We start from the raw sequence: 72,089 nt of genomic DNA, 5'->3' as shown, positions 1-72,089 counted from the left end.
ACATAGATTTTGAACCCAGAATCATTTGCACCCAAAGCACATGCTGTTTTTACAAGACATTCCACCACCAGTACCAACATTGCATAGCTCAGATGGAACCTGTGAAAAACAGGCAGGACTTCCTGGTGACTCAGAGGGGAGGGGGAAGGACACTGTGTAATTAGTGTGGAGCCTTTCTGTAAACTTCCTCCTTTCTATTTGAGATCCTAGACAGACGACTTTGACCCTCCCAAAGGCACAGCTGGCCACACTCCCCACCCAGTCCTCTATCTTGAGACCCACCCATAAAAGTGATTTCTTTTATGGTGGTGAGAGTGGCTATTTAAGGAAGAGATAACCATTATGTGGACTGGAAGGTTAAAGGAAGAACCATATGATCATGTGGAAAATAAAGCCAGAGAGGTATTCAGTACTTACACAGTATAGTGTAGAACAGTCAGGTTCACATTCTGCTCCTCTCCTAGATTTGTGAATTGGAACAACAGATAAGTTCATGGTCTCACCTGTAGAACATGATTATGATGCCTACTTCACTATGATATTATGTTAAGGGAGGCACCTTTGGTTACTGTCATGGATAATATGTAGGAGGTACTATATAAAGTGTAGTGTATTCCTCTGGGTTCTCCAGAGGAACAGGACCAAAAGAAAATCAATATGATTGTAAGGGGATTTTTTAGGTTGGTTTACATGATTAAGGACTGGCTAGTCACACCATGGCTGTCTATAGGCTGGAGAACTGGAGAAACCAGTAGTTCTCTCTCCAAGAAGCTGAAAGCCTCTAACAAGGGGGACTAATGTTGAGGTCACTTCTTGAGGCTGAAAGCCTGAAATCCTGGAGAGGTGCTGGGGCAAGGCATGAACAGAGGCTAAAAAGTCTGAAATTTTATATTTGGGGGTGATGGCAGCAGCAAAATTCACAGCTGGTCAAGAAAGTTGATCACACAAGATCTTCCCCTAGTTCCTCTTTTTGTTCCCTGAGGTCTTTCCACTCAGTTTGCTGACACATGCCAATCATTCCCAGAAACACTCACAGATATATCTGGGGGCATGCTTTCCAACTTCCTAGTTGTCTTTCAGTCCAGTTAAGCTGCTAGCCAAGATTAACAATCACATGTAGTTACTTTTATTGAAGTGGATTATTTTCTGTCCTACAAAATATTTCTATAGATTGTTATCATTCAACTTAGACTTAAAGTGCAGCCTGGCACCCGTAGGTGCCTGTTTCAGTGATATATTCATGTAAGGACGAAGACTGTAGCCTTAGCACAGGCCACATCACGATGGGGAACAGCTGTGGACTGGTGTGCCATGAACATTCCCTAGCGCTGGAAAAGCACACACACACAGAGAACCAAGAGTACTTTAAAACACTATGTTTTGCTTAGAGTGATGGCAAACTGGTGGAAAATGGGGATAAGCATGGGGCATGGGGCATGGGAAAAGCTAAAACTAGGACAGATGATCCAATGTACTGGTGGATTCAAAGGCGCCCATTCACAGGGTCTTTAGGGGCTCCCCAGAAATTATCAGCGTATCCGTGGCAGAGAAGGAGAAAGAGGTGCAGGGTTCTCATCTCTGCCATGTGTGTTTTCCTGCTCCCTGCCATGATGGGGACATGGATGCTACATCTTTCATGGTTCTTTAGACTTAAGTGTCAGCACAGCCTAAGAGGTCTAGCCCCTGATGGGAGAAAGTGAATTAATTAAACCCTCTCCATGATGTTATTCATCACTTCTCTATAATTTTTGTAGGTAGGTGAAGTCAACAAGGAGAAACCAAGACTGTGCTCAGTGGAGAGCCTGAGTGGGTGGAGGAGAGAGACTCAACCCTTAAAGAAACAGCTCAGGAGGGAAGAGCCTTTGAGCGCAGGCCAGCTGAGTGCGAGCTTTGCAAAGCCTGCCTCTGGAGAAGGCAACAGGAAGATCTGTAGGGAATGTGTTTGGATGGGGGGGAGGGTGCATGTTCAATCAGCCCAAAGGAATCCAAAATAGCTTGATTTGCACTGTATATGTGAAATGAAACAGCCTTTTCGTTCAAGACTAATAAATTACATAGATGATGATGATGATAATAAATAGGTGACAGATCCATATATGCATATACACATGATGGTAAAAAAAAAAAACAAACCCTACAAACTTCCTGGATAAAAAGAATTGGAGAGTAGTCTCCAAGCTACTTTTTAGTTATGTCTATGTAGATATTTGGGCTTAAACTAGAGGCCATTAAACACATATAGCTTATGCTATAATGTATGTTTCATTTTTATCAGTCAGAATTTGTATTCTACATTGCAGAAGGTTGGTTTGGATATAAACTATTAGGTTTATGAACACCTGATATAAGAATATTCCCAAATATGATAATATGGGGTACCTGCATGCACCTTTGCACCACCAACTTAGTGTCTGTGTATGGAGACCAGGCAAAGATAAATTTCTGTAAAATGCACTCAATTTAGAGCTATTTCTTATACTTCCCACTTTGTCAACATGTTAGAGGAAATCATAGCAAAGAGAAAGCTCAGAGCTAACATAATAGGGAAATACACATTAAATTTTCTAGGCCACATCATTTGTATGCTATGTTTTCTGGGACTATCATCTGTGTTTAAGCAAAAATATAGGAATTGAAGATTAGAGCATTAACCCCTTTGTTCACTGTAAACAAACCATCAGATAATTCAAAACACACAAATCTCCGTCTCTCTGGCAGTTTCATTTATCTGAGCACATGTATCATGCTCTCACCTCTTCACCTCACCTTGCCAGAGTTATACAAATTTAATGGTGTCCAGATGTCTTGGATGCTTGCTTCATTGTATCTCACGTTCAAAGCAAAGATAAAGCCTTGATAGTTCCTTTTTATTCCTTAAACCTAAAGTTGGTTATCCACTAAGTGCAAAACAGTCCCTAAACATATAGTAAGAAAATGAATGGATGTTACTTTTTGATCGAAACGGCAACGCCAGAAGAATTTTAGAAGCATTTTAGAGGCTGGGGAGTTAAAAAAAAAAAAGAAATATATATTTATTTATAGAATTTATGTAGCTTACATAAAATAAATTTTAAATATTTCCCCTCAAGACAAAAACATATGCCTAACACATCCCACCATGATTTATAAATGTTTGGGAGGTAAAGATTTGCATGGAGTAGCTCTTCCTCTAGTTCCTGAGGGCAGGAGGTGTAATCAAGCTGGGCATGGTGGTACAAATTTGTAATCCCAGGATTTGGGAGGATGAGAGAGGAGGATCACGGCTTGTGAACAGCCTCAGCTACTACTTAGTGAGGCCCTTTGCAACTCAGTGAGACCCTGTTTCAAAAAACAAAAAAAAGAGCAAAAAAATAGAGCTGGGGGTGTAGCTCAGAGGTAGAAGGCCTCTGAGTTCCATCCCCAGTATCACACACACAAAAAATAAATAAATAAAATAAAATAAAAGAAAGAAAGAAAGAAAGAAAGAAAGAAAAGAAAAAGAAAAGAACAGTTAGAGCAGATGGAATCCCTCACAGCACTGAACTTTAGTAAATTCCAGTTCTAGTGTCAAAGGTTGGAGTCTTTCCGGCAACCTCTGACTCCTTCCGAGGATATGTACTTGGAATATTTGTATCATTTCCAACCCTTGCTTTATACTATCCCCAAAGGTCAAACCTATTATTAATTCTGTGAAGCTTCTCCTTAGAGCCATCCTCCTGGGCTGAAGAAGAGGAGTTGGAATGGGTCCCAAGGAACGAGCCCCAGCTGGCGTGACTCTCCTAGCCCAGGTGTGTCTATCAGGAAGACTCTGCTTTTCCAGCCTCCCTGCAGTGAAGTATGATCTCATGACGAGATGCTGGTCCATGAGATCTTGTAGAAATGTTTGGCAGCTTCGGAGCACCTTCCATAAAAGGTGTCCTATAGTCCTCTCCTTCTTTGTCCCTTCCTCCCTGTAGACTGGAACATGGCTACTCTAGAAATAGCAGAGAGGAGAACTTGAGCTCGGCACTTGGGGACTTGAGAAATCACCATATTGGCTTTGGGTTTCTTATAACCCCTGATTTTCTTTAGGTGAGAGAGATTTCTCTCCTGTTTAAACAACTCTTAGTTTGAATTTCCTGTGACTTGCAGTTAAATGAGGTAAAGAAAGGGCAGGATTTAGTGTTTTTTGTTTTGTTTTGACCAAGATTTGTGAAGACAACAGTGATTATACAGGGATACAACCTCCTGAGATGCACATGAGAGTATGGGGTTTGGTTGTGATCTAATTCCTGAGATTCTAAAGCAGTTTCTTGATGTATGTCAGTGGGTGACCAGGGGACACTCACAAATCTCCTCCAGGGCCAAGCTATTCCTGGTAGCTGTTAATTCATAATGAAGAGCAGCATATCCGCAATTCTTTTCATTTCTTTTTATTTATAAAACCGGTTGAGAAAGCTTCACAGAATTAATAATAGGTTTGACCTTTGGGAATAGTATAAAGCAAGGGTTGGAAATGATACAAATATTCCAAGTACATATCCTTGGAAGGAGTCAGAGGTTGCCGGAAAGACTTCAAGATTCCATTATGATCAAAGAATTATTCCCCCAATATATAAAGATTAGGGATGGGAAAGGCATAGACCCTATCCAGATAAAAGAAGCTTCACAAAGATTGTTGCAATTATGGCAAAACCCCAGCTCATTTTCAAGTTTTGCTTCTTCTTGTGCCTGAAACCTCCTTTGTGCCAAGGAGGGTGGCAATAGTTCTGTGTCGTTTTTCTGAGATGTTTACTTGTCACTGGAGCACTCAGCCACAGCTGACATGTCATCCTTGACTAGGAGCCTCCCTGTGCTTCATTTAGCACAGGGGGCGGCGAGCATGGCTCATAGGCCCGTTCAGAGTCTGGCGTGGTGGTGGTGGTGGTAAGAATGCTATTTATACTTTTAAGTGGCTCAAAAATTAAGAGAAGAATAACACTTTATGACAAGAAAATTATATAAAACAAACATATCAATGTCTATAAGGAAGTTAGATTTGAGCAGAGCCAGGCTGTGCATTTGCATGTTGTGTAGGGGCTGTTTTCACACTACAACAACATAGTAGCTGCACCGTAACCTGCAGCGTCCACGGAGCCTCCTGGAGTCATTGAGAGGCTCTTTAAAGTTTGCCAACTCAGATCCAGCACAATGAGGAATCTTGGTTCTGGAATTCACAAGCAGAATCCTGAAATTTGGGAGCTGAAAAAAGTATTTAGAAAGCCTTTTGCAGACATCCCTGATGTATACCTGGCCAAAGTTAGAAGTTTGATATTTTTGCACAGCTCTCCCATTCTTAGATAATTGCTCAAAATTTAAGTACTATATGGGTATTTATTAAATTATTTAATGCAAACACTTGCTTAAAAGGGAATCCTCTGGTGTTCATTTTTCCTAGTTTTACTCTCTGAGCATGGCCAGTAGTTGGCACTTAATAGGTGCTTTAAGATGGTTTATTATTTAACACAGACTTAGCAATGATTATATAATAAGATTGCTCTAAGTACTTTACATGTAACTCATAAAACACTGTGAGGCTGGAATACTTAAGAGAAGAGGATGATGAGGTAATTAAATGTTCCAAGCACACATAGCTTGTAAGAGGCAGAGTTGGGATTAGAACTGAGTCTGGCTCTGGAATTGGGCCTTCTCCTATTCTCTTTACTGAAGGGTGAATGAATAAACATTTGACAGCCGGGTGTGATGGCTCACGCTTGTAATCTCAGGATTGGGAGGCTGAGACAGGAGGATCACGGTTCGCAGGTGGCCTCAGTTACTATTTAGTGAGGTGCTTTGCAATTCATCGAGACACTGCCTGAAAATAAAGAATAAAGAGTTAGGGCTGAGGATGTAACTTGGAGGTAGAATGCCCCTGGGTTCCACCTCTAGTACCACCAAAAAAAAAAAAAAAAAAAACCCTTTTGACAGTTGCATTTCATGTGCCAATCTTGAATACACAAAGGTTACTAACAAATTCCTAAATTAAAAATTTATGAATCTTCAGAAAGCTCAAGCCAACGCCGGGCGTGGTGGCACACGCTTGTAATCCCCACGCTTAGGAGGCGGAGACAGGAGGATTGCGCAGGTTCAAAGCCAGCTGTGTTGGCTTAAGAGACCCTGTTTCCAAAAAAAAAAAAAAAAATAGGTCTGGAAGTGTAGCCCAGATATAGAAGGGCTTCCAGGAACCCCAGTACCACAAAAAAAAAAAAAAAAAAAAAAAAAAAAAAAAAAAAAAAAAAAAGCTCAAGCCATATAATGCTGTGATAGGAGGAGCAAGAGGGATTACACTCTTACTGCACTGGCCTTTTTCTCTACCTAATCATTCTAGGTACAATGGAATGGGGGCTAGGGGTTTGAAAACCATTTAGTATAGAGAGATTGAAGAATCTTGGGACATTTAGCCTGGAAATGAAAATGCCTATAAGGAAAGCATGGAAGGAGTCCTAGGCATTCTGTGACATTCATGCCATCCAGAGGATTCAAGAACATTTTTCATTGTACCTAACTTCAAAACAAAGAGATGTACTTTCTAGAAGCTTCTAAAAAACCTGTGTTATGTCTTCTAGAAGCAGAAGCCAGGATAACAATACGTGTGCTGGGCTTTCTTAAGGAAATACAAGTTTGGATGGAAATAAGGAGTTGTGAAGTCTAGAAGAGTACTCAGACTCTGATGGAGCTTTGACCTCAAGTGAAGGAAAGAGGTAGAGAGGTTGGATGGAAGTGTCTAATACTCTGCAGTCTAAGTGAAATCTTAGGGGACTGCTGTAGCCAAAATCAGCTGACAGACAAGCTGTGTCTCCCAGGAACCCATCTGTATGAGCATCCTTTGAGATCCACAAAAGGAGATGACTGCCAAAGCTGCACCTGAGCCCTTGGTCAGTCGTGCTGCTGCAATAGGAGGCATTCCAGTTGTGCTCTTATGACTGCAGTTTCTCTCCTCATATCTCACTGGTCTTTGTGTTAGGGGATTACGTGCTCTGATTGGCTATGGCCTGAATTCTTGAACCAATCACTCTGGCAAGTGCGGTGGCTTTTCCCATAGGCCCATAAAGTTCACTGTCTAGGTCAGTTTCCCTACAACATGTGCATGGTAGGGAGGAGGAACTGATGCCTAAATAAAAATCTGGGTATTCGTAGAAAAGGAAAGGGGAATCTATGATACTGATATTCTAACCTGATCTATTTGGCAGCAAAGCCTGTGCTTGATTATCTTCAACAAATTTCTTAAAATATATGGTGACCATGGGTTTAAAAAGTCATAGTTTTGGGGATGGGAAGATAGAGGTTAAATTCTATGACACTCTAAAGCATCTTTTTATCTATAACATCCTGTTATCTATGAACCATGTGTTGTGAAGCCTAGTTTTAAAGGCTGTTTAATATACTGTTGATGAGCTAGCATGTAGTAGTTGTGGAGCAAAATTTGTATACCAGACACAACCTCATATCCATTTCTACACTTAATGTCCCAAAATCCCTATTAGTAAGCAATCTTAACTAGCTCCAGATTATCCAGGAGGACAGTAAAGTCTTAAGGCTTTAGAAACTCTATTGAGAAAACAAGTAGGTAAGAGGCTGATTGTTTCAAAGTTGTAACAAGTCCTTTGATTCTTACAATGACCGTCTCTCTTCTAGTTTACTTCAACAAAGATTTTTAGGATTTATTCTCTTTTGAGTGGGTCTGGAAGGGCTTTGTGTTCTCTTAGGCTCTGTATTAGTGGCACTCCACCAATATTGGCTTGAGATGGCCATTGAAGGCTCTTGAGGCTGGCCCAATGCCAACTGGAAGGGCAGGCTGCCCTAAATGTCCAGTAATTGTAGGTAGCCAAATACAGTGCAGTGCTTTAGAATTACAGCACTTGGCTGACCTTGTAAAGAGAACTGTTTAATGTCTCCATTTTGGTTGCTTAGTTATTTGCTGATATACACCAAGATCATGTGGAGCTGCCACTGTAGGGAACCAATAGTAAGACAGACAAGGACCAAAATAGCATTGGCTGTGGCAAGACTTTCCATGGTCATTTCAGTGGCAACTCAGGTGATCACAGTAATCTTTTCTTAAAATATACTTTTATTAGTGCACTGTATTTACACATCATCTTTATTGTGGGTGTGCCATGCTTTAAGGAATAGAGATTAACAATGCAGATAAGTAAGGGAGTGATTGTGTACTGAAAAAGCATAATGAATTTATGAATAGAGTCAGTGTAAAAGCCTCTTAAATATCATTGAAATGCACTTAAAATATAATTTATCATGCACAATATTATTTACTGTGTTTTCAAGAGTATAATCATTGGGTTAAGGGCTGTTCACAAACATATGCTTTGATGAAATGTTATTCAGATAAACTTGATGCAAACTAGTTGTAATACATTTTCATATATCTATACATTCAAAAAATATTCATGAAGGCCCTACTGTGAGCAATGCATTCTACTATATTTTAATACGTTGACTTGGTAGATCTTGGGTGAAGCCAGATTCTGTAATCCCAGCAAGTTCCAAGACAACCCTGAGTAGCAAGTGTTTCTAGAGATTCAGGCAGGAATGAAAATGATGAGGCAGAGCCGGGTGTGGTGGCGCACACTTGTAATCCCAGCATTTGGGAGGCTGAGACAGGAGAATTGTGGTTCACAGACAGTCTAAGCTACTTAGTGAGGCCCTTTGCAATTCAGTGAGACTCTGTTTCAAATTAAAGAATAAAAAATAGGGCTGGAGTGTCGCTAGGAGGTAGAATGCCCATGGGTACCATCCCCGGTACTGCAGAAAGAAAGAAAGAAAGAAAGAAAGAAAGAAAGAAAGAAAGAAAGAAAGAAAGAAAGAAAGAAAGGAAGGAAGGAAGGAAGGAAGGAAGGAAGGAAGAAAGGAAGGAAAGGAAGAAAATGATGAGGCATTAGTCTCATAGCCCAGCACAACTGCAGGCTGTCTGGGGATGAGGCTGCTGCCAGCTAATGGGTGGGTCTCTGGTAACAGCAGGGCCCAGCACTATTCCTGCACGCCCTGGTTCCCCCTGGCACTGCTCCTCAGTGAGTGTGTAGTCCCTGTAGCTGGGGAGAGTTTTGTTTCAGTCTCCAAGACCTGAGAGCCTGGTGGGTCAACCCAGGTAGTACACCTGCACTCTCTATTTCTTGGAGAGTAGAAAAAGCTATTTGTTTCGTTCTGTGTCTGTGGTAGAAGACAGGCTCTGCTTTCCACCATGACTTACCACAGGAGCAAGTCTCCAGATGTAGGAAGGAAGATCAGCAGTTGGGCAGCCAAAACTATGATAAGTATCCACTATATCAATTATGTGAATATACATGTGTGCATGTGTATATATATGTGTGTGTGTGTGTGTGTGTGTGTGTGTGTACATGTGTAAAATATATATAAATATATATGTATATATTTCATTTTATGATATTTTTACCTTTACATGATCCACTGGTGAAGAGAGAAAATTCCCAGGAGCCTGTGAATCCACATGGCTTTAACCATGGGCACCCCCACATCTCAAAGGTAGAAAACAGCTTTTCTATGTGACATGTCCTGCTCATATGACCCCTTTCTTTTTTTAATATAAATTTTTATTGGTGCATTGTAGTCATACAGCTCAATGGGATAAAAAACTTGTGGAGATATACATGCACATATCACCCTGTCAGCCCTTACCCAATCTCTAACCCCCTCTGTCCCCCTCCCTCCTACCCATGCTTGGCTTCCTGATTGACCCTGATATGTTTAAGTACATCATGTACTTTAAAGAGTTTCCCTCATCCTCCCTCTTATCCCCTCAGATATGTCACCTTAATTGCTCCTCTATAGGGTGCCTTCTTCATCTAGAGTTCCTCCTGTTACCCATTTCTCCCTAATATTTTGCACATTAAGAAAAGCATCTGATTTTTTCTGTGTGTGTGACATTTTACTATAAATCCCATAATTTTGTTCTCCCTTATGGCTGAGCAAAATTCCATTGTGTATATATCCCATAGTTTTGAAATCCACTCATCCATTGAAGGACATCACATTTTGGCAATGATGAACTGTGCAGCTATGAACATGGTTGTTCATGCATTAGTTTGGTATTTTGGTTTTCATTCTTTTTGGTAGATACCCAGAGGTGGTATTGCTAGATCATATGGTAAGTTCATTTTTCTTCTTCAGAGGATCTTCTATACTGTTCTCCAAAGTGGTTGCACCAACTTGCAATCCCACCAACAATGTATTAGAGCTTCTACTACTCCACACCTATTCCCACTTAATGAAAACCTGAAAGCCAGAAGGTGAGTAACTTTGACAGGGTGATCCACTCACAACCAATTTTTTTTTTAATAGAGGTCACTTGGATCTGGAAATCTGCTGAAAGATTAGGTGAGGCAGCAGCAGCTTCTAGTGCTTCCTGACCACACAGCTGAAGAAACCCGTTGGCCGTTTGCTGTGGAGCAGGCCCCAGTTCCAGGTGTGCCTTGCAGCAGGCTCCAGCCTGGCCTTGCTGGCTCCAGACCTGGCCTCGCCCCCACTTTCTTATTTGTAATACAAAACACTTCACATTCCAATTTTCAATTGCTTTCATGTTTTTAGCTGCAAGGTTTTTTTGGGGGGAGGGAAATCAGGAAACTTTCTCTGGCTTTAGTTTATGAGGGTCAATGAACTCCCAAAGAAATTTTATGAATTCTCATGATGAAATTTCTCCAATTTCTCCAATATTAAAAAATAAAGGTAAATCTTATGCTGCAGTTAAGAAGGAGAAATGTCAAAGTGTATACCTGTTTGTTCCCCTTTTAGGATCATTATCCCCATCCAAAATATAAGCTGGCTTTCATTAAAATATGACATTTATCTTTTCAAAATTTATCATTTATCTATGATAAGAATAGAAAATGTCACAATTTGCTGCAAAAATAAATAAATACCAGAAATGATAAATGATAATTTTAATGAAAACCATAACTTAAAAAGAATACCTGTCTTAGATATACAATACTCAGAGGCAAAAGTTAGCATGAAAATTCAAATAAATTTTGGGCTCATGGTGTAGCTCAGTGGTAGAGCACAGGCTTAGCATATGCGAGGCTCTAGGTTTGAGTCCCTGCATCACAAAAATAAATAAGTGAATAAATACATCCTAACATCCCATAGAAAGATGCTTTTTAAAAACTAGTATAAGCCAAGCCCGGTGGCACACACCTATAATCCAAGTACTTCAGAGGCTGGGACAAGAGGATGGTAGTTTTGAGGTTAGCCTCAGCAACTTAGTGAGACCCTGTTTCAAAATAAAAAATAAAATAGGGCTGAGGGTATAGCTTGGAGGTAGAATGTCCCTGGGTTCAACCTCTAATACCAAAACAAAACAAAATAAAACCCAACCACTATATTATAAACTTTTATTTCCACCTCTGGCCTCCTATTGCTGACCATTTAGGAGAAAGAGATGGTTTCAAAATAAAGAGTTAAAAGTAGAGCTGGGGGTGTAGCTTGGAGGTAGAATGCCCCTGGGTTTCATCCCTAGTACCACCAAAAAAAAAAAAAAAAAAAAAAAAGAAAGAAAGAAAGAAAGAAAAAAAAGAGGTAGAGTGCAGATGAATCCTGGGGGCTGGATGAACTGTCCCAGCCCAGGCACAGAAAGGCAAAGCCCTGCCTTTCTGAAGGAAAGAAGCTGCCCTTTCTTTTTGTCTTTAGACAAGCAGGAAATGTTTGGCTTATCCAATTCAGAAATGATCTATGGGTAACTTCAGCATTTATTTCACGCATAGAGCAAATTGGAACCACATTTGACTGGAGGTCAGTCCCAGGACCTGATCTTCATTCTGTTTCTTTCCTCCCATGAAGAATGAGAGGACCATAAAGATGTTTTCTTCCTTTAAAGTCATGAAAGTTTAAAGACTAAAATAATTTCTGGCTATAAAACACTTTGTTAGAAGGAAAGTGGTAGGATTAGAAAGGACTCGAAGGATGGGGAAATGAAAAACTTTAAGAAAGTTTTTAAGAAATATGTAAGCTGGGTGTGGTGGTGTACGGCTGTAATCCCAGTATTTGGGAGGCTGAGACAGAATGATCACAGGCTCAAAGCCAGCCTCAGAAATTTAGTGAGACTCTCAACCTAGCAAGACTCTGTTTCAAAACAAAACTATGGGGCCATAGTTCGTAGGTAGAATGCCCCTGGGTTAAATCCCCAATAAAAGAGAGATAGCTGGGCATGGTGGTGGGTGTGACGGTGCCTGACCATGGGAGGCTAAATCAAAAGGCTCCCAGACTCAAGAACAGCCTCAGCAACATAGCAAGACCCTCAGTAAATTAGTAAGACCATGTTTTAAACTAAGAAATAAAAAGGGATGAGGGTGTAGCTTAGAGGTAGAATACCTCTGGGTTCACTTCCAGTACCAAAGGGGGAAAAAAGGGAAAGAGGTATAGCTCAGAGGTAGAACCTCTTGGGTTTAATTCCATGTAACACACACACACACACACACACACACACACACACACACACACACACACACACCACTGCCTAGAGGAAGATGGGAAATATGAAGAGATCTTCAGAAGTAATTAATAAGAGAAACTCTACTCAAAATAACCTGTTGTTACTTCCCCATTCCCTCAGGCTGTGGACTGAGGGAGATACTTTGACACAACCATTAAGCTGCTCGATTGTTCTCAGCAGCTAATGACTGTTTCTTGAGTAGCTTTATTCTGGATGAGACAGTTAGAGGAACCCTCCAGGAGGTGAAATGAGAACATCATCACTTCAGGGGCAACCAGGAGTTTCTCTAACCCCGATCCTTAAGGTCCTTGTGTTGAGTAATGGATCGACAATCACTATATTCAGACCCAAGAATCATGATTCAGAACCAGCAACCAAAGTTCAGACGCTGCCATGAAAGCATTCAAATGAAGGTGCCTGGCTTTTTATTTTCTACACACTATATTTTAATGTGTTAAAAAAAAGAAAAGGGGATTTTAAGAATTATTTTTTTAAGGTTCTTTTGTAGTTCAAAGTTACATGGATCTGGACAGATTTTCTTACTGGTTTAGGTTTTATTTTTTAGTTTAACGATGAATGGGAGCAAACAGAAAGGAATTTTATTCTGCTTTGACACTGAATGCGGAAGCACCTCAAGACACTTTTTTTTTTTTTTTTGTGGTACTAGGGATGGAACTCGGGGCATTATACCTCTGAACTACACCCCCAGCCTTATGTTTTGTTCTTTGTTCTTTATTTTGAAACAGGGCCTCACTGAGTTGGAAAGGGCTTTACTAAGTAGCGGAGGCTGTCCTCAAACCGTGAATTCTTCTGTCTCAGCCTCCTAAATGCTGGGATTACAAGCGTGCGCCACCATGCCCGGCTTTAAGACACTTTTTAAAGCCCCTGGGTTCCACCCCCAGTACCACAATAAAATAAAATAAATAAATAAAATAAAAATAAAGTCCTGCTGAAGGCCAATATTTCATACACAGAATTCAGCGTTTATTAAACATCTCTGAGAATGATACAATAGTCCTCATTTTGGATTGTGTATAGCAACTCTGAAGAGTAAGGGCAATCCTCAGAGTTACATGGGGGTCAGACTCAGGTCTCCTAGCTTCCAGTCAGATGTGGTTAGAATGGCTACTTACCTTCTGAATCACATAGAAGGCAGCTTGGCTGTGAAAGAGAATAGATTTACCTCAATTGCAGATAAAAACACCAACCCCGCAGAGGCCTAAAAACATAGAGGCTTGACCAGCCCAAGCCAGAATTGTATACTGGGGTCACAAGGTTTGCACCTTACAGATCTCTCCTCTGCAGCAATGTTATAAAGCCTCCTGGTCAACTTGTTGAATACATGAGTGAATGAATGAATGTGCACCCTTCATTCCTCTGGAACAGGTAAGATTATGACTGACTACACAAAGTATTTTTCAGAAGAATGTATCTTCCTAAATCCAAGAAGCTGAAACACTCTTATCTTGAATTGGTTTTTGTCTTAAATTCTGGAAATGGATTTTGATCTAATCAGAGTGATCCTAAAACTCAGGTAAATGTCCTGATTTATTTAAGTTTAGTTCTGAGGACTATAATACAATGACAGATTACCAAAGACTCTAGGTCTGGAGCTCAATGACCTGTGGAAAGAAGGCTTAAGGAAAATGCAGCATGTAAACCAATGATTTTCTGTTAGCAGGTAAACTCTGAATTGTTTGCTAATTAGGAAAGTCGGTGAAAAGCAACTCCATATTTTAGTATTTTACTTCCTATAAATAACTTTATACATTATCAAGAAAGTTTCTTTTTCATAAATCAAAGACATGAAATAGAGTATTCAGAATTGAATAGGACCAGCACATCAGAATTCACTTTCCCAACCATAGATAACAGTCAGGCTTAAGTTAAAAGTGGTATCTAAAAATAGGTTCAAAAATTTTAAAGTTGAGGGAAAAAAAACCCTAACAAATGTATGACTATGGAATATTGGAAATAAGCATTAATCATGAAAGGATAAGGCAAAAAAAAAAAAAAAAGACGGCATGTCAGCACAGCAGGGATTGTGTCATTTTAAGTTATGGTGATGGAGAGAGTGGCTCCCAGCCTTTTCATCCGTTCCCACATTGTTCCACAGATGCACGGTACTCTCATGTAGAAGATGAAGGACATACGAGAATCACAGAATCAGAGCTGTACTTATTAGCATAAGACAATGCCCAAACATATTGCTCATCCAAAAATCCAGGTTCTTAGGACATTAGGTATGATTTCCACTGCCTTATTTGTGCTTTTCTGTACGAATAGTTTGATTTTTTTTCTCAGTATTGGGGGTAGAACTCAGGGCCTCTTGCATGCTAGGGAGCACTTTACTACTGAGCTACATCTCCAGCACCTCCACCTTGTTCTTTTCTTAAATTTTATTTTTCCCACGAGGTCCCACTAAAGTGCCAAGAATGGTCTCAAACTCCTGATTAACCTCAGCCTCCCTAGTAGCTGGGATTATAGGAATATGCCATCATACCTGGCTAATAATTTAAATTTGATAATAAAAATATGTTATCTCTATACTCAGAAGAAAGAAAACTAGAACACATTAGAAAAATAATATTGTAATCACTAGTGGTCATAATTAGCAATTTGTTTAAAAATGTGAAAACATGCCGGGCATGGTGGCGCACGCTTGTCATTCCTGCACTTGGGAGGCTGAGACAGGAGGATCACACAGGTTCGATGCCAACCGTGCTGGCTTAAGAGACCCTGTTTCCAAATAAAAAGTATAAAATAGGTCTGGGAGTGTAGCCCAGAGGTAAAAGGGTTTCCAGGAACCCCAGTACCACCAAAAAAAAAAAAAAGTGAAAACATTTTTATTCTCAAGAGATTGTAGCAGTTCTTTAAAAGCCTCCTCAATTAGGTGGTCTTACATTTAATTACTTTTTCTACCATTTGAATGGTATGTATAAATACAAGCCCTAAATGGAATCCACCAAGATATTCACACAGAAAGCAAAATCTAAATATACAATTTGAGCCAAACATCTGAAATTTTGTCTAAATAATATCAAATGTCTAGCCGTTTTCTATCAGGTACGGAAAGTATGTAAATGATGAAGTTTTCATTTGTCATGCAGACATTGTTAGAATTATCAAGATGTAGGCTAGAGAGAAGGGGAGGAAGCAAGGGCATTTGGTTTTATACCTGTCTTTTCAGAAACATTTGTATGCAAGACAAATAACAATGTCAGTAACAATGTCTCAAACACAGAGGACATCACCATGTACAGGACACATAAAAAGTAATAGCAGAATTCAAACAGTACTCTATTGTTAGAAGATGATGCCACACCCACCTGCTAGTTCAGTATTTGGGAGATATCATACTATTTTATTTTATTTTCCATTCTCTATTCTTACAGTCATTCGATATTTCTGACACCCGGTGTGTGGATGTTTTTCCCCCCACGCCAGCTAAAGCAGTTATCCAGCAGATTCCCCAGTAGACCCTGGTAGGTGTCCCCCAATTCAATTCAATCCTGATGCTATTTCCCTGGAGATAGCATGTGATACCATGGCCCACTGGCAAGCACAGGCCATGATCTAGGCTTCTGAATGACTGGCTAGAAAGCAGGATTCCTGTGGACCCCTCCTTGGGGGTCAATTAATTTGCTAGAGTGGTTCACAAAATTCAGGGAAAAACTTTACTTTTATTTGCAAGTTTATTAATAAAGTATATACCAAGGCAACCAGAAGTAAAAAATGCATAAAGCAAGGTATGGGTGATGAGCACAGAGCCTCCAGGCTGTCCCCAGTGCCATCCCCATGAACCTCCACATGTTCAGATACCTGAAGGATCCCCAAACCCAACACTTTGGGGTATTTAAGGAGGTTTCATGGCATGGCAGGATTTATTAAACCATTGGCTACTGGTGATCAATCCAACCTTAGTCCTTCCTTCCTTCCTCAGGCATTATGGGTAGAAAAGTCCCTATCTTTATTTTTGGTGCTTCAGATTAAACCCAGGGACATTCTACTTTCAAGTTACACCTCCAGCTCTTTTTATCTTTATTTTGAGACGGGGTTTCACTGAGTTGCTGAGGCTGGCATCCAACCTAGATCCTTCTGTCTCAACCTTTCAAGTATTGGAATGACAGGCACGAGCCACCGTGCCAGCGAGACAGATCATTTAGACGCCAATGTAGCATCAAGGAGAGAGATGGGGACTGTGTGGCCCCTAGTGCACAGGTGATTCCATAAACATGTTTTATTTTTATTTGTAATAAAATAAATCACAACATCAGAGGCTTAAGCTAAAACAATTCTACTTACCATATGTCTTTAAAACTTTGGTATGTGAGAGTTAATATTAAAAGACCAGCAGACAACGGGGGAGAACTAGATTTTGCATTAACCAGGAATACTTATCCCCTCTGTAGCTTGATTTTCTGCAAAGAATGGATGTTGGCATTACAAAGCCAAACTGCATAACGCGTAGAGAATTTTAATATTCCATAAACAATCATGATTGCAGCCACCAAGTGCAGAATATGTATGGCACGAGTGCTCGCAGCCTCCTTTAAAACAGTGCAGCTGTTGTATTAATGGGCCAGAATCCAGGGTAATATTAAGGAATAAAAACTGTTGAGTTTGATTAGCTCTCGTAGATGTCATCTTCAAAATGCAACTAATTTGATAATAGCAGAGCATTTCCGAAGGAAGAAAGAAAAGAAGGATAATGTTATGTAAATAACCACATTATTATTTTTGTCTCTTTTGACATCAGCCATTCCAGAAGCAAAATGACAGTGAGAAAGTTTTAAATAAGTGAAACAGCCTTTTCTGTCGGTAGATAATTGCATGGTGGGCCACAGGATGGAGAGTGGGCCCAGCTCAGGTCAGCTGCACCCGTGCGACTGTGATAGTAAATCACGCTCTCGGAATGTTCAATATATCCCGAGCCTTCTGCTAGAGGTTTCACATAGATTATAGCATTGAATCACCACCACCACCCTGCAGAGTAAGTACTGTTGTCACTGTCATTTTACAGATAGGAAAATTGAAACCCTGAAAAGTTAGGGAAGTTCCCGAGGTCACATAGCAAGAGGTTGAGCTGGCACCTATGCTCAGACGGGCCTTGACTTCCTCACCCACTGCCTTCTGCTGCTTCTCCAAGTCGGCTAGGTAAGGAGGGCTGTCCTGCAGATAAAACCCACCACGTGCCCGAGCCTCAAGTTCCAAGTCAGCGACTGGGGGAGGAAAATTTGAGAATCTTTTCTTTGAAATCTTATGTCTTGGAGATACATTCATCAAGCTCAATCAGGGACATTTGTATGCAAGTTGTCTGTGAAATGTACTCCTTCTCCCTGCTTCTCATCCCGGGTCCCCACTTCTTAAGGCTGATCTAAAGAAGAGTGAAATATACCTAGTTAGGATGAAAGAGGAAAAGCTTGGGCCTGGAAATTCTTAGAATTACAATTTGGGCTTCAATCCCACTGACATTGCTAGGACTTGGGTATTTGCCTCTCAAATGTCCGTATATTAGAATTGGGCCCAGTGGGAGGAAGTGAGGTCATCAAGGACATCCCTCTGAAGGGGACATTGGGATCTTGCCCCCTTCCTGTCTCTCATTTCTTTCTGGTTGCCATGGGGTGAGCAGGTTGCATTTCTGCCATGAATCACTGCATCGCCTATGGCCCAGCCAACATAACCAGCTGATGCCAGACTGGAGTCTCTGAAACTCTGGGTCAAAATAAGCCTTCCGTCTTTTTAAGTTTATTATCTCAGCTACCTTTGTTACCGTAATGGAAAGCTGATCAACACGGGCAACAAGAATAGCCTTTCTCTGCCTCGTGACTTGAACATGGCCAGTGAAAATTCAGTGCTCTTGGAGATTCAAGTCCCTATAAAGCCCAACTTCTCCTTGGTTCAGATGCTAAGTAAAAATAGCACAAAGCTAGCCGGGCGTGGTGGTGCACGCTTGTAATCCCCGCACTTGGGAGGTAGAGACAGGAGGATCCCGCAGCCATGCTGGCTTAAGAGACCCTGTTTCCAAGTAAAAAAAAACTTTAAAAATGGGTACTGGGAGTGTAGCCTGGAGGTAGAAGGGCTTCCAGGAACTCCAGTACCACAAAAAAAAAAAAAAAAAGGAAAAAGCTTACTCAAGGAGGGAGATGAGTGGTCAAGCATTGTCAGCACTCAAACCAGGCTTTATCATCTAACTAGAAGAACATCATCAGGGCAGTGTGTGTCTGGTTTCTTTGTTGTTGTTGTTGTTGTTGTTGTTGTTGTTGTTCCCATTGAGGGAAAATAAGGCTATTTCATCTGGACACTTTTTTCCTCAACTTTTTGTGAAGGATTTAATATTAAATTATTTATTTATTTATTTATTTATTTATTTATTTATTGGTGGTACTGGGGTTTCTGGAAGCCCTTCTACCTCCAGGTGACACTCCCAGACCTATTTTATACTTTTAAAATTTTATTTGGAGCCGAGCATGGTGGCGCATGCTCGTAATCCCAGCATTTGGGAGGCTGAGACCGGAGGATTGTGGTTCGCAGACAGCCTCAGCTACTTAGTGAGGCCCTCTGCAACTCAGTGAGATTTGTTTTCAAAATAAAGAATAAAAAATTGGGCAGGGGGTGTAGCTCGGAGGTAAAATGCCCCTGGGTTCCATCCCCAGACCCGCAAAAAAAAAAAAAAAAAAAAAAAATCTATTTGGAAACAGGGTCTCTTAAGCCAGTGAGTTTGGCTTCGAACCTGTGCGCTCTCCTGTCTCCGCCTCCCAAGCGCGGGGATTACAAGCGTGCGCCACCACGCCCGGCTTTTATTCTTATTCTTTGAAAAATGAATTCTCCTTGAAAACACAATATTGAGCCAGGTATAGTAATGCATCGCTGTAATCCCAGTACTTGGGAAGCTGAGACAGGAGGATTGCAGGTTTGAGGTCAGCCTCAGCAATTTACTGGGACCCTCAGCAACTTAGACCCTGTTTAAATTATGAAAAATAAAAATGGCTGGAGGTGTAGCTCAGAGATAGAATGCCCCTTGGTTCAATCTCCAGAACACACACACACACACACACACATACACACACACACACACATACACACACACACACACCCCACAGTATTGACCACCTTTATTGTTTTGAGTTGTATGTTTAGACAGAGACATTATATTATTCACTAATGTTCACTACAATAATCATCAGATTATTGAAATTCATTTGTATAAGAAAATTTTAGATCTCTTCAATACATCTTCAGAGTGGCCACAATTTTCTTAATTAATCATCAAAATTCACGACACATCACTGAGATTTTAGATAAATCATTTTATAAAATCCCGCTACTGAACATGGTAAAATAATTTTCAAAAAGAATAAAAATTTAATGGTGTGTGTTGAGAAATGCAACTCTTAAAATATTCATTTTAAGCCAGAATGGACCTAGAATATAAAAAAAAAAACCTAGACTTTGAATGGAAAGACACAATTGTGATTTTTATTATTACACTAGAAAATTTGACTAAAACATCTTTTTTTAACAATTAAAGAGGTTTCTCTCCTTTGCCTTCTTCACCTTTCATGATGAACCTTTTATTACCCCTTCAGTTCTTGTATTGTATCCAGATTCTTCCTCAAACTATTAGCCAAGTCATGTACTGTTAGTGCTTCTCACTATTTAATTAGGTTCAGAATCTAATTATTTGATTAAATACAGATGAATCACCAATATGTCTGAGTGAAACTATCCTGGGAAATAATAAAGAGGAGGGACTTTCTAGTGGAAAGTCAGAAGCACTGAATTAGTGAGCTGGGTCTACAGCTTTACTGTGAAGTTTAAAACCATCCCAGCTCTTTTCACTTGTTGGAAGTCAATTAAGGAATAGATTTTTTTTTAAATTTTTTTTGCGGTACTGGGGATCGAACCCAGAGGCATTCTCCCTTCAGGCTATACTGCTGCCCCAATTTTTATTTCTTATTTGGGAACAGGGCCTCACTAGGTTCATGAAAGTCTCACTACTTGCTGAGGCTGTCCTTGAACCTGTGATTGTCCTGTCTCAGCCTCCAAAGTAGAAGGATTACAGGTGTGTGCCACCATGCCTGGCTAGGGAACTTATTTTTATTGAGCATAACATATTCTGGGCAAGGTAATACACTAGGCATGTTGAAATATATAGAGAAGGAATTTGAAACAGGTACATAAAATATTATGATAAATATAAAGTAAATGGACTGTCCTGTGAGTAATGAATACTGAAGAAATTCAAGAGGTGGAGATGCTTCTATTCAGAGTCATCTGAGGAGGCTGAATGGAGAAGGCAGGATGGAGTGTGCCCTCAGGAGGGTGGTGTGGTGCCAGCGTGCATTGCCTAAGCACCACCATATTTTCATATTTTTGGAAACCCTCCCTTGTCCAGTATACACATCACAGGAAAACCATACTCCATAGTAAGCTCCGGGGAGGAATCCTGATTATTCTAATTCTACACCAATCATAGCAACCCTGCCCTGGCTTCCCTCCACTCCCCCATGATTCATTCAGGGTCTGGATGGGCCTGAATCAGTGGATAGCAGTTTCCTAGTGATTGGTATAAAAGCAATCACATGCCTTAGATGGGTCCAAGCAGTCTAAAAGAAAAGATCTTTACTTCATAGTTAGGCACAGGATTTTTACTCTGTCCCACTATACACGAGACGGATGTTGGCTGCTCCAGTTGATTCTGGCAGCTGTGAGGGATGCTAATCTGGGCACAAGCTGACATCTGGAGGAGGCTGAGGCGGGGGAAGGGGAGAGTTGCCGAGTTAAAGATCTGTTAGTGCTGGGCCTGGAGCTTGACCTGCCTTTGAATCGCCTGTCGGTGAGACACATTCCCTCCATATATAAGTCAGTTAAAGTTAGGTTTTCTGTAACTTCCAGACAAAGCCACCCTACCTCCTTTCCAGGGTAGAGAGGACATACATCTGTTGCCTTCCTAGCATTGATTTCTCTTTTTTTCCCTAAGCTCCTTTTTTTTGGAGGGGGGCACCTCCTACCCCATTTTGCCATGTGATTAGAATGGAGAAGCTCCAGGTGGGGCTATTCTGTGGATGCACTGCTAGATTTAGGCATACCCATCGGAGGTAAAAGGAAAAGTTGCTGAGGCTTCTGAAATCAAGCGTTCTTTTCTTTTCCACAGGAGAACCAAACATGTGGTTCTCTTTCTTCCTGGCTAACAACAGATGAGCATGGAGCCCATGTGGTGTGAGTTTCTCAGAGCACTGCAGTCAGTCACCACACACCAAGTGGCTTCAACCAAAAGAAGTGTCTTCTCTTACATTTCTGAGAGCCCAAAGTCCAAAAGCAAGACGCTGAGGGAGACACTCCCTCTGAAGGCTTTGGGGTGGCAGTCCTTGGTGTTGCTGGCCAGGGCTGCGCCGCTCAGTTATCTACCACCACTGTCATGTGGCCTCTTCCTTTGCATTCCGTGTCCAGATTTCTCCCCTTTGATAAGGTCTGAGTCATTGGATTAGAGCCCATCCTTATCCAGCGTGACTTCATCTTCGCCTGATTACATGGCAAACACCGTTTCCAGACCACATTCACATACCCTGAGGTGGACGGGAATTTGGGGGTGACATTATCAATCTAGGACAGGCCTAGGGTGGTCTCAGTGGTTTTGGTTTTTGCTCATTCTCTGAAGGAAGCCAGCGTGAGAAAGAAGCGAACGCATGGAGCAAGGCAGCCTCCAAATCCTCTCGAAGTGCATGACGTCATGAACTTCTGGTCACACTGTGCTTGAAGTTTGCTTCATAGCTTTTAATACAATTGAGCCAAGACATTTCTCTGCTTCTCTTTTTTTTTTAGTAAAGCCACTTTGTGCTGCGTTTGTTATTGTTGTTGTTGCTGTTGCTGCTGGTTACAGAAGCACTTCTTTTTCTTTCTTCTTTTTTTTTTTTAAATAGTACTAAGGATTGAACCCAGGGGTGGTCTACCTCTAAGCTATACCTTTAATCCTATCTTTTTTTTCTTTTTACTTTGAAACGGGGTCTCACTAGGTTGCTGAGGGCTTTGCTAAATTGCTGAGGTTGGCTTCAAACCTGTGATTCTCCTGTCTTAGCCTCCTAAGTATTGAAATTACAGGTATGTACCACCACCCAACTCAGAAACACTTCTTATTTACTTGTTTGTTTGTTTGTTTGTTTATTTATTTTGGTTGTACTGGGGTTCCTGGAAACCCTTCTACCTCTGGGCTACACTCCCAAATCTATTTTATACTTTTTTTTTTTAACTTGGAAACAGGGTCTCTTAAGCCAGCGCAACTGGCTTTGAACCTGCACGATCCTCCTATCTCTGCCTTCCAAGTGTGGGGATTACAAGTGTGCGCCACCACTTCCGGCTTCAGAAATACTTCTAACTCATAAATATTGAATGAATAAGGTGAAAGGATGAAAAAGTTCATGCTAGACAAACTAGAGGATGTTATGAGAAAAGATGTCAGGAAAAAAGTAAAAGGGGTAACTTGAGTGACGGTTTGGCAGTGGAGAGGCATACAGTTGATATAGGTGGGTAGTACACATTTTTGTCAAGCTAAATAATTAAAATCTTTCCATAAGACTTTTTGGAACAAGAACGTTGAAACAACTAATGTGATATTTTAGATTAATTAACAGTGAAATGTAGGTTATATTGAAAGAGGGACAGATTAGAAGAGAAACTAACTGGAAGGGGCCAGATGTCGGGTCAAAATGCATTCCCTTGATGATCAATCATCAGTGCAAGAATAGTTCCTCATTTCTGGACTAGGTTTGATTCACTCCCATTTCCCAGGCCTGGCTTCTTCCCGTTCCAAGAATATACTATACTCTCTCTGTGTTATAGGCAAAATCCCCAAGTGTTTTTGTTTCCTGATCTTTGCATATCTGGATCCTTCTTGTTCATGTCTGAGCTCACCTTGGCCTCTTCAGAGAGGACTGCCCATCAGTCACCTCGCATGGCCACCTGCTACTGTTGTACTACACTAGTTCATTCTCTGCCTGAATAACACCATTTGCTCTTTCCCTTGTTTGCTTGCAATTTGTGTGTGTGTGGTACTGGGGATTGAACTCAGAAGCATTCCAAGCTACACTCCAACCCTCTTTCATTTTTTATTCTGAAATAGGGTATCACTAAATTGCTGAGGGTCTTGCTAAGTTGCTGAGGCTGGCCTTGAACATGTGATCCACCTGACTCAGTCTCCCATGTACTGAGATTACAGGCATATGCTACTATGCCTGCTTTTTAATTATTTTTTGTAGTCTGTCTTCTCCATAACTACAAAGTAAATTCCATAAGATTAAGTAGTTTGTTGGCCTTTTAATTGCTGCTTCCCCAGTACTTAGTAGGAGCTCAATAATTAATTACATGTCTGCCATTGTGGGATGTGGTGCACACACCTGTAATCTCAGTACTTGGGAGGCTAAGACAGGAGGGTCATGGGTTTGAGGACAGCCTCACAACTTATCAGGACTCTCAGCAACTTAGTGAGACCCTATTTCAAAAATAATAATAATAATAAAGGGCTGGAGGAATATTTCCAAGGTAGAATGCCCCTGAGTTTAGCCCCCAGCACCCCCCATACATTATGTGTCATATAAATAAGTCATAAATAACTTTGTCTGTGAAGTTTTAAGACTGATGAGATATAAATCAACAATTTAAATAAATAGTAAGAGGTTAGCAAAATGTGATAATTTAGAGAATTGGGCCATAAAAAGAAGTTTTATTTTACTCAAAAAGTATGGAGGGATAGAGGAACCAAAGAATCAAGTATTTTTTTCAATATTCCTAAAAAATATGGGTAATGTTCAGAACATTACTCTTGTCTATTAAGACTGTTTCCACCAGAAATGCCTTGGGCATAAAGAAAAGCCCTGGGGAACTTTAAAGGAATATACTGAAGCTTTTCTTTTTCCATTTTCCCAATGGTGCTTTCAAGACCAGGAATCTATAACTAGCTCTGGGTTTCTAGAGCAACTTAAGTCTCTGAAATGGAAAATCTTGTTTCTCTGGTTCTGGTGAGTGTTACCTATTTCTTCTTTGTAGTTAATCTCTTTGAGTATTTTCTCTAGCGCTGGTTTTGAAGACATAAATTCCTTCAGTTTCTGTTTGTCATGGAAGCTTCTTATTTATCCATCTAATTTGATAGAAAGTTTTGCTGGATAGGAAATTTTTGGATGGAAGTTGTTTTCTTTCAGAGTTTGGAATATGTTACTCCAAGCCCTTCTGGCTCTCATGACTTGGTTTGGGAAGTCTGGAGTGATTCTAATTGGTTTGCCTCTGAATGTCACTTGGCCCTTTGTTTTTGTTGCCTTTAAGATTCTCTGCTTGGCTTCCACATTGGTCATTTTGACAATTATGTGGCGTGGGGATCCTCTTCTCCGATCCTGTCTAAAGGGAGTTCTATAAGTTTCCTGGACCTGTGTATCAACCTCTTGCTCTATGTTTGGAAAATTTTCTGCTATTACTTCCTTGAAGAGATTGTTGATCCCTTTGGTTTCACTTTCTTTTCCCTCCTCTATTCCAATTATTCTTAGGTTAGCTCTCTTAAGATGGGCCCATATTTCTTCAATGTCAGATTCCTGCTGTCGGATATTTTTTTCTAGATTAGAAACTATGCGTTCATTTTTGGATTGCTCATCTTCTAAGAGCGAGATTCTGTTCTCCATGTGGTCTAATCGGTTGTTTGTGCTTTGAATTGAGGCCTTTACTTCATTAATTGCATCCTTTATCTCTTTTTGGCTCTCTCTGAGTTCTTTTCGAAGCACCTCTATTATTTCTACAGTTATTTTCCTGATTTGATCTTCTAGAAATCTCTGATTTTCTGTTTTATCAGGTTCTGATGTTGTGGGGTTGTGGGCGGCATTCATTGCTCCAGTATTATTCCTCTTTCCCATGATTTCGGATGTTTGTGCCTTCTCTGGGTTCTTCCCTTGGGTCACTATGACTTCACTTAATCTGCGTACTCAAGAACAGTGAGTCAAATTGCGGGCCACAGAGGAGAAATCCCAGTACTGTACCTCACTGAGGTACCCAGTGAGGGAGTGGTGGTGGCAGAGATATCACACCATAGGAGAACGTGCAACCTGGCACCCCCCATAGTTTAAAGCAGCCTCTATTGACTCTCTGGGTCGGAGACTCTGTGATAAAACCCAGTAAAGGAGTAGTGGGGTCTGAGATACTACTGACTCGAAGTCTCTGAAATGATGTGGAATAAGACGCATTCTTTATTTCATTGTAATTAGAATATAGCCTCCTGCTCCCTAGATTTTTTCTCTGGTAAGTAGAAACCTCTGTGCTATTTGTCTCCACAAAAGTGCTTTTGACTTCGGCAGGAAGCTATCCCACTATTAATAATTGTCTGCTTTTTCTTGAAATATGCTACAGTTCATTTATCGGTCCATTAGGAAAAACCTCTGTCGCGTAGAAGGAAGATCAGCTAAACCTCGGCAAAGTAATGGAAGGGCACGTTCCGTGAGGCAGAGAACTTTCTATGCCTGCCTTATCCATTAGTCTGGGCTGCAGGCATTTGTAATGTACCACTGTGGCTGTTGCTGAGATTACAAGACATGAGCTTGTGTTTAATACTGATTTGCCTCTTTTGACTGAATTGGCTGGTAAATTGCTTAAAGTTGCCTATTGAGGCCATGATGAAAAAAAAAACATACCTGTCCTAGCTTGAAGAAATTAGCCACTCTGAGTAAATTGGTTACTGAGCTCAAATGACAAACATAGTAACAGCTCAGAAGACATATATGTCTCATGTACTGTTAATCAAGTTTGGGAATGAAACTCTAAGGAACTGATAAATATTTCTGACGTACTAAAAATATCTTTTTGTGTTATATTTGATTTATTACTTATTTTTTATTGGTGCATTGAAGTCATATATCTTAATGGAGTATAAGATGGTAGAGGCACACACGTACACATCGCTCATTTAGCCCTTCCCTACTTCTCACCCCATTCTCCCGCCTCTTATTCATTTACCTCTTCCCCCTCCCATCCCAGCGAGGCCTCTTTATTTGCTCCTCTATGGTTTTTCCTCCTTTGTCTAGAGTTCCTCCCATGACTCTCTTTCTCCCTAGACTCCACATATTAGGAAGAGCATCTAATTTTTTTACTTTTTGTGAGTGGCTAATCTCACTTAGTATAATGTTTTCCAGTTCCATCCATTTCCCTGTAAATGATATACTTTTGTGCTTTTTTATGGCTGAGTAAAATTTCATTGTGTACATATCCCATAGTTTTGTAATCCATTCATCTGTTGATGGACATCTTGGCTGGATCCATAGTTTGGCAATGGTGAATTGTGTGGCTATGAACATAGATACATATGCATTAAATCCACTAAAAAAAGAAATCCAGAAAACACTTCCACTCAGGATATCCCACAAAAAGTAAAATACTTAGGGATAAACCTACCAAGGAGGTAAAAGACTTCTACAAAGAAAATTATATAAAAAAAGAAATCAAAGGAGACCTTAGAAGATGAAAAGATTTTCTATGTTTTTGGATAGACAGAATAAATACATCAAAATGGCCATTCTTCCGAAAGTGTCCTACAGATTCAATGCAATACCCATTAAATTGCCCAGGTCATTCTTCACAGACATAGAAAAATCAATTCTTAATTTCATTTGGAACAACACACAACCCAGATTAGCCAAAATATTTCTCGGCAAAAAAACCAACCAAACAAAAAAACATGCAGGAGACATAACAATACCTGACTTCAAACTACACTTCAAAGCCATAGTAATAAAAGCAGCATGGTACTGGCACAGAAACAGACACATAGACCACTGGAGCAGAATAGAAGACTCAAAAAAATCCACACACTTAAAGCCAATTGATTTTTTACAAAATAGAAGACCCAGAAACAAGTTCACACACTTAAGGTCAATTGATGTTTGGCAGATGGGCCCAAAACATACACTGGAAAAAAGATAGCATCTTCAACAAATGGTATTGGCAAAACTGGTTAACCATATGCAGAAAAATGGAAATAAATCCCACTTTCTCACTTGGCACAAGAGTCAATTCAAGATGGTTCAAACACTTGGAAGTCAGACCAGAGACCTTGCAGCTCCCTGAAGAGGGCATAGGCCCAACACTGAAACACCTAGGCACGAGTAAAAGCTTTCTCAACAAGATCCCCAAAGCACAAGACATTAAAAGGTGGATCAATACACAAAATTGCATTAAACTGAAAAACATGTAAAGCAGAGAAAACAAAAACCTCAACCAAGAGCCAACAGAATGGGAGAAAAACTTTGCCAACTATTCCTCTAATAGAAGACTAATATGAAAACATACAAAGAATTCAAGAAAATCCCAGCAAAGAACACAAATAACCCAATAAAAAATGGGCAAATGAATTAAATAGACATTTCACAAAAGAAGAAGTTCAAATTCAAACACAGAAGAAATAAATGTATGAAAAATGTTCATCATCATTAGCAATCAGAGAGATACAAATCAAAACTACCCTGAGATTTCACCTAACTCAAACTAGAACACCAATCATTCAAAACACAAACAACAGGTCAGACATGGCGGCGCACGCTTGTAATCCCCGCGCTTGGGAGGTGGAGACAGGAGGATCACACAGTTCGAAGCCAGCCGTGCTGGCTTACGAGACCCTGTTTCCAAATAAAAATAGGTCTGGGAGTGTAGCCCAGAAGTAGAAGGGTTCCATCCCCAGTACCACCAAAAAAAAAAAAAAAAAAAGAAAACACACACACAAACAACAACAAATGCTGGCGAGGATGTGGAGAAGTGTTAGCTCTAATACATTGTTGGTGGGATTGCAAATTAGTGCAACCACTTTGGAAAACAGTATGTGTTGAAGGCACTACAGGGAGAGAGAACACATAAACAGTAAGAGGGGTGTGTGGAGAAAGGGGGACAAAACTCCTTTTTATAACTAAGCCACTTCTATCTTAAGAGTCTTCATCCATTCACAACAATAACGTCCTCCTAAATTAATCACCTCTTAAAGATTCCACCTCTCAACATGGTTGTATTAGGGACTAACTTTTCAGCACGTGAACCTTGGAAGGCACATTCAAACCACAGAATCCCATGTGAAATTACGGAATACTGGCTAAAATCTAGAAATCTGTAAAGCCTTGAAATTAAAAAAATTTTTTTTCTTTCTTTTTTCCTTCTTGCCACTCTCTCTCTTTTTCCTTTCTCTTCTTCCCATCCTTACTTTCCCTCCCCTTTCTTCTTTTTAATAGTTTTATTATTTCTAATGGCATAATTCATTACATGAATCAGGATGTCTTTTGAGTAAGTACCCTTTTGAGAAAGCCTCTTTTTAAGTTAGAACCTCAAGAGAATTAATGGAGTTATAGAATAGTAAATTAATTTTTATAACTACTTGAATAATTTAACACATTTGACCCAGTACCATACATTCTCACATTAGGAATCTCTTTTTATTTTTTCCAGAGAATATATAGTTCTCTCATAAATAATTTGTAAAAGTTGTAAGGAACCACTTTTAATTAACTGAGATGTATATTGAAAAAGTTAATGTGCCGCAAAACTAAATACGTATAAATTTACTTTGAGATATGCCTGAATTTTGGATATTTTAGCAAAATTTGTTCATTTAATTCAGTTGTCCCATTAGAACCTATTCATTTAGTTCAGTGATGATGTGTCTTTTAAATTTTTTTTTTTTTTTTTTGCGGGTCTGGTGATGGAACCCAGAGGCATTTGACCTCCGAGCTACACCCCCTGCCGTGTTTTTTCTTTATTTTGAAACCGGGTCTCACTGAGTTGCAGAAGGCCTCAGTAAGTAGCTGAGGCTGTCTGCGAACCGCGATCCTCCAGGTCTCAGCCTCCCAAATGCTGGGATTACAAGCATGCGCCACCACGCCCGGCTAAAATATTTTTGGATTGAGCCGGGCGTGGTGGTGCACGCTTGTAATCCCAGCATTTGGGAGGCTGAGACCAGAGGATCGCGGTTCGCGGACAGCCTCAGCTACTTAGTGAGGCCCTCTGCAACTCAGTGAGACACTGTTTCAAAATAAAGAATAAAAAAATGGGCAGGGGGTGTAGCTCAGAGGTTGAATGCCTTTGGGTTCCATCCCCAGACCCGCAAAAAAAAATAAAAAAAAAAAATAAAATATTTTTGGATTGTCTCTTTGTAATTACAAACTCACAGCACATTCTTTTGAATATATTAATTGAAGATTTTCTTTTATTACAGACTGATTTGAATTTGGTAAACAGTCAAAAGTTACTTGCTACGCGCAGTGGTACACGCCTATAATCCCAGTACCTGGGAAGCTGAGACAGGAGGATCGCAGGTTCCAGACCAGCCTCAGCATCTTAGTGAGACCTTCAATAACTTGGTAAGACCCTATTTCAAAATTAAAATTAAAAAGGGCTGGGCGTGGCGGTGCATGCTTGTAATCCCAGCATTTGGGAGACTGAGACCAGAGGATTGTAGTTTGAGGACAGCCTCAGCTACTTAGTGAGGCCCCTTTGCAACTCAGTGAGACCTGGTTTCAAGATAAAGAATAAAAAATAGGGCAGAGGGTGTAACTTGGAGGACAAATGTCCATGTCCCTAGGTTCCATCCCCAGACCCACACACAAAAAAAGAAATAAAAATAAATAAATAAAAAGGTGGGTATAGGTTGGAGTTAGAATGCCCCTGAGTTCAAACTCCAGTACCAAAAAAAGGCATTTGTTTTTAAATCAATTTCATGAAATAAATTATCAATTTGCATTACAATCTTTGGGAGTATAAAATAGCAGTAGGAGAAGATGTAATTCTAAAGCAATTTATAATTTTATGTCCGTAGTATTCCTGAAGTCATGTTTTGTAGTTCAATAACTATTTCTGTTTTCTAATTGGTTACTGTTTAATGATGTCTGCTTTTCATAGGACAGTGTTCTAGATTTCTAGTAATCCTTTTACTCCTTTAGAGCCGAGGCCTTTCTACCACATCAACACAGAGAGTAGGGTATGTACAGGTATTTGGGGATACATTTTTAAAGATACTTCATCTCCTTCCCTCATATAACTCAGATGTGCACAACAGTAAGATAAAAAGCACAAAATAACATAGAAGCATAGCCATCAAACTCTATGTTTGATGAAAATCTGCCCCATTCCCTGCACGTTTCAGTGCTCTACAGTGAGTAGAGATCAGTTTATAAGAGCCCAAGACTCAGCACTGGCAGGACAAAGAAACATTGGGAATTTATGCATTGCAGATACAAACCAGAAGCGTGTACTTGGATGAAGATAAGAACAACCATCGCCCCATTTCCTGCTTTTATCAAGACTCTCAGCTCATTTACTCACCAAACAGGTATCAGGCATCTCCTGGATGCCAAGACTGTTTTGGGCTGAAGTTCTGTCATCAAACCAACCTTTCATGGTCCTCATGGAGTGGCCATTATGGTGGCGTGGCAAGGACAGGTATAATTAGTTAATTATATAGTATAATTAGTTATGTAAACTATAAACACACACACACTATATATATATATATATATATATATATATATATATATATATATATATATATGTTAGAGAAAGAAAAAGAATAATTTTAAGTTTTTCTAACTTATCAAAGTCAGGAAACGTCTAGTAGAGTAGAAGACAGAGAGTGATAGGGGCATTGCCTTAGAGAAGGGTCTTGGACAGGCCTTTGTGAGCCAGATTTGATAATTATTTGAGCTGAAGCCAGAATGGCATCAGAAAACCATCCTTGCCAATTACCCGAGACACAAGGATTCCAGGCAGAAGCAACAAACACACAGAGGCATGAGGTGGAGGGTGTGTTTGGGGGGTTGAGGGCAAGGAAGGGGATCTCTGTGGATGGAGTGGGCGGAGCTCGCTGGGTCTGGTAGATGAAACTGGAGATCAGAGGGCTCAGGTCCTGCAGGGTTTGGGGCCCTGTAATGACTTTGTAAATGGAGGCCGCTGGAGGGATTTCAGGCGGGACAGAGACACGATCCAAATTCATTTTATAAAAGACCCTTCTGTTCATATTCTGCGTTTTTTAGAAATTCTATGCCTAATAATGATGCTTGCTAACATTTATGGTTCGCCATGTGCCAGGCATTGTGCCAGACATTTCACCTGGACCCTTGGAATAAAATCCAAACACTTTTCTATTCCTACTGTTATGACTTAAATTCCATCTACCTGGAAAGATCTTTTAAAGTCCTAGTCTCCTGTACCCTCAGGTGTGGACTTATTTGGAGATAGAGTCTTTAAATAGACAGAAACCATTATTTATGAGTGAGTCCTAATTCAGTTAGACTGACGTCCTTGTAACAAGGGGCAATTTGGACACAGACATGTGCAGAAGGCAGATGCTGCAAAGGGACACAGGGAGAACACACGAGGGTAAAGGGTTGGAGTGATAAATCCACAAGGAACACGAGGACTGCAGTCAAACCCCTCGAAGCCAGAGTTGAGAGTGCAAATCTTGGTTTCAGACTTTTATCATCCATGATAGTGAGAAAAAAAATGTCTGTCAGTGGAAGCCACACAGTTTATACTACTTTGTCATGGCAAAGCCTCAGGAAAAAAATAACTTGTTTCCCCAGAGTCCACCTCTGTCAGCCCAATTGGTCTTTCTATTCCTGTCCCAGCCTCATGCCTCCTGCTCCTCCCTGGGAGTGAATGGCTTGAGACTGACATGTGACTTGCTTCTCTGTGTCTTTCAGGCTCTGGGCTGAACAGCACCTCCATAGGGCCAGCCTCTCTCATTTCCTGATCTAAATTAGAAGCACCAACCCCTGCCTGCTCAACTCCTCTACTAAAGGGCTCATAACGCATATCCTGTTTTATAATTTTTGCAATACTTTCCACTACCTGAAACACTCTTTTTCACTTACTTACCTGTTTATTGTCTGTCCCTCCTCTGCCCTTGTTCCGACCCCCACCTAGAAATGGAGGTACAAGTTGCAGGAAGATTGCCTTGACACATTAGCCCCGGTGCCTAGAAGATATCCTGGGGTGTAGTAGACAGCAAATGTTAATTGGACTCAGAAACTAGTAATCCAGATACTAGTTGCCCTTTAAGTTTTAATTGAGACGAGTGGGGTCTTCCTTAGAGTGCTAGGAATTGGAAGGGAAAAATTCTATGTTGAACCTCTGTTTTCAAGTTCCTGTCTGCCTTTGTCTATTCACTTTATCTGAGTGACTGGGGCCCTTTGCCTGCTCTGCACCCACCCAGATTGGAGGATGGCCCTTTCCCTTGTCTCCCCTCTCAAGCCCCTTACCCACCTGTGCATGTGTGCACTGCACCTTTCTGTAGGTTTGTAGTAACAGATGGGTTCTACGTCACAGAAGGACCAAAAGCCTAATAGTAGATGGTGGATAATTTGGTCCCTATTAAAATTCTTAGTCCCAGCTCACTTGTAATCCCAGCATTTTGGAGGGAGGCTGAGACAGGAGGATCACAGTTCGCGAACAGCCTCAGCTACTACTTAGTGAGGCCTTTTGCAACTCAGACCCTGTTTCAAACTAAAGAATAAAAAAAAAAAATAGGGCTGGGGGTGGAGCTCGGAGGTAGAATGGCCCTCTATGTTCCATCTTCAGTACCGCAAAAATAAAATAAATAAATAAATAAATAAATAAATAAATAAATAAATTCTTAGTCCCCTTTACCCCTAGACATTTCTTCTCTTGGTACCTTTCTCCTGTAACTCCCAGCTCTCCTCACCCTTCCTTCCCCTCCCTTCCCTCTTCACCCTTCTCTTCTTCCCTCAAACCCTACTTGTTCCTTATCCATCCCTCCTTCTCAGCCCCACCCCAAGCAGCTTGGTAAGTTATTTTCCTACACAGACAGTTTCATCTCAATATAACTCTGGTGCCAGCTGGTGAAATTATTTATAATTTTATCATACTTCAGAGAATTATCTCATTTAATTGCCACAATAGAAATGCAATGAAATAAATCCCATTATTATCTCCATTGGATATGAAGAAAATGAGAATGGCTGGGAATTTTAAGTAATTTTCCCAAAGACAAAAATCAAATGACAGTGTTAAGGCTTGACCCTAAATCCTGGACTTGTAACATGAAAAAGTGTATGTAATATACACACACAAGTATGCGTATAATATATATGGTATACATGTAAATGTACATGTTTTTTAATAAATAGTCAAAATTGTATACTAATTCATTTCAAAATACAAATTCAGTTTATCTCGATTGGTATTTCTTTTGTCCTTATAGAGTCTTAACAACCCCTTCAGGTATTTTTAAGGAATCTAGGAGAATCTAATAGAATATACAGTTACTATCATGGTGCCAAGATTAGGGAACCAGATAGCTTTTTAAATTTATTTTTATTTTTTTATCTTTTGTAGTACTGGGGATAGAACCCAGGGGCATTCTACCTCCAAGCTACACCCCAGCCCTATTTTTTATTCTTTATTTTGAAACAGGGTTTCACTGAGTTGCAAGGGGCATTACTAAGTAGCTGAGGCTGTACACAAACCCCGATCCTCCTGTCTCAGCCTCCCAAATGCTGGGATTACAAGTGTGTGCCACCATGCCCGGCCTATCAGATGGCTTTGAATAATATAGGTTCTGGAATTATACATACTTGAGCTCAAATATATATGTGGCCCTGACACTACTTAAGTATGTGAACTTGAGCAAGTGTCTTAAACCTTAATCTCAATTTCCACATCTAGTTACAACAGAACCAACCCATCTGGTGGTATTGTTGAGAAGATTTAATAAGAAAGTGCATGCTGGGTGCTGTAAGGAATTTGAGAGATTACACCCTGCACATATAACTTGAGCAACTTTAGCTAGCAGCTCTGTGAAATAAAAACTGAAAATCCTTTCTTGGTGTGGATTATAATACATCTTTAAGATAAATAAATCAAAATAAAATTTAGAAAATTTTATTTTTCAGATTTTGGGGGAAAAATCCAAAATTAATTTTCCTCCCCTTAAGTCATTGGCTCCTCATATGAGCTCGGCCTTAGCACATTGCTTAGCAATAGCATCTTGGCTCATGGCCCTTAATCACAGGCAAGGCCACCGCAGTGACACCCTGTGACACCCAGTGTTCCTCACTAAGAGGGAAGATGAACTCTCATTTAAAAGGGAAGATGTCTTTGTAGTTAGGGATGGAAGGCATTAGGACACTGGAACAGCTGTTGGTGGCTTTAGTGCAGCAAATCCTTACGATTTGTATTGTTATAGACAAACCTCCATAATACATCATGGAATGCATAGTACTTAGGAAGGTATTGTTGGAAACTTCTCATAATCCTTCTTGCCTTAAAGACCTGTAATAAACTGGGCATGGTGGCACACACTTGTAATCCCAGCATTCGGGAGGCTGAGACCAGAGGATCGTGGTTCGCGAACAGACTCAGCTATTTAGTGAGGCCCTCCACACCTTAGTGAGACCCTGTTTCAAAAAGTAAAGAATAAGCCGGGCGTGGTGGCGCACGCTTATAATCCCCGCGCTTGGGAGGTGGAGACAGGAGGATCGCGCAGGTTCGAAGCCAGCCTCGCTGGCTTAAGAGACCCTGTTTCCAAATAAAAATATAAAAATAGGTCTGGGAGTGTAGCCTGGAGGAAGAAGGGCTTCCAGGAACCCCAGTACCACCATAAATAAATAAATAAATAAATAAATAAATAAATAAGGCAGGAGGTGTATTCCCTGGGTTCCATCCTCAGACCTGCAAAAATAAAAACTTTAATAAATATGTCCATCATAGAATTATCACATATTTTATTTTTTAATGATCTCCTTTACTAGAAACAGCTATTTTAAAATATTTATTTCTTGTGAAATTTGAAAAACAACTGGGGAAATAATTTAATAAAGATAAGTAAGATCTAAGAGTTGGAAAATTATTTAACAAATTCAAATGTCCCAGGATGTAATACAAAAAACATGAAGTATTTTATGTTAATGGATAAGAGAATAGATAATCCTTAGATTATCAGCAAACCTAAAGTTCATCATTACTTACAACCAAGATCTAGCAAGAATGACTAATGAATGTCTCTTCTTGCTTTTTCTGACCTCACCAGGGAAAATGCGCCTAGGAAGATAAAGCGAAGAAAAATGAGAAGCATTGGCATCACAACCCTCAGCACCAGGTGATCACATTGTTGATTTAATAAATGAGAAAGCATGTGATAGAGTGCTTTATAAATCAGAAGGATGTAATCAATATTACTACTGTTATTTTATTATATTATTTTGAGTGGCATATTTTAAAAAATGGGTTTAGCCTGGCACAGTGTCTCATGCTTGTAATACCAGTACTTGAGAGGCTGGGAGAGGAGGATCATAAGTTCAAGGCCAGCCTCAGCAATTTAGCTAGACTCTGTTTCAAAATAAAAATAAAAAAATAAAAATAGGAATGGGGGTGCAACTTAGAGGTAGAATGCCCCTGGGTCCAATCCTGAATACCATACAACAAAAGAAAGAAAGGGAAGGAGGGAGTAGATTAAACTCCAGTAAGAGCAAGAGAAAAAAAAGCAAAGATTTAAAAAAACAAACAAACATGAGAGTCATTTAAACAATATATGAGAAGTGGAAACCTCAGAAACGGTCTTTGACAGTCTTCAAAATCTGAGTCTTTCTGGAATGACTTAACTCCAGGCTTTGCCGAAGAAGGGAGATCAACTTTACAGGGCGTGATGACCTTATTTGGCTTAAAATCAACCAACTCGCTTAGAATCAAGATATTTGCCTAGAATGCTGAAATGCTAGAAGAAAACAGAGTATCGTTTTTCACATTTTATAGAGAAACGAGTAGTTTATTTTGAAAGCCTTTTGCAAACCCTGAATCATCAGATTACCAATGCTCAGGAGACCTCTGCAGCAGCCAGTTGTAGTATCTGCGGCAAGTGTGAAGATGGAATTCTGCAACTATTGGGGAGCTTGGCCGTTCATGGACATCAAGTGGAAATACTGTCTACAATGGCCATGTCCTATGGAAAGTAACACTCCACACCATCCCTCAGGAGTGTGTATTTTCATCCAAAACTCTCATTGTTTCAGTATTTCATTAAGTATGTATTCAGGAATGACCATTGGTAAGACTAAACTAGGAATTCTAGGAAACGAATTAGTTATTGAATTTTTTTTTCTTTTTTCTTTTATTTTGTCTTTTGGAGCTGGGAATTGAACCAAGGGGAATTTTATTTTCAACCTCTAGCCTCACCCTTTTAAATTTTATTTTGAAACAGGGTCCTGCTAAGTTGCTGACCCTGCTGAAATTCTTTCTTTAAGAAGCTAGAGTTTAAACGAGAGTTTCTCAGCCTTGCACTGCTGCACTTTGTTGTTGAGGGCAACTGTTCTGTGCATTGCAGGATGCTTAGCAGAATCCTAATCCTCAGCCTACTCGATGCCATAGATGCCCGTAGTACCCTGTTCCAAGTTGTAATAACTGAAAACAACTCCAGACATGGAGACATGGTGTGTGTGTGTGTGGGGGGGAACTGTCTCTGTTTGAGATTCACTGGTATTGTACAAGTGTAAAACATGTACCCACATAACCCAAAGAGAGCAGGTGATGACTAAAAAATCATCAGGCAGATAAGCACTATGGAAATTCACAGGAAGCGAAGATTCCTTTCCACTGGAGGCCTCCTGAGGAAGGAAGCGTTTACACTAGGCCTTGAAAAATTCCTAGGAATGCCAAGAAGAGAAGGACATTCTAGGTGGAGGCAACAGCAGATATCAAGGAATTGAGGCATAGATGGAATAACTGGGGATTTTGTAGAAAATCAGGGCAGATAGACTGAGAGGGCAGATCCTGGAGGTCCAGCTCCTCTGATCAAAGAGGGTTTACACTGTGCCTCCCCCCTCACAGTACTGGGTGCTTTAAGTGCCACAGTCCTTTGTGAACAAACTGCAGGTAAGATGTAGTAGAGGGAGGAATGGGATATTGAGAGCTGGATGGAAGGGTTGTCAGGAACAGTGAGTTATGGAGAGCGTTCAGGAGACAGGAATAGAATATGGACCTTCGAAAAAATTCAGAGCAAACTCAGCAATACAGGAGGAAAAAAGAGGGATGAATCAAAGATGACCTAGATGTCTGGAGCTTGGAGGTATTATTAATAGACACAAAAAGTGTTAGAGAACAGCAGTTAAGATTAGAGCGAGATAAATTCACCCGGGTCATGCTTACTTTGTAATGCCGGCGGGATACGGTGGTGAATATATTCAAGAGAGTTGGAAAAGCCATTTCTGGGTCTGGAAGATCAGAACCAAGGGAGGATTTGGGGATTCTACACTCATGACTTTTCCCCTTTCTCCCACTACTTCTTACTTTCCTTTTCTAGCCCTTTTTCCCTTTTTCCTCTCTTAATCTGTTGTTGATATATTATTTCTCTCCTCTCTCTTTCTCTTATTTCTCTCTCATATACATATACGAGATTGTTCTCTCTATAAATTGTTCTTTGAATGATAATGATGATTAATAGTAATAATAACAACACCCAGCTATCAGTTACTAAATGGCTATTATATTTCAGGCAAAAACAATTGCTTCTTGTTTGTCTTTTTTCTTCCTCCTACCAGCATAGTCTTTCAATGTACCTGCCATCCACCAGCTTCTTTAATTCCTCAGAAAATGGTTGTTTGGGTATGTATTGCTTTTCTCATTTAATTCTTATATACCAACAGCCATGTAAGGTCAAGAATTTTCCCCAACTTTCAGATGAGAAAGTAGAAGCCCAATGATATTAAATTAGTTACGGTGGCCTTTGGCTCATGGCGCAGACAATATTCCCACTCTCATCACATACCGAGATTATTCTCTTTCCACTAGAACAAGGGTAGACAAATTTCTTCAGACCAAATCAGACCCTTTACGCAATTTTCTATAGCCATGATTTAAGAGTGGTTTTTACACTTTTATTTTTATTCATTTTTAAAAAAAATTTTTGTGATACTTGGGATGGAATCCAGGGGCATTCTACCTCTGAGCTACACCCCCAGCCCTATTTTATTATTTTATCTTGAAACAGTGTCTCACTAAGTTGCAGAGGGCTTCACTAAGTTCCTGAGGCTGGCTATGAACCTGCGATCCTCCTGTCTCAACCTCCCAAGTACTGGGATTACAAGCGTGCACCATATGTCTGACTTGTACTTTTAAATGGCTGGAAAACTTGAAGTATGATATTTTGTGGCATGGGAAGAGTAGATGAAATTTGACTTTCAGTGTTCATTAACAAAGTTTTGTTAGGACACAGTCATGCTCATTTGTTTATGTACCATGAGTGGCTGCTTTTGTCTGATAGTGGCAGAATAGAGTAAATATGACAAAAGACTCTGTGCCCCACAAAACCAAAAATATTTGCTCTCCGGTTGCTATGTTGTATATCTGGGTTGAGTGTGTTTTTTCCGGATCCATGAGTTGGAATTTAACCCCCATTGAGAGGTATAAAGAAGGTAGAAACTAAGCCAGGGATGGTGGCACACACCTATAATCCCAGTGCTTGGGAGGTCAACACAATAGAATCATAGGTTCAAGGCCAGCCTCAGCAACTTAGTGAGACCCTATTTCAAACTAAGAACTAACAAGTCCTGGGAATATATCTCAGAGGTAGATCGCGTGCCTCTGGGTAAATTTAATCTATAGTATGTAGAGGGATGGGGCTTTGACAAGACAAGTAACATTAGATAGGATCATCAGGGTGGAGCCTCCAGGATTAATATTGTAGCTTTTTAAGAAGACAGACAGCACGCGCGCGCACACACACACACACACACACACACACACACACACACTCCATCTCCTATCATGTAAGGTCCTGTATTACCATGTGTCTTATCAGAAAAAAGGCCATCACCAGAAGCAGCCCTTCAGCTTTGGATCTCTATAACTGTGAATCAAAATAAACCTTTCTAAAATAAATTAGCCTACCTCAGTTTATTCATTATAGTAACAGAAAATACACTAATACACTTATCCTTTATGGAAACAGGTTGTTTCTTTTGGGCTCTTCATCGAATCTATGAATTCAGCTATCAACTATGTGCAAAAACTCTTAGGTTGGGGTGAAAAAGAAAAAAGAGAGAATGGCACTATCCAGCACTCCATGTTCTAATAGTCCCACTGATAAAGTCCCACCAACACAAATTGGATCACATTATACTTGTTAAAAAAAAGTGACAGAATGTAAAACATGGTGGCAGACAAAATTTGCTATATTAACTATAACACAATCCATCAGCATGTCTACATTTTTCCCTGAAGTATTAGAACCATAGATTCCATAGATTTTTTTTAAGATTCAAAATAAAGATGTATAAAATTAATGATTACCGAAAAGAGAAAATAAATCTCATTTCAATAAAGTTGTAGGGATTAACAGATTCTTTGAGTGTCCCCACACTGAAAGCATAGTTGCATGGTAGGAACTCAGTACTTGCTGAAGAATGAATGAATGAATAAATGAAAACTGAAAGGCAGTGCTAGCTCAATACCAAAAGCCATAAGGATGGGGAAGAACATGTAGGTGCTGGAGCTTTATGCCCGGGACCTTTCACTTCTGAGGGCTGGAGAGGCTGGTGAGCTGGGAAGAAGCTGAAGAGACATCTTGGTAGAAGAAAGAAGATCAGGAAGGAGGCAATAACAAGCTCTAATATTCCAAGAACATTAATATTTCAGAGTTTCTGAAGCTTGCCTCCCAGGTGCTGAGCCTGCTTCTGCTTGCTGCTTCTAATTTTCTACTTTTTCTCTTCTTTCGTTGAAGACAATGTGTTTACCATTTTCTGCAAACAAGATGACAGAATGCAATACATATTCCAAGAGCAAATTTGAAAAACTGCTCCTCCCTAGTTTGAGGATTGTTCTTAAATGATCTTAGGGGCTGGCACATTATATTTGCTTCAAAAATGCCTCATGAATATTAACTGGTGTTGTTGCTATCTCATTATTGTCCTTAGCAAATTTGCTGCCTACTTTAATAACTGAAATTGTCTAGTGCATTTATTTATTGTTCATTTATTTCCCTAAAATAGAATTTTAGTAGTTTGACAGAATCTACCTTTTAAAAACAAATATAATCCATTCATTTGGTAAGGCCCTACCGTACACATAAAGGTAAGCTTCCCAGGCAGCCCATGTGAGCAGAACAGAGAAGAATATTTCCCCCCTTGGCAAAGTTTTCCTCAAATATATCTCTTCCTTTTTAATCCATTGTCTTTTTAAAATCCCCACCCTTTCCTCTTTCTTTTTCATAGCCCGGTGTGGTGACACACACTTGTAATCCCAGTACTTGAGAGGCTGAGACAGGAGGATCACAGTTCTCGGACAGCCTCAGCTACTTAGTGAGGCCCTTTGCAACTCAGTGAGACCCTGTTTCAAAATAAATAATAAAAATAGGGCTAGGGGTGTCACTTGCAGGTAAAATGCCCCTGGGTTCCATCCCCAGTACCGCAAGCAAAAAAAAAAAAAAAAAAAAAAAAAAAGAATTATTTGTTTTCTTAATGAATCTTCTTAATGAAGGGACAGTGTTCTTCATCATTGCATCTCACACACAGCAGCCGCTCTGTAAATGCCTGACATCAGACATGCTTTTGCTCCTCCTTTTTGTCCTCTTTTGCCTTTCTCTTTCCTCATACCTCTCTCATTTTGCTAAGAGAGAATACATACATCTCCTAAGTCACAACCCTAGACTCTTATTATGATTCTACATTGCAGGAACGCCTTGTCCCAGTATCCCACCTAGATAGTGTCACATTTTTTTTTAACACCAAATTTCTCCCTGCTGATAGGCAACTTTCTTAGCCTCTAGGCATAACCCAACATTTCCCAGCATATGTTCTGTGGAACACAGCAACAATTCGCTAATTTATCCAATGTAAAAAAAGAAATCTGTGGTCAAACTAGTTTGAGGAATACCAGATAAAATATTTAAACAAATTGTTTAGAATGAGATTTTTCAAAACTTTTAATATCCCAAATGAGCAGCGAGAATCCTCAGGAGCAGGTAGAGACTGTGATACTTTTCAAGTGCTAGGCCAAAGAATTTCTCTCCCATTACCTCCAACATAGAATTTCTCAAGGGAAATGCATTTTGCAAATGTAGCCCCTGTCCAGTTAGGACAATATTTATAAGAGGGTGCTCTGCAGTTAGGATGTAGGCAGGACCAGGTTCATCTCATGTAAGGAGAGGGACTGAGACTGAGGCTCAAAAAGGAAATTGATCTGTTTTGAGGATATTAATTGCAGGCATGATGCAACCTAGGGACTTTGGTAACATCAATGAAAAGTATTAAAACAACAAAAGGTACATTGAAAGGCTATATCTCATTTAATACATATCTTCCTATTCAAACTGTGAGGTTAATACAATTCTCTTCATTTAATAGGTGATGAAAGAGTGACTTACTTGGTTAGCTTGGTCTTGACCAACTAGCTACTAAGCGGCCTCTGAATTCCAGCTCATGTTTGAAACCAAATCCCAGGAAATTTTTCTTTCCACTGGCCTCTTGGACAACCATCAGCTAACCTATCTCATGTCTAATAGTGAAAATAGGGACAAACACAGCTAAGAAAAAGGCTTAGACAAACAGTGCAAAGGGAGTTAATAGAACCAGACAAGACCACTGTGTATGGCTGTGCAGTAAGTATATTGCACCATCTGAGGGAAGACCATGTGAACATCAACCTCTAAAGTAGGGCTGTGTTGTGTCAGCAGCTGGAATACATAGAAATTGGGAAATATAGTCAGATACTATAGTATTTTGAGTTTTCAGATGCAAGTAAAATTTTTGAACAAGAACTCAAGAGAGAAAGGTAATCAGTTTTAGGAAAATTATATTTTATACATGATAATTCACTAAATGAAGATACCAAAATCTAGTATAGCATTGGTAAGAGAGAGCCAATCCTTTCAATAAACCAACATTTTGACATTTTATTACTTTCATAATAATCATGTTCCTAATATCAATGGATCCTCTTATTCTTCCTCTCTTTTTATCCTTTCCTGTCTTTCCTAGAGTTGAGCTGCTGTGCTCCCCATTGGTGACCGAGCCAGTCCTGACCAGGGCAGGAAGGGCTACCAGTCACCTCACACGCACACCAGCTGGCAGAGTCTGTAAAAGGTGCTTTGGCCTCCACTCAGGGAAAGTGCTGGAATTCACCTCTGAATCAGAGTCTCTCCCTTCTCCTGCCACACTTGACTCCGCAAAGGGGCTCCCATGCCCAGCACATAAGTTTCTCTCTGCAACTGGCATTCTACTCCGAAACCAGATTACTTAGTGGACTTTCCCCTTAGGGAATCCTTGCATGGACTGGAATATGATCTGCATACCTTTCATTATTGGCCCAGAGTTTCCATTGTCCACTGGAAAGCACATATGCTTGGGTGTCAGACACTCCCTGGTACAAATTCCAGCCTTATCAATGCCTAGCTGTGTAACCTAAGGCCATCTATGGAAAGGGAACATGAAAAACTTCTTTACATGAGAGATCACCTATAAGGGGTCTGGTTAGCTTTTTCTTTCCTGAGAACTGCTGGGGTAGATACTGGTTAGGAGGCTTTCAGTGGCAGGGAATGATTACTAAACTCAAAGTTATTTAAACAGTAAAGATATTTATGGGCTCATATAAAATGAGCCTAAGAAACAGTGCAACTTCAAGCTGTGCTGATCCTTCTGTCTACATAAGTCTTCAACAACCCAGGTTCCTTCTCTCTCCCTGTAGAGCCCTCTACAAAGAAGAGTTCACCCTGAAGGCAAGTCTCTACTTAATAGCATTGGAGATTTAAGAAAGGATTGTGGACATTTGTTTATTTACTTTTGGAGGGATATTAAAAGCATTTCTCTCTGTACTTTGGAACCAAAGTTCTTCCTGTTCATTTGCTTGGAGCAATTAGGCCATACACTCTTCTGATGAAGAAATGCTGGCTGCTGATTGGTCTAAGAACTGAAACCTCCATGAATGAATGGATTACCAGTATTGACTAAGAACATGAAGGCTATTTCTAATTAGATTTCACGTGTGCAGTGAGAAGGGATGGGACAAGTGTTTAAGAATAAGCCTCTACAGAGTGAAACAGGGTGAACATTGGCTCATATTGAAACGGGGGTTTCTTGAGAGAAAACCCGGCATTTCCTCAAGATGAAACAGAGTTCCCTAAGAAGGAACTTGATGTTTCCTACCAAGTTCTTGTCTACGGTGAGTGAAGAATGACACCCGCAGACCTCAGGAAGGGAGTAAAAGGTTTATTGGAAGCAGCAGGGAATGGGGAGAGGGTGGCTGAACACCCCCAAAGGGGCTGGAACTCTGGGTCCAGCAGCTGCCTTCAGGACAATACTTGAGAGTAGCCCAAGCCGAATTGCCTTCAGTTGCAGGCTGCTTTCTTCCAGAGTCCATGCAATCTGCCAGAAGGGAATAGAGAAAAGTGGTCAAACATCCCAAAGGGGCAGTCGGAACTCCGGGGTCCAGTAGCTGCCTTCAGGGTCACTACCCGAGTGTCACCCGAGCCAAGTGCCCATCAGTTGTAAACTACTTTTTCCCAGAGTCCACGCGATCTGCCAGGAAAGAGGTGCAGGTCACCCCTAGGGGCCTGGCCAGCCTTGATGTCCAGCAGAGGCCTTCAGGTCACTACTCGAGAGTTGCCCAAGCCACGTGCCCTCAGATGCACTCTGCCTTCTCTCAGGGCCAACACAACCTGCGAGAGAGAGAACAGCTCCCCAAAAGGGGAGGGGGTCCCCTTTGCTGACCCCTAAGGGTCATTGTCTACCGCTTGCAAGTCCGCTTTTGGTTAGGGTGACTTTTGGGAATTCTGGGAAGCAGCTCTCAGGATTTGCATAGGGTATTTGCAAGTCCTTTGAAGGGTCTCCTTTCAGGAATGCCAGACCTGCTCAGTGGGTTTGTTGATTAGTAAACAGATGGCTTTGGGAAGCTCTGGCTTTCTTATCTCTGAGCCTTTGGAATTTCAGGTATTTGTCACCCCTCAGGAAACTCAGGAAATTAACTTTTTTTTACCGAGGCCTTTTCCCTATCTGCCTATTTCCTTTCTACCTCCTCAATATTACTACTTCACAGGTACCAATGGGGTTATCATTTCTGAACTTCAATTTACCCATCTGAAAATGAATGGAAACACTAACACTACCTTTCTCTTATTGACTGGCTTTAGCTTAGAAAATGGTCTACAAATTCTACATTTTACTGTTTTTTTATAGACTTAGAAGTGTGGTGCCATTTCCTATAAGATTTAGCTGTTACCTAATTCCTGGATGTCCACCACAAACCCCACTGCACCAGGGTGGCTGAATCACATAGGATTATTTCATATCATCTCTACATTGTACCTCTGACCTTCAGCTGCTCATAAAGGGTGAGCTGGATTAGTTCCTTCTCTCTTCCAACACTCTCCCATCAATTCTAGACAACTGAGAACCCCACTTGCTTCATGCCAAAGTATGATGGTTGACTTGGGGTGTCAACTTGACAGACTAAGGGAAACCCAAATCGCTGGGAAAGCACTAATTATTTCCAATGCTTTAGTAGGTACCGAGTCTCTGAGTATTGAGCTTCTCAGGTATGCTTGTGAGGTGTTTCAGAGAGACTGAGACATGAATCAGTGGGCTAATCTGCCCTCATTGTAGGCAGGCTCCATCTAATCAGTTGGTGGCCCGGCTGAAACAAAAATGACTTCCTCCTGTCTCTTCCAGACTTCCGCTGCACTGCTTTTCCTGCCTTTGAATACCAGGACTCCAGCTTCTCTGGCCTTTGGACTCTGAGATTTGGACCAGTGAACAAAATAGGGTCTTATAGCCTCAAACTAAAAACTAAGCCACCAGCTTCCTTGGTTGCAAGGTCTTCAAATTTTTGTTTTGTTTTGTTTGGTGGTACTGGGGTTCCTGGAAGCCCTTCTACCTCTGGGCTACACTCCCAGACCTATTTTATATATTTTTTAAATTTGGAAACAGGGTCTCTTAAGCCAGCACGGCTGGCTTCAAACTTGCACAATCTTCCTGTCTCTGCCTCCCAAGCGCGGGGATTACAAGTGTGTGCAACCACGCCCAGCCAGATTTTTTTTTTTTGTGTGTGTGGCACTAGGGATTGGAACCAGAGACATTCTACCTCCAAGCTACACCCCCCCCATTCCTATTTTATTTTATTTCTTTTAACTTTGAAACAGGGCCTCACTACATTTCTGAGGCTGACTTTGAACCTGCGATCCTCCTACCACAGCCTCCCAAGTACTGGACTGATAAGCGTGAGCCACCACACCCTGCAAGGCCTTCAGGTTTGAATGAGCCACATGACCAGTTCCTTGGTTGTTGAACCTGAAGAAACCTGTTGTAGGACTCCACAGCCTTCAAAACCAAGTGAACAAAGTCTGCTCGTATATCTCTATATTTCTTGTCAGTTCTATCCCTCTGGAGAACCCTGACTAAAACCAAGAACAAACTTGTATCCTGATAATTTTTTTGGTAACCAAAAATGAATAACCAGTATCAGCAGCTTTCTGGGCAGCCAGAGCCTCTATCCATGCCGAGTCAATTTAAAAATGTCTTTTATAGTTCTAACTGCTAAGATGCCTACTATCAGAATAGGATATTTGTGTATGACACCCACTTTGGACCTGAGTCTGCTGTATTATTATCCCAGCCAGTGCTATTACTGCATTTCTTAGAAACCCACTACTTCTTGGAGATGGTGTTTTATATATTGCAACAGTTCTCAGATGTTCTTAGATTCCATGGGGTACACTACCTAAATTGCTGATGCTAGCCTTGAACCTGCAATCCTACTGTCTCAGACTCTCAATATTGGTTCACTTTGATAGTGTAAATACAAGGCTTTTTTCCCCATGTACTCAGTTATATTCTGAAAGGTATAATGAATTCTATGGGCTTATTAAGTTCTCATATGTTAATGATTTCTTGCTCTTCACTGTGGAAGGGACACACAACTGTAGCCCTTAAAAAACAACAACAACAACAACAAACCCCACCAAGGACCGTGCCTGCAGTGAGGAGTAGCTAAAGACAAATGGCTTTTGGTTGTTCGCCATCCCATACGGAAGCTGGTGGCCAGTCTTTCAGACAAGCCCAGGGAGACCCAAAAGCTACAGTGGCAGTTTCAAGCTGGCATATGGATAGTAGAGAAGGTTACTAACAGATGGTGACTGGAGCTGGAAGCAAATATTTTTATTTTCAACACAGCAGACACAGCGCCTGGCCTCTAATGGCAGCGTATCACATTTCATGGCAGAAACCTGAGCTCCATGGCAGGCTTTGGCTGCACTGGGGAGGGGAGCAGTGGGCTCACTGAGGCTTTGGGGCTGGGTGGAGGGCCCTTCCTTCCTGGACCAGGACCATATATGTGGATCTCTGGTTGTGACCCTGTAGCTTGCAGAGGAAAATAACATCCCAAAGCGAAGCCTTGCCTCTGGCTATACAGATTACAGCTTCAAATGGTACCAGACGATGCTAAAGAGAAAGTGTTCCGTTCCCAGAATTGTGTTTTAAAGGATGGCATATCTTACTTGTGCCAATAAAGGACCAAACTTTAGGTGACAGGTGGTTTTTTATTATTATTATTATTTTTGCAGGTCTAGGGGTGGAACCCAGGGGCATTAGACCTCCAAGCTACACCCCGTGCCCTATTTTTTATTTTTTATTTTGAAACAGGATCTCAGTAAGTTGCAAAGGGCCTCACTAAGTAGCTGAAGCTGTCCGCAAACTGTGATCCTCCTGTCTCAGCCTCCTGTATGCTGGGATTACAAGCATGTGCCACCAGGCCCAGCTTGTGTGACAGGTTTTTGAATGAGAGGGTCACTTTAAGATCCCCCTTAATGTACTGGTGTTACTCACCTTGATTTAGGAATTGTGTGCATCTACTCCTGGGAAGGGAGCAGGGGGCTAGAAGCCCAGCCGTGTCTAGGACAATCACAGCTGTGTACATGGATACAAACAGAAAGAGACTTGAGTCCAGTCAGGGTCATGGGTCCTGTGCACACGTGGGTGCACTTGTGTGGGACACACTTCTCGAAAAGGAGTGTAGAGAACACGGCTCTGCTGGGAGTTCAGTGCGGGCCTTTTACTTGGCTCTTCTCGGGGCTGTGCTGTCTGGGTGCTTCTTCTTCCAGTCTGATGGGAATGTATAAACATTCTGGTGCTTTGGCCCTTGGCGTTCCTGCCCCCAGGGTCTTTGCTTAAAGGATTTGGGGGCTTATTTTTCTTGGTCCTGATTATGCACAGCCCCTCTTTGGCTCCTGTTTGCACCAGGGTTGGGCTTCTGTGACTCCTGCCCTCCAGCCACTGCAGAAGTTACAAAGCCCTGGGAGAGCAAGAGGATTAAAGAGAAGAGCCTCTGAAGTTGTGTGATTTGAGCACTAGGGGACCTGAGCTTGATTTACACTGGGGCTTTGCAGGAATCCATTCTCACTGGCATATTGAGGCTGCTGTTGGAGGCTTCCCCTACCCTCTTCATTCTCAAGGTGGCTATTTCAGAAAGTTAATTAACCTGACTATGATATTTCTCTCCTCTGGAGCTCAAGATAGAGTTGGAATTTGCCTTTTAAAAATGACCCAGACCCTGGGAAATGGGGCAGATAAATTCTCACTTTTTTAAATTCTTATTTCAGTAAGCTCATTTTTTTTCTTCAAGTCACTTGGTAATTTGTAATTTAAGCCTCTCCTTTAGATTTATTAATGTACATATTTATCAAGTGCCTGTTTGGTGCAAATTGAAGAACACAATGAAGTAGAAAACCTAATCATTCACTTAACAGGATTTTCAGTCTACATGGGTTTATAAAATTTTATATAATAACTGACACGCATTAGACTATATTGTTTCAAATTACTGAAATGGGTGGATATGCTATAAGAATTTCAGCACATGTTTCTCTTTCTGTCCTCTTGGTTTGGGGAGTTACACAGCCCAGGTCTGAATCTTGGATCTGCTGATGCCAGCTGTGTGACCTTGAACAAGTCACTTGCTCTCCTTTCTAAGTTTCTGTTCCCTTACCTGCAAAAAGAGATATAATACAAACTTATCAGGAAGCAAGTAGACCAAAAAGCATTGTAGAAGTATTTAACCCTGTGCCTGGCACCTAATGAGTGCTCAATAAAAATCGTTGCCAGGTCAGCTTTATTGACCTCCTCTATTGCTACCAGCAGGGAGGTGGGTGGAGGATCACAGACACAGGCTGCGTGGCTAATGCAATGTTTACCTATCAGGCTATGTGATGATATCTTCTGAAATGCATCTGAGATGCTATTTAAACCTGAGTATCCCTTACTTTCCACTTCCTCCATTCATTAATCACTAAAATAAATATGAGGTTAGGGATAAGATGCACAGTTGACTCAAGGCTTTGCCCAGCAAGTGACTCAGACCCTGGACAGCTATTGATAAGAACCGAGTGGCAGGATGGATACCTTTCATAATGGAGAAAAGATATTCCATGAAACCAGAGCCAATCCCCATTACATGGAGGGGTGACGGAAGAAAAGAAACATCCAGGAATTCTTAAACTTTATTTTTAACCAGTTGCCATGTTTTATTTCCTTTCTTTACTTCAGTAGGCGAGCTCTTTACCATAACTCCAATAAATGCTGATGCCCCAGGAATAGGCCCTGTGAGGACACGGATTGCAAGTGCTGATATATGTGTAAATAAAACTTTCCATGCCTGTGTTTTAAAGCCTCCCTAAAACTCACCACCAGTGTCTTGTCCAGAGCTGGCCTTGGTGATTGATGACTGCATGAGGTTTCATTTTGCCTATGACAAGTGTTCTTCCGGTAGGTTTGGGAAATATTTCAATTCCTCTCTCACGGCTTGTGGTTCCGCTCCCTGTTTACCAGGGGAAGCCCATGTGAGCCACAGGCCAGGAGGTGGGGTGCCCATGAAAGCCCGTTTTGTTCTAGCTCAGCTCCACATGTAGCTCCCTTTAAAGTTACTATGGAAAAGTCACAGGTGCTGGCAATCCTGTAGTTAGTTAAAAAAAAATGTTCCAGCTTGTGAAATGGTTTCCAGGCAGTGGGGTTTCCCCCCACTCTTCCCAGACTGCAAACCCCAAAGCAAAGCTGGGCAAAGACAGAGCTCAGGCCACACTCTCAGCCTGCCTCTGTGAATGAGCTTTTTCCTCTTAGATGGTTGGCTTAGGACCTGTGTTAATTTTCAGGATGGGTTTATTAGCATTCATCTGAACACCTCTCACCTGGAGGCCAGCGGGTATTTGGTATCAATATCATGACATGGCCTCTATGCAGATATTTAATGTGATCTCCAAACAAACTTCCAGCCAGAAATATGGAGATCCAAGGACAAGACCAGAAGATGTGTATACACCATTACACTGATGATCCAACAGCTAACCATACCCTCCGTGGGAGTGGTGGTATATGTGTTTGTGCACCCTCAGATTTATATTGATTTCATATGAATAGCACAATTATGTTACATGGTAGTTGGAAGTTACATGGTAGTTGTGCACCCTCAGATTTATATTGATTTCATATGAATAGCACAATTATGTTACATGGTAGTTGGAAGGGGGTAATGATATTAATTATTAAATGCTAATATGTGAATCATATCACACATGACTTTTGTAACCTGATTTGGTCTTCTTCTTTCATATAGTATGCTTGCAGCCTCAAAAATGGAGAGTGACCTGGGACCTCTTTTTTGTCTATGAGGCCTGCTTAAGCACCACAAATTCCAATGAGTTTTAATTATGTTGAGTAGAACCGGAATAAAGGGATTCAGTATGACAAGTATGAGAGTGTTTATGATAACTAGAAGGCAAATTAGAAGAAATTGGGGCTGTTTTAGAAAATGTAAAGGAACTTTGTTGTAAGTATTCATGTTTGGAAATTTCCTCTGGAAAGTGCAGTTCATTCGATGACAGCCAGAGATGATAGTTCTCATCTTCCTTTTCCTCAGCATTGGAAAAACATTCGACTACCTTAAAAATCACACAATTTTATATTCATTCTTCAATTTGCAGTACCTACTATGCACCTATCACAACAGATATATATATATATATATATATATATATATATATATATATATATTGCCCACTCATATATTGTTTGGTTTTATTAAACATTAACAACACTGGGCGTGATGTCGCACAACTGTAATCTCAGTACTTGGGAGACTAAGATAGGAGGAATGCAGGTTCACGGCTAGCCTCAGCAATTTAGCGAGACCCTCTGTAACTTAGCGAGACCCTGTTTCAAAATGAAACAGAAACTAGGGCTGGGGGTATAGCTCAGAAATAGAATGTCTCTAGGTTCAACGCCCAGTACCAAAAACAAAATAAAAACCAAAAACATTACTGACCATTATTTAGAGTGTATGTAGTACCAAATTATATCAATGACATAGCTGTGGTATAGAATCCTTTGTGCATAGCAGAAAAATCTCAGAGACTAGGCCCAGCAGAAATGAGAGATCCGTGAAACATAGATTTTACATGAGCCGAACGAGAACACTCACAGGAAGAGCTATTCGAAAACAGCCTGCAGTTGAGGTCAGTAGTGTCTGGTCTGCACTTCAGATGCACGGGCCTGAGAATTTGGCTCTGAGAAGTGTTTCGGAAATATTTGAATTGGCCTGAATTCCCACGTGTGAGGCTGGCCTGCTCACCCTAGATGCGAACTGTTTGTTATGGTTGCAGTTGCCAATGCTGCTTTTCTAACTTTGAAAGTCATGTTAATAGATACCCTTTCTCCCCTTTTCTGTGTGCTATAAAGAAAAAGTCAGCCTTGGTACTGAAGAGGTTGAAAGCCATCATGTGTATATGGAATAAGCCAAGAATGAAGCAGGGGTCTGAGGCCTTTCTGATAGAGACTCCTCCTTCCTTTCCAGACATGATAACATTTCTCCTAAGAAAACACTGGATCAACCATTAGTTCGGTGAGGATGCCTTCTACCAAGGAGAAATGAATTTGAGAAAAAGATCCCAACTCCGGTTGTTGTTCAACTCAGTTTATAGTTATAAACTGCAGTGGTTCAGATGAATGATCAGGGAGACTCCCGAACCCAACTTCCAGGGAGATTAGAGATCGGAGGTTCAACCCTATTAAGTAAACTGTAAGAGTACATGTTCTGGGAAAAGGCGTATTAAGGCTACAGACAAGAAATAATAATTACATAACTGAAAACCCAAAAGGAGAAAAGAGAATTGGCTGATTTTTACTGTTATGAATTTAGTATCTTCTAGCTAATCTAATTTGATTTATTTTCCCATTTGGTGAACCCTGCCCTCCATAAGACTATTCACCAAAGACCAAACTGTGGCACGTACTAAGGTCTGCTAAAAATTAGAGTTAAAAATTCTAACCACTAAGTCTTCTCTTGGAAGAAAATAACCATTTTGGAAGTCTTCTCAGGAAATAAAATGAGCTATAGTCTTAAGACTATCAATGCCCTTGTCTTCTTCCCTGGCGCCTGTCTCTAATTTCCAAGTTTCTAGGGCAATATTTTCTTAACTGACTAATAATAATAATAATACTGATATTAGGAGAAAAAATAATGATGACTTGGGGCTAAAGAAGCTTGAGCTCTAAAACATTTTGAACCTGTAGAACTTCCACTTTGCTTCCTATAAAATGCTATCTCTAGCAGGACCTTTACAAAATAATTTTTCTGGATGTATAATTACTAATTATGTAACTTAAGAATTAGACACTGTCTTGTATTCAGTCTCTATTACCATCCTACAAGAAACAGAACACTGAATTCCAGCACAGAATGTATCATTTAGACAGCTACATCGGCTCTTCAAAGAAAAGCATAATTTCTAGGGGAAGAAGCGGCGAACCTGGAACCATTTGATCACTATGTTCAAATGGGTCATTGTGCAAAGTTTTGTTGCTGCTGTTTCTCTTTGCCATGTTCATGGCTTATGGCCTCTGTGTGTGGCGGAGGGGTGGTGGTGGTGGTGGTGGTATTGGTGGTATTAACTCAGTCCTCTGCACATTTATGTCTGTGTTTTGTGTCTTTGTCCACTCCACACCCTCCTCCACATTCTCAGGACCAGGGCTGTCACTGTCACCTGCAGCCAGCCAGCCAGTGCAGTGTAGAACCCAATCGAGAGAGCAGTGTTCCTTAAGTGGAAGCCAGTACCACTGCCAAGTTCAATACACACCCTAAAATAAGAGAAAGATAGAGCTATCTTCCTTTCTCTTGTGAGCAGGAGATCAGGTTAGAATAAACAGTTAAAAGTTATTAGAAAAGATGGGAGAGTGTTTTTTTTTTTTTTTTTTTTGAGGGAGAGGGGATCTTTTTAAGTTTGATGATGGGTATGATCTTGACAAAGAATCAAAAGAAGATGCTTCCAGGACTTAGGTAGGATGTCTATTGCTATGGGTGCAGGTCTGAAAGTTTCCAAAGAGCCCGGGGCACTGAGGCCTGAGCCAAAGAGGTGTCTTGGTCATCCAGTTTTTTGGCTGTGAATTCTTGGTATGGGGAGAGAGTGTAGCCAGGGGAAAGAGAGAAAATCATCCTCTTCATTAGTGTTGCATTCTCTGCATATAACTTTCCCTCCACCAGTTTTTTATGTATTAAATCATGCAACCTCACAAATTCTACTAGAACCTTTTTGTAGTAGCAGAGATTCTGATGTGGTGCTATTTTTAGTGTTCTGTTCTGGGGGTTGTGCCCAAGCACAAAGCTCTCAGCTGATTCTAACATTTGTCTATGGTCAGGAAAGACTGAGTGGAGCCAGTGAGTGAGTTGGGTTTGCATCCATATGGCTGGTCTGGGGATTTTTTTTCTTGCCCACTGTGTATTTCCAGCATACTTCTGCTCACCTTTTATTCATCCAGTTTTAAAATAAATTTTCCATTGGGCATCTTTCAGTAGGGTTACTCTGGAGGTGGAAGACTCTTCCCCTCTCTGCAACCAGAGACATATGGATGGGTGAGGCAAGGCTGATTGCTCTTCTTTTTTATTATTTTATTTTATTTATTTTGTTTTTAGGAATATGAGGAGAGAGGCCAGTTGAATAGTGAAAGGGGATTGAGGTAGGGAAGAGGGAAGAAAAAAAAGATAAGACTGAAGAAGGAAACAGACCAAACAATGTTATGTTCATGTATGAATGTATCACTACCGATTGCTCTTCTGAGTTATTTTTCTGAGCCTGATGCTCCTCCTCTGAAACACACAAGCCAGTCTGCCCTTTCCATGGGATTCAAACAGGCAAACCCCTGTCTCACGAGGAGCGGGCATGGTGGCACACATTATGTAATCTTAGTATTGGGATGGTGAGACAGGAGGATCATAGGTTGTAGGGCAGTCTCAACAACTTAGAAGGACATTCAGCAACTTAGCAAGATCCTGTCTCAAAATAAAAAAATAATAATAATAAAATAGGGCTGAGGATATAGCTCAGAGGTGGAATGCCCCCGAGTTCAACCCCCAGCACCAAAAACAACACCAGCAACAACAAAACTTAATATTTGCATTACCATCAGAACACTTCCATGAACTGCAAAATTTAAGCTGTGTATCAAAGCTGGCAGAGGAATTGTCTGCAGCTTGATGGTCTATCTAAACATACATGCAGGGAAAAAGATCAGAGAATACAGGATCCTACCCCACCCCAGTTCCTGCTTTTCTTGAGCGGGGGGGGGGGGGGTGGTCTGGGGATGGAATCCAGGGCCATTCGACCTCCGAGGTACACTCCCTGCCCTATTTTTTATTATTTATTTTGAAACAGGGTCTCACTGAGTTGCAGAGGGCCTCACTAAGTAGCTGAGGCTGTCCGCAAACCGCAATCCTCCTGTCTCAGCCTCCTAAATGCTGGGATTACAAGTGTGTGCCACCACGCCGGGCTTGTTTTTGTACCTTTATGATAGGGTCTCTCCTTAGATGCCTAGGCTAGCCTCAACTCCTGGCTTCACGCCATCCTCCTGCCTCAGCCTCCCAAGTAGCTGGGATTACAGGTGTACACCCTCGCAGCCCACAAGAATGCAGTTTTGCTCATGAGATGAGCAACCCTAGAAACTGTATGAAATAGAGTTGAAGTTGGGGATTAGTGGATGTGTGTCTCCTCGCTAGAATGCCGGAAGTTTAGTGGCCAAGACGCATGTGGGGGCTCTGTGCTGAGACTTGTGATCACATGAGGGGTCTGGACAGATCAGAACATGCGTGATCCGTGCTGGGAGCTCAGAGTCCCTGGCTTCACCTGGCCTTCTGGATGGCCATCTCCAGCCTAGCTGGTTCTGCTCCGTTTGTGTTCTCTGTCAAATATAATGAAATCAGACAGGCCCACAGAGACTTCTTCTCCCTCCTCACAAATTTTTAATAAAACGCTTTGAACAACAGAGCTGGGCATCTCTGAAGCCTGAAATTAAAGCGATAAGATGGGAGATTACTCACTTGTCAGTCCGCGCCAAACCGCATCGCCAATACAAATTCCAGGGGACTTTTTCTAAATCTGCCGACAATGTGAGGCTCTCCATCTGGAGCCTTTTCTTTTTATTTTCAGAGGAAGCAAACCCAGCACCAAAAAAGAGAAAAAGAGACACTTCATTCTCTGCCACTAACCACGTAAGAATGTAGCCCTGAAGCAGGTTTTCACAAAAAAGTAATTTTCAGAGGGAATTTTGAATAAGTAAGTGTCCTCGATTCAGACTTCCTGAGACCAAAAAAATAAATAAATAAATAAAATAAAAATGTGATCACAACTGGCCAGCATAGTCATTCATCTGCCTGTCAGAGGAATTCTCTCTGCAGGTTACGGACCTTGCCTGATTCCCCTGCTCACGTGACTCTCAAAGCCCACTCTACCCACACCAGTGAACTGGCACCAGTGAACCGGCACACACCATACCTGGCCTGCAGAACTACATTCTATAGCACAAGACCAAAGAGGCAAACACTTACAGATGATGCGTAGTATCAATTTCCTTGAGAAAAAAAGAGGGCGCGTCATGGGGCGGGAGGGGGTTACAGTGAAAGGAGGGACATGGAGGGCTGGTATCTTGGGTGGGTGTTCAGGCCTGTAGGCCCAGGTTATAAATTAAATCTATGTAGGCTGTCCCTTTTTTCAAAAAAAAAATCTTGGCATTAATTCCGCAAGTAAAATCATTCCATTTTCTTAAAAAAGAGAATTTATTTAGCTCCAGCTAAAATTTAAAAAGGAATTAGTAGCTTCCTCTTTTTTTGTGTGTGTGGTACTAGGGACTGAACCCAGAGGTGTTCTATATCTGAGTTAGGTAGAACATATCCAGCCTTTAAATATTTTTTTTTTAATTTTGAAATAGGGTCTCACTAAGTTGCTGAGAGTCTTGCTAAGATGCTGAGGCTGGCCTGGAACCTGCAATCCTCCTGTCCGCCTCCCAGGTACTGGGATAACTGGCATGTGCCACAATGCTCGGTTCAGCTCCCTCTGTTTTGCATCACCAGTCCTTTCTTCTCCACCTTTCCCTCCTCTCTTCTTCTGTCTTTCATCTTGACTAATTTTTCATAGCCAGGAAGAAAAACAAATGCAAGATGTTTCTGTTTCTTCAAAAATGGTTCTTTGGGGGAATATTTCTCTATTAATACCAAATGTAAAACTTGTTACAGCTAACCTCTGCAGGTTTGTTCTTTCATGTTGGGTCTCCAGTAATGTAAGTCTTATCACAGATATTTGGGAGTTCTGGCTCAGACCTCCTGTAAGGAGCATATAGAGAACATGGAGCCAGGTGCGGTGGTGCCCCCCACACCCCCTGGGATTCCAGTACTTGTGAGGCTGAGGTGAGGGAATCAAAAGTTTGAAGCCAGGTGTGGTGGCATATGCTTGTAATCCCAGTACTTGGGTGGCTGACAGGAGGATTGCAGGTTCCAGGCCAGCCTCAGCATCATAGCAAGACTCTTAGCAACTTAGTGAGAACCTGTTTCAAAATAAAAAATAAAAAATAGGGCTGGGGGTGTAGCTCAGAGTTAGAATGCCCTTGGATTCAATCCCTAGTACTGAAAAAAAAAAAAAGTTTGAGGCCAGCCTGAGCAATTTAGAAAGACCCTATTACAAAATAAAAATAAAAAGGTCTAGGGATATAGCTCAGTGGAAGAGATCCCTGGGTTTATTCCCTGGTACTATACGCTCAGAAATATGGACTCTGGTTGAAAATGACTACATGAAACAACCAGTTTCCAATCTGGGTTCTGTCCTAATGTTAGAGAATTTTCCACATTAAGACACTGAATCTCACTAAGGGACCAAGGGCACACTGCAGACAGTCGCTTTAGAATATTGTTGTCTTTTTTGTGAAAATATCCTCGGGATGATATGGGTCAGTATTGTGGCAGGAAAGAAAGTTGAGCACAGAAGCTTAAGAGAAGAAGATGTGAGGAAGGGGCTGTTATGAGGGGGTGGGTGGAGCAAAGGAGATGCCAAGGCAGCCAGAGATTAGCAGGAGTGGAGAGCCACTGCCACCGCAGAGCCAAAGGACACTGTAGAGGGTGGAGGGCAGGGCTATGTCCCCGGGGCCCACCGAGGACTAGAATCCTGGAAGCAGTGACCAGAAAAGATGCTGAAATGTCAAAGAGAGAGTGAATTCAGGGACAGAACAGATGCACCAGCAGGACTCTCTCCTCCCACCTGCAAATGTGAAAGCCCTTGGGGTACAGAGCAGGCCAGGCCCTGGAAGAGAGGGAAACCAGAGGTGGAGAAATGCAAATCAAGAGCACATCCACCTTACCTACTAGTCACCTGCGTGTCAAATACTTTCTGTGCTCATCTACAACAGCTTCTACAACAATCGATTCTCCTTCAGTATAACAGCCAGATATCGAGCAACACCATACTTGGCAAATAGGCTCTCCGATCCAAGTGCCGTGGTGACCTAATATAATCGATGCCTTTTAATTTAATCTATTCCAGCAATTGGCCTGTGACGGCTTCATCCGACCGTGTGTCCAGTTCGTTTTCTTCCCCAAGGCCCTCTTCTGTACTTTCAGATAAAAGATAATTTTGAAAGAATTTAATTATTTTTCTCTCTAAATAAACTCCCCCCCCAAATTCCTCTTCTAATTGATTTTTAGGTCCTGTGCGTAATTTTCTTTTTCTCTCCTACCATCTCTTTTCATAAAGAAATTCAGGACTTGAAAGTCATCTTAAGGTCATTTTTCTGCAGCAGAAGCGATGAAGATGAAAGCTTTGTGTTGGGCGGGGGCTCGTCACAGGCTGGTTCTTACCCAGGCCTTCCCAGTGACTGCATTTTCTGGCTCTGGCTACAATTATTTCATGGGTTACATTACAGGCCATTGCAGTTCCTTTCTTAGCTAAAACAACTTCCTTGGCCTTTGCTGAGAGAATTTTTTTTCTCCTCTCTCATGAAAAAGAACAAACCTTCAAGAACTCCTTTCCAAATGCACACATTCACACCCATCCACCCAATAAATCTGCACTTCAGAAAGCAACGGTACAGCTAGTGTTTCTTGTGGAAAAAATGGTCATTGTCTACATGTTCACCCACTTCTGAAGAAAAAGATCTCTCTGCTGTTTCCTAGGAAGAATTATTTTCTTTGTCTGGTTCCATGTGTGAGCAAAGAGAGGCAACCTTTCAACTGATATTGATCCTCGGGCTTTATCAACTCAAAGACCCACAAAGGGCATGTCAGCTCATCTTAATGCTGAATAGCATTACTAATTAGGCTTGAGATTTATGCCTCTGTTCATCAGAGTGCTTCAGAAGAACCTTCCACTAACCCCTCTCTGTAGCCTGAGCCTGAGGAGGGCACACTTGAAAGAAAGCTCCTGAATATTAAGTGATATTTTATTGAGACCCCAAGGCCTTACTATGGCTCAGGCAGCATGCTGTTCTTCATTTATAGCTCTTGAAAATTTAGGTGGTCAAGCCCAAGAGAGAATCTCTATCCATAAAAATACATGGTCAGCCTATTCCAAATTAATACAGTCAGTCCCCTCTTCCTTTTCCCCCTAAGTCATCAGAAGTTGAATTCGACTCAGGCAGGGAAAATTTAAGGGTAGATTTTTTTTTTTTAACCCAAGTGCTAATGAGCTATGGTATTAGAAGCTATTAAAGCCATCGAGAATTAGCTAAAAGCAGAAAAAAGTAAGTGTAACCAAAGGACAACTACTGAATTCATTCTATTTCTTATATACTGTGTTTATTAACAATCTCTTGTTAGGCCTGATTTCCAAATAGAAAACATACTTGTTTATCATTTTGGCTGTATTTGTGGGGGGTGGGGTGGGAGGGGAACTAGGGATTTAACCCAGGACCATTCTACCTCCCAATCACACCCACAGTCATTTTTCATTTTGAAACAAGATCTCACTAATTTGCTGAGGCTATTCTTAAACCTGAGATCCTCCTGTCTCAGCCTCCAAAGTACTGTGATTGCAGATGTGTGCCATTGTGCCCAGCTCAGTTTGACTTTCTTTGCTCAAACATAGAAACAGGAATTTGTTACCAAGGCCAGGGTTATATAGGTCCTTCCTATAATTTGGCGGGTCAGTTCATCTATCTGGGTTGATAGTAGGGACTGTTATTATTATTATTATTATTATTATTATTATTAATTTGTATAATCAGAGAGGATGATCCTTATTGGTTCCTGCCCCAGAGGGAAAAGAAAGAGCATTCCTACATGGTATTCTATGATGTAGGCCAATTTCTGACAGGACTCAGGTTCCTGGTGATATAGACTTTTCAGACTTCAAGAGGTCAGAATTGTTTAGAACCTCTTGAGATGCTAAGGTGATGTCGGGATCCCTGATAGGTATCAGGGTATCTGCATTGTCATCCTTGAGTGATAAAGCTAGTTATTAATTATTAGAGCACTGAGTAATAAGTGTCAACATTTAACCCGAAATTCAGATCACGTCCCTTCCCTGGTAAAATCTCAACCATTTATTCCCATATAAATTAGAATAAAAATCCCAACCTCTCTATGGCCTTTTCTGGCCCCTCCCACAGTACCAGTTTCCTCTCTCTCTCCTCCTCCCTGTTTGACTAAGTCTCAGCACATGCACTAGCTTTTGTATCAGGACTTTTATAATTCCCGGCTTGTCTTAGCTCAAAATGTCTCCTTCAGGTAAGTCTTTCTCCTCAGACCACATTTCTAAAATAGTGTCCCTACTGCAGATATTCCCTTACTCGCCCTATTACTGATCTGTTGCCTTTGTAGTAATGATGAAAATCAGTATTTTTTTCTCTGCTTCCTCCACTAAAAGCTTCAAATGGTGAGAGCATTTTGGTCACTACAGTACCTTTATCAGCTACAGTAGAAAATGACAGGGCTCAGAACTCAAAATAAAATTGCTAAATGAAGTAAATGAATCCTATGGGTTAGTTACTTTTCAATAGGACCCATTTATAAATGTAAGCATGTTAGTTTCGTGTTCTACATTTTTATGGGCTGGCTTTACTCTGGTATAAGGCACTAAAGTAGTACTGACCTTATTATAGGTGTTTCCCTTCCTTACTCTGGGGGTTAGGGGAGGGGTGGGCTAGAAATGCTGGAGTCCAGCTAAAGAGTGAGGTTATGAATTAGTACAGCTAACCATGACCACTGCATTCCTTGCCTCTTTTTACAATTTTTTTTTTAACTAGGTTACAAACATACGCAGTGTTACAAGTTCAAACAAAGCACCTTTTACTCTTGGTGTTCTGCTAATTGGATACCATTTACCCTCTTTTGCAATAGAGTCTATTCGATTGGTCAACTAGTTCAAACTATGATTACACGTTGATTTCATGCTTTTCTTTCTCACATTTTTTGGCGCTTTTGGTAGTTGTTTGAGGCTTCCCCATAACAATGGGGCATAGGGAGTATTGTGTCCAAAATCATAGGGGAAAGAAATAATCAATTAAAGGTTTGTTTCTTTGATTGACTAATGGGGTTCTTTGAATCAAAAGCAAAGACTCTGAGGAAACTGAGCTTATGAGTTTATTCAACAACAAAAATTGAAAAGAAAACAGTGTGTTGCCGGGTAGCAGAAAGATTTTGCCCACCACACCCTGGAGCACAGAGTTCTTGGCAGGATGACCTTGAAGGCCGGACCTGGGTGTCCTGGAGGGGAAAGGGCCGAAGTGACGGAGGGTGACTGGAGAGGCTGGGGGCCACCTGAAAGCCCCTCCTCCAGAGCTACCGGTGATTAGCCTGCCGGTGCTTGTCTTGCTTCCTTTATCCGTTCATGTTCATTATTCTTCCTCATTCAATACCCAGGCATGGTTATAAGGCCAGGCTCTCCTGGGTCTGAAGAAGAATTTCCTCCTGCTCAGTCCTGAGCAAGAAATACCAATCTGCAACTTGAAGCGTTGTGGGCCTCCTATCTAACTGTCCCTCGAAAAAGCACCTTGGACCCCACCTAGGGTGGGGTCTTAGTCTCCCCTCAGAGAGGCAGCAGAAAGTGAAGGGACACACAGCTGGGTGGGGCTGAGCAGCAGGTAAAATCACTCCACTGACACAGCCCAATTTCACCAGGAAGAAGATGGCTGGCTGGCGGGGTTCTGGTCCGCGCCTTTTTTTTTTTTTTTTTTTTTTGGTCACAAATAAAATCCTATTTCTCATTTAGAGCCTCTTCTAATGTGCTTCTTCGGGACTCAGACCTTGATGACAAATGTGGAAAGCCATTTTTATAAGGCAGACTTCAAAAGGTAAATAGGGTTTGCTCTGTTGGCCGGCAGGAAGAAAGCTCCAGGCCCACACTCTCCCATTCAAACTCCTAAGCAGATATCAACTAGGCACTCTTTCTAGACGTCCTCACCCTTCCTGCCTTCCTGTAGAGGCAGAACCTAAATTGTGCAAGCCAGTGGGGCACTGAAAAGAGCCAGCATGATGCACATCGATGTATTGAAACTTAGCCTCATTTTATTATATATCTATCGCCCATCTCAATGAGAAACCAGCCGGCCCTCAGAGCCCAGTTACTGGGGACCTGTTGTGGGGGTTTTCCTTTTATTCCCCCAAGGAAAGATGAGGCTTTTAGTAATTCACCCACACTGAACCAAGTCAGTGGGGGCACTAATTGCCCCAACGCTGGCTGGCTTTTCTTGTATTCCATCCCTTCAGCCCTTGATAAACTCTCGTGGGGAAGCATATTGAGGGGCCCTTTCTCTGCTCTCTGCCGGTGTCTATTGTAAAGAACCTGCAAAGACATCTGTTTTCCTCTTTGTCTTGGGCAGCAGCTGCAGTCAGTGAGCAGCCGCTGGGCTGTGCGGAGGGGCTGGCCAGCGCTCTGCTGTCCTGGTTTCTCCTGCCTTTTTCCACCTCTGAGAATGCTTGCTTCCCTGCCTTTATTTTTTTTTCCCCATTTCATTTCGGTGCCCTGTGGGCTTTAGGCAGCTCATTTTGACCTGCTTCCTTGATCTAATGTTGACCGGCTGCAAACACTTCTCTGTGTGAAGTGGACCAGATCCTGATTTCCAGACCATGTCGATGTGATTGCTTTTTATTTGTAACCAGAGAATCTGCAGTTACCAGTGGTCAGCCTGGCTTCCCCTCTGCCCTCCACAAAAGGGTTAACCTCTGGAAGGGCGCAGAGCCCTCACTGGCTGCCAGGCTGCCAGGCTGCTGGGCTGGCCATATTAGGAGTGTGTAAAGTGAAGACGGCTCCTGGTGGAGCAGCAGGAGCCTTCCTGTCAGTCTGAATTGTAGGAGCTATATTTAGTAACAGGCACTAGGGAAGAGCAGCTTAAACGTGGGAGTGGGTCCTTGGAATGCAGATGCTGAGTGGATCCCCATTCCAATTCTCAAGGAAGCTTTAAGCTGAAACCTTAGGACATAGCTGAGCTCCTCTCCCCCCACCCCCTGCAAACCGTCTGGAAGGCAGCCTTTGCGAGTCTGGGAAGGAGAATTCAGTCTCTTTCATCTCTGCTGTTTTTTTTTTTTTTTTTTTTTTTTAACATGGAGAAAAGAAACCCTGATCATTGTTTGAATCATCATACAAAATGCTGTGAGCAGTGATGTTCTTCCCTCAGCCCTCACCTTTCGCAGACCAGGTTAACTAACCACCGATATGATGATGGACCATTCTGTTGCCCCATGGCTTTTCCCTGAAATAAAAGTACTGCCCTTCTGTTTGCAGGAAATGTAGCTTTGGGCAATAAAAGGCTTTTATTTCAGGCTGTGCTGAGGTCCCTGGGCCTGGAGATATGTCTTCTTTATAAAATATGATTGTATAAGCAGAGCGTAATTAGTATTTATAAACTGATTTCTTATAAATCTGTATAAATATATATAAAATTCTATGAGAGTACAAATTAAGGAAAAATATTCTTATAAAGTTAACACCTTGATGTGAAAGAAATCCCGTGTGTGTGTGTGTGTGTGTGTGTGTGTGTGTGTGAGAGAGAGAGAGAGAGAGAGAGAGAGAGTGAGAGTCAGTCACTGGGGATTGAGCCTAGGAATATTTTGTCTCTGAGTTACAACCCAGCTCTATTTTATTTTTTATTTTGAAACAGGGTCATGCTAAATAGCTGAGGCTGGCCTCAAACCTATGATCCTCTTGTCTCCACCTCCTAAATACTGGGATTATAGGTGGGTACCACCTCATCTGGCAGGAAGTCCACTTGCAGCTGGGCATGGTGGCACATGCCTATTATCCCAGTATTTCAGAGGCTAAGACAGGAAGATCACAGGTTCAAGGCCAGCATGTGGTAACTTAGCAAGACTCTGTTTCAAAATAAAAAGTTCTGGTTTGTAGATTATAGGTCAGAGATAAGACATCCTTGGATTCAACCCCCAGTACCACAAAGGTCTTGCTGGTTTAACCACTATCCAGGACAGCTGGAAGGCCGCCTCTTCAGAGCTCCAGCGAGGTAGGAATGATCAGGTTATGTGGATGGCTTTGGTTAAAACTAACAAATTGTAATGTAATTGAATGTGTTATTACCTGAGGATCCTTGGAGGAAAAGAATCTCAAGGAAGTTAACTAGCTCAACACACTGTCTCATGGGCAATGAGAACACTGCTAGTTGTTCAGCAAATGAAAGATGTACATTATGGCATGCTTGCCTAGCAAGTTCAAGGCCCTGGGGTCTATCCCCAGCACGGGGGCAGGGGCTGGGAGGAGAGAGTGCATTACAGCCAGAGATGGGATAAAAGGGCAAAGCATGATACTTCACTACAGACATAAAGGGAACTGGGATGTGGTAGATATTGGACATGAAGACAGATTCAAAGGATGGGGGAGGGATGTAGTCAGGAAGGCTGAGCCTTGTGTACAGATGGCCGCGGAGGGAAGCCCAGAGAGGAGCTAGGGTCCAGAGGAGACCCCGCCAAGGATGACAATACCTATGGAGGTGGCCAGGTGGAGCATGGCAGCAGGGAACCTCAGGAGGTGTTGTGCAGAGGTGCAGGCAGGTGGTGGAAATGAAGGAGGCTGGCTAACCAGGTGCAGCCTTTCAGGAGCACACATCTTGGGTGGTACTGTGAATGACCAAAAGGAAATGCAAGACAGAGATGCAGTCATTGCATGAATAAAATGCTTTAGATCTCAAGATAAGGGTTCAGATACAGAAAAATCAGTATGAACCTAGCTTGCAGATAATTACTATTCATAGCAATAATCAGGATAACTAATACTGGTTGCATATCATGAGGCAATCGTTGGAAAACATTGGCTTAAGCATATATTGTGTGCACCATCTCATCTAACTTCTATATAACCTTATGAAGTTTCTTCTGATATAGCCATCATTAAACATACGAGGAAACTGAGGCACAAAGAGGCACTTGACTGATAAATGAGGGTGCTGAGTTTCAATTCCAGGACTCTATTTAAAACCCTGCACTTAGCCGGGCGTGGTGATGCACACTTGTGATCCCAGTACTTGGGGCTGAGACTAGAGGATCACAGGTTCACAGTCAGCCTCAGCTACTTAGTGAGGCACTCCAGAACTTAGTGAGACCCTGCATCAAAACAGAGAATAAAAAGAAAATAGAGTTGGGGGTATAGCTTGGATGTAGTATGCCCCTGGGTTCCATCCCCAGTATCGCAAAAAATAAAAAATAAAAATAAAAATTGACTGCTTCACTATTCTAACTCCGTAAATGTTACAGATCCTGAAATAGTTTGAGGTTTGATTTTGAGAGAAAAATAAGAGCTCTCATTCTAGACCTTTTCCCACAAGTTATTTTTCCCACAAGTTGAAGCTGATGCTGTTATTTATCAAAGGTAAGTTCTTATCATATGCAAGGTACTGTGCTAAGTGCTGAGCCTGCAGGGATAAAAGTCCCTGAAGGAGAACTGTGATAGATAAATACATGAATCATAGCATAATATGGTAGGAGTTTGTAGAGCCACATGTGAGGTACTGATAAGGAGACAAGGATGAAGGGAACTGGAGAAAGCATAACAGGTGACATTTTGGAGTCTTGAGGGAACAATAACAACTCCCCAGGTGGACAAGACAATGGAGGATATCACTGGTGGATGGGAAGAGGTTGTTTCTTGAAAATGTGAATTGTCAGGGAATCTACAAGGAGCATAATATAACTGCAGGAGTAGGGAAGCAAACTGGGCAAGTAGGCTCAAGGAATATTATAAAAGCTTCAGATATCAGAGTAAGGAGGCTAGAGTCCACCGAGTTCTAGACTAGAGCTCTGAAGATCTCTTTTTATTAAGGTCAAGACTGACCTTACAGCCAGCAGCAATGATTCTGCAGTCCTTCCAGGAAATGATATCCTTGGGGAAGGAGAGATCTCTGAATGAGTAACTAGTAGATCCTGGTAAGATCCAGGTAAACAGGATTCAAGACAAAGAATCTTCAGCAAGGACATAACTGTCCTTTGGAATAAATAAATAAGGAAGCCATCTTCCTTTGCTCTAAAAACTCTTGGCCCTATTAATCTGAGCTTCAGATGAAAATTTGTTTCAGTACTCACTTGGATTTCCAATTTTCTTCTTAACCTGTGAGAAGCTCATTAAATAAAGCACGACTGACATTCAGGATCTTAAAATAGAAGCATATTTAAAGGGATAGGCAGTCAGAATAACACAGCATCACCCTCTGGATCCCCTCTCTGACACCCTTGTTTGGATCTAGAGATGGGATATTTTTAGGGATAGAGTCCAGTAGACTTGTGAGTCCTCCTGGGGAGCCCCTCTTCAGCTCCTCAGTACATGCTGAAGAAAATCACCACACTTGATTGATGACTTCCATTTTTTGTCTCTTAAGGCAGCGAGGCTGGCTTCGAACTTGCACAATCCTCCTGTCTCTGCTTCCCAAGCACGGGGATTATAAGCATGCGCCACCACGCCCGGCTGATGACTTTCATTTTAAGTTGATGATTTTAACTTAAAATTCTGTAAAACAAAGCTCAAATGAACATCTAGGGATGGATGACCAGGAATCATGCTGTGCATTCATAGTGAGTGTACTTGACTATCTTGCAAAATAATTATTTCATAGTCTCCTCTTTCCTCCACCTCCACCTTCTACCTCTTCTCTGCTAATGACCTCACCTTACTATCATTAAGGAAATAGAATTCAATAATCCTGTACTGGATATATCACCAAAGAAAATGAAATCTGTATGTCAAAGGTATATCTATACTCTCATGTTGATCGCAGCAAAAATCAGAAAATCCTGTTCTTTGGGACAACATGGATGAACCTGGAGACATTTTATTAAGTGAAATAAGCCAAGCACAGATCTCACCTCTCACCTCTGAACAAGCTGAACCTATAAAGATAGAGAATAAAATTGTGGCTCCCAGGGACTGAGTATTAGAAGGTTGGAGAGATATTGAACAAGGGTAAAAATAAATCCAATTAGATAGGATGAATAAGTCTAAGAGATGAATGTACATCATGGTGACCATGTTTAATAACAATGCATTATAGTCTTGAAAATTACTAAGAAAGTAGATTTTAAATAAATGATTTGCTTGAGGTAACATATATTTAAATAGCTTGATTTAATCATTATATAATGTATGCTTATTTTGGAACACATTATATGTAATAATTATATATACATATAGCTATTTGTTAATAAAAACAGAGAAAATGGTGGCTCTCTGAGCAGAAAACCTGGTTTTACTGCCAATGTTCACTACAGTTCTATTCATATCTGTGCCTCTGAGAAGCCCATTTCTGCCCTTGTATCCTACCATCTTCTCTGGGACCTGAGACCTTCTATGATCCTCTCTTCTACATCATAAATTTATTTTTTTCTACTGGATCAATCCATCAGTGTACAAACATGCCCAATGTCTCCCAGCTTCAAGAGAGGACCTTCTCTCTCCCAATCCCAGGTTTCCCTCCAAATACTGAGTGAGTCCTTCTGAGTTTTATTTTGCAGTAAGATTTCTGAAACCAGTTGTCAAAATCTGGGCTCTCTACTTCCTCACTTCCTATTTCCTCTTCAAATCATCCCAATTTTACTTCTTTCTCTACTACTTCACTGAGAAAATTTCTGTTATATTGACCTATTTGGCCCAGTGTAAAGGAGTAAAACACACAACGGTGCCGACTGACTTTAAATTTGTGATCACTAACTACAAGTGGGTCCATAATACTTCCTGAAAGGTATACTACATTTCTCTAGCTTACCCATCCTCCAAGTCTTCTGAGTACTTTATTCTTTCTCTTCTCTCTTTGGGCCTTCAACCTTTTCTTATTCTTATTCCTGTTGATGACCTCACTTCCCACTTTATTTTCCAGTCTTTTAGAAGACTTCAAATATTCTAAGAAACCTCTACATAACTGAATAGACTCTTTACCTAAATCTTTCCTGTTGACTCAGATGTCCATGGTCCTGGCTAAGGCCAGTCGCTTCCCTTGAGCATTAGATGCTGTTTTCTGCTGCTTAATCATTCACATTATCCTGGAAATTCTGCCCTCTCATCATGGTTTCCCCCTCTATTAGATTATTCCCAGCAGCCTAGCAACACGTATCACTTCTATTAAAAATAACAGCAACACAGCAACAACAAAAATGTGTGTCTACCTCACTTTCACTTTTAGTTTTTTGGGGAAGGGTTACTGGAAATTGAACCCATGAACATTTGATCTCTGAGCTACACCTCCAGCTCATATATATTTAAAACAGGGTCTCACTAAGGTGCTGAGGCTGGTCTTGAACCCGCGATCCTCTTGTTTCAGCCTCCCAAGTGCTGGGTTTACAGGTGTGTGCCTCTGCGCTCGGCCATGCTTTACTTTTCTTCCAGTTACCGCCACTTTGCTCTTCTTCCCTCTGCACAAAGCTTTGTTGACCAGGTAAGATATACTCTGTTCTTCTCATTCTCTCTCAAATCTCCTCCAGTCAGGCATTTCCCCACTGCTCTAAGGAAACTATTTAGTAAGATCAACCATGGCCTCTACATTGTTAAGTCTGCACAGTGTTCTTGCTTGACATCAGCTGAGCACGCTATCATGCTCTCCTTCCTGAAACACTTGCTTCACCTGGCAACCCAAACCTCATGCATACCAGCTTTCTACCTGCCTTTCCGGCAGCTTGCTATAGTCAGCTTTTTTTTTTTTCCCACTGTGACCAAAATACCTGACAAAAATAACTTGAAGAAAGGTTTATTTGCTTATCTATTTTTCCACTGGATACTGGAGACTGAACCCACCAACATTCTACCTCTGAGCGATACCCCCAGTGCTTTCTATTTTTTTAAATTTTGAAACAGGGTCTGGCATTGAACCTGCGATCCTCCTTTCTCAGCCTCCTCAGTACTGGGATTATAGGTGTGGGCCACCGTGCATGGCTCAGAAAGGTTTATCAGCTCAGGGCTTTCAAGGTTTCAGAGTTTCAGTCCACTGGCCAGCTCCAAGGCAGAAAGTAATTGGCAGCAGGGCCTCAGGACATAGCAGAGGAAGAAAAGCTGTACTAACCTTATGGTGGTCAGGAAGTAGACAGAGAGAGGGAAAGGGGTCAGGGACAGTACATTCCCAGCCTCTTCTCCAGCCACGCCCCACCTCTGAGCCTGGCTGCATTTGCCAACACGTGAGCTTCCTTGGGGGACATTCCATATCCAAACTGCAACACAGACGCTATCAGGTCCCATTTCTGATTCTTTATTTAAAGTTTCAGCTCTAGATTCTGGGAAGATCTGACATTATTCCTTCCTTTTTATCCTGGGGTCTTGGTAGTGTTATCCAGTCTCACGGCTCTAAATTCCATATGACATGTGCTGATTACATCCAATATCTAAAACCTCTGAAGTCCTCTGTGATTTCCTTTGATCTCGTATGACCTATATCCAATTCATTAGCACATCTGTTGAGTCTACCTTTAAAATATTTCCAGAATCCAACTGCTTTTATCAACTCACTGTTAATATCCCAGCCAAGTCATCATCAATTAGTGCCTGAATTATTGTAATAGCTCCTTACTGGTCTCTCCATTTCTGTTCCAGCTCCCAGTGTTCTTTAGTTAACACAGCAGTCACAGTGAGCTACCTAAAACTTAAGTCAGAACATGTGAGGCCTCTGCTCAAAATCTTCCAACATTTCTCCATCACATCCAGGGTACAATCAAAGTTCACCCTGTATCTGCAAAACCCCATCTGTTCCCACCCTGTCCTCTCTGGACACTCTCTTCTGGCTTTTTTTTTTTTTTTTTTTTTTTTTTTTTTTGCCATTCTGGCCTTCTTGCTATTCTTTAACTTGCTGGGTACATTCTTGCCTGGGGGCCTTTCTAATGGTCTTTCTCTCTGCCTGTAAAGTTTTCTCAGAATACCTGCATGGCTTATTTCTCACTTGAGGTTTACTGAAACATCACCTTTCTGTTTAGGTCATCTCTGAGAAGCAGCCTAAAATTCCTTCCCACCTCCCTACATACCTACTTCCTTTCTCCTCTCACAGGTTTATTTTTCACCTGTTTACAACTATTTTACACATTTTACTATATATGCATACATACATACGTGTGTGTGTGTGTGTGTGTGTGTAATCCCCAAATGTGTGTGTATATGTGTGTGTGTATTTTGGATTATATGTAATGTAATAATGTAAAATATATCAATAATATATTTAAATACAAATATAATAATATAAAATATGTAATAATATATATATATATATATATATATATATATATATATATTAGTATTGGGAATTGAACCTAGGGGCATTCTACCTCTGAGCTATCCTCCCACCCCAGGCCTATTTTATTCTTTATTTTGAAACCAAGTCTTACTATGTTGCTGAGGCTAGCCTCTCAAGTACTGGGATTACAGGCATGTACCACAATACCCAGCTACATACTGCGTACTGCATATTTAATTTACTTATGATCTCTCTCTCTCTCTCTCTCTCTCTCTCTCTCTCTCTCTCTCTCTCTCGTCTTTTTACTATTTCATTCACTGTATCTTCAGTACCTAGAACAGTGTCTGGCACCAAATAGATATTTGCTTGAGGAACGAATGAGTTCTACTAGAAGCTGTTAACAGGGTAAGATAAGAACCAAGAGGGTCTAACAACTTTAGCTGAATTCATGACTAGACAGATAGATTAAATCAGGGTTGGGTTTAGCATAGCAACTACCATATTCTCCCAGCCCCTCATTTATTATCTGTACAACGTTGGAAAAATAAACATCTCTGTATCTCACTTTCTCCAACTATAAATAAGTAATCACAAAGTATCTAACATCTATTATTAGAACAGAAGGTTAATATGTGTGAAGTACTTATAATAATCCCAGGGACTATAGAAAGTGCTCAGTATATATGCTATCAATCACTACTCTTAATATGTCCTTATTTTATCATTATTATTATCATCAAAGTACTTGTTCCTGTGCTTCAATGATACCTTGTGCTTCTGATTTCCTCCTACCTCAGGGCTACTGTTCCTCCCTTATCTGACCTCTGAACACAAGAGGCAGCCTCGGGGCTCAGTGCTGAGTCATCTTTTAATTCACTCTCCCTGGATGATTCCACCCAGGCCCATTTATGCTTTCAAATTTGCATCCTTCGCCCACGCCTGGCCTCCCTAATATGACTAGTGTTTCCAATTGCTTTCTTCTTGCTCTCACCATATTTATGCCTCACAAGTGTCTATTGAAATGAACATGTCGGTGGAGTTTAAAAATGGCCATAGATTCTTTGACAGTCAATTTTCCTTTTCTTCCTTTGAGTGTAATCTTGTTTTTATTGAATAAATATGTTGGAGGTGGAAACGTGTGACTGCTAAGAGCAGAGGAAAACACATTTGGTTTCTTCTCCCTTTGAAATACCTCACTCTGGGGTCCAGGTGCCAGGTCCTAAAGACACTCAGCGGCCCTATAGACAAGCCCATGTGTGAGTCTCTTGCCCAGCACCAGTGAGGAAGGGAGCCGAGAGAGTCAGTGGGCCTTCTCTCCCTACTCCAGCCTTCAGATGACTCCAGTCCCGGTGGAAATCTGGAAGGTAAACTACTGAGAGCCACTGAGCTAGAACCACTCAGCAAGCTGCCCGGCAGAAACTGACCCCAGACCTGCTTACTATTTTAAGTGGCTAATTTTTTCGGTGATCTGTTAATGTTAAATCTCCAACACTGAAAGCTGGACATGGTGGCACGTGCTTGTAATCCCAGTTCTTGGGAGGCTGAGACAGGAGGATGGCAGGTTCGAAGTCAGTCTCGACAACTTAGCGAGGCCCTTTGCAACTTAGTGAGGCCCTTTGCAATTATTTCCAAATAAGAAATAAAATGGGGCTGAGGTATGGGTCAGAGATAGAATGCCTGTTTGTTCAATCCCCAGTGCCACCCCCCCCCAATTCTTCAACCATGATTGTGGATTTTCTGAAGTCTTCAGTTCTTTTCTTTCCTCCTAATATTGTTTCTCTAAAGCCTGTTGTGGTGTCTTCTGCCTCAAGACCTGGGTATCTGCCAGCCCCAGACCAGAATGCTCTACCTTGGGTTTTTAATGTGTTTGATTTTTTTCTTCTCTCTTCATGAAAGTTCAGTTGCCATCTTCCCAGTGATGCCGCTTTCCCTGATCATTGTATAAAATATTCTCCTCCTCTCCTCCTCTTCTCCAATTTTTTGGGGGTATTGGAGATTGAAGCCAGGGGCATTCTATCTCTGAGATACACCCCCAGCCCCTTTTATTTTTGGTTTCGAAACAGGATTGCACTAAGTTGCTCCAAGTTTCACTAAGTCACTGAGGCTGGTCTTGAACCTGTGATCCTCTAGTCTCAGCCTCCCACGTTCTGGGATTTCAAGCATGCACCACCACACCCAGCTGCCCCAATCATTCTCTCTCCCATTACTCTGCCTATGTTCTTCATGGCAGTGATCACAATCTGTAACTCCATCGTTCATTAATGGACTTATTTTTCTCAGTACTTGACTCCTCCACAAGAATTTAAGTTCCATAAGAGAAGGGAACCTGACAATTTTACTTACCTCTTTGTGCCCATAGACTGGTAAAGCGCCTGCCACATAAAAGAAGCTTCATTATGGATTGTTCAGTGAGTGACACAGAACAAAGTGGATGAGGTGAGATCCTCTTAAAGTCATCATAGGACCCACAGCTCTCTGTGGATGGAGCGAAGAGTAGGGTTGACTCCTGGCAGCTGGTTTGACTCCACCTAAAAGGCTTAACACTGCAGTCTTTGTTTTCTGATATATTTTATATAGCATTTAAAGAAAATCTTCAGAAAAGATCTAAGTTTAGTATAAATGTTTGTGCGCTTCTTAAAGCGGGTAGCATATTTCCACTCAGTGATAGAGCGAGCCCCAGCAAGGGCATCGGCATA

This window comes from Muscardinus avellanarius (assembly GCF_963383645.1).
Source record: "Muscardinus avellanarius genome assembly, chromosome: 11".
NCBI lineage: Eukaryota > Metazoa > Chordata > Mammalia > Rodentia > Gliridae > Muscardinus > Muscardinus avellanarius.
Note: the sequence above shows the minus strand (reverse complement) of the source record.